A 52,189-nucleotide genomic window follows, 5' to 3' on the forward strand; every position below is an offset into this window, starting at 1 on the left:
GACACGGACGGTGCCCCCGCAGAGCTCCGCGGTGCCGCCCCCCGCGCCCCTCACCGCCGCCCCGTGTCCCCGCAGCGCTGCCGCGACGCCGCCGAGGCCGCCCCGTCGGGCCCGGGAGCCGCGGTGGGCGCCGTCCGCCGGCGTTTCTCCGGGACCCCGCTGCTGCCACCGCTGGGCTGCCGGTTGGCGGAGGCGGCCCGAGGCCCCGAGCCCGAGGGTGCCCGGGTGGTCTTCACCATCGAGGAGAGCGGCCCGAGCAGCGGCGACGAGTCCGAGCCCCCCCGGTAAGGGTGGGACAGGGAGCGGGGAGGTGATGCCGGCCCCCGGTGGCACCGGGAAGGGGTTACCGGGCATGGAGCTGCTGGTGGGGACGCTCCTGGGTTCAGCACCGGCAGGCGGACAGCGGCACCGGGGCACCGGCACCGGCAGAGCACCCGGTGGGCTGGGGACAAACCCCTCTGTCACCAGCCCCGGGATGTCCGTCCCGATAGCCATCTGCTCCTGTCACCCCTGTCCCCACCACACAGTCCCCATCCCCTCCATCCCCATCACCCCCTTCCCTGTCCCCCTGTCCCCACCATCCACCTCTGTACCCAACCCCTGCCCTCATCCTCCTCACCCCCTGCTTGTCCCCATCCCCTGGCCCAGCTGGTGCCACTGCAGGGTTGGCCTGGCCCTGCCCGAGGTGACCTCAGTCCCTCCCGCAGTGGCTGCAGGGCTATTTTTGGGCCATTCCCCCTGTCCCGTGCCTCTCCCAGCCCGGCTTGCAAGGGACAGCGTGGAGCTGGCACAGCTGAGGGTCATGGCTCTGGTGTCACTTGTCATCCACCCCTGCAGACATGTGGGGACAGTGACAGCCCGACAGGGACTGGCTGTCCTGGGGTCAGGGACTTGCTGTCCTGTGGCCAGTCCTGTCTCAGCTGTCTGGGGGCTGCTGGCTGCCAACCAGCCTGGGGGGTTCTTCCCCCTCACCCCCATGCCCTGATGTCCCTCTGTCCCAGCACCCCTCCGTCCTGATGTCCCCACCATCGTGCCTGCAGTCCCTTGGAGGTGAGGGTGACCCCCCCCACTCGGTGTGTTTTGGGGTCCCCACCGCTCCTGCCGTGGTAGGGGAGGAGGCCCTGTTGTTGTCCCCCCTGGCTCCCTGCCAGCTGCCGGATATTCCTGTGGCCGCTGGGAACAGCAGGTATCCACATCCTGCTGCATCAGGCTGGGCAGCTGCCAGCTCCCACGGCCAGGCCGCTGGGTCACCCACGGTGCCACTGTCACTGGCTGGACCTCGTCCTGCTGCTCCCTGTTGCCCTCAGGAATGGCCCCAGGAGGGGGCTTGGCACTGCACCAGGGAGGGGCTGGGCCACCATATGGGGTGGGTTTGGCTCTCACTGGTCCCTCGGTGGCACCGTGGCACACCCACACCGTGTGTTTGGGATGCTCCAGGCTCATCCATGTCCCTTGGTGGCACCGTGGCATGTCCACTCCGCATGTCCAGGATGCTCCAGGCTCATCCATGTCCCTCGGTGGCACCGTGGCACAACCATACCGTGTGCCTGGGATGCTCCAGGCTCATCTGTGCCCCTCGGTGGCACCGTGGCACGTCCACTCCGTACGTCTGGGTCACTGAGGGAGCCGTGTGGCATTTTTTTCCGTGTGTCCAGGCAGAGCACCCCTGCCCTTTCGGGAGCAGCTGCCGCCTCGGGGAGACAGCAGGGTGGCCGGTGGCACCGGGCCAGCGAGGGGCCACGTGCCCGGGCCGCCAGGAACACCGGGGGGGGACCCGTTCCCTGCGCCGGCTGCCGGAGCCAGACAGTTGTTTAATTTCCCAGGCGCAGGGCGGGAGGGGGATGGAAAGTTTCCCGGGGCCGCCGGGGCCGGGACGGCCGCACGCTTCCTGCTCCGCACCGGGGGCGGCGGGGCCGCGCCGCCGTGCCGGGGGTCCCTGAGCCGGGCCATGCTGCCCACCCCGCACCCCTCGCCGGGGGCTTCTCCGGCAACGTCCCCCCGCAATTCCCCCCGCAATTCCCCCGTCCTCTTCAGGAAGCTCCTGATGAACCAGAGCATCCGCCTGCAGCGGCGCTTCACCGTGGCGCATCCCCTCTGGTAAGGGGGGGACGCTGGCGGGTCCCCGGGGGGAGTGGTGGCACCAGGCTGTGCTGCCGGGATGGGGTCAGGGGACCCCCCCTGTGCTGCGGCGCGTCCTCAGGGCTGTGGGCCCACGGGGACGGGAGGGGGACGAGGAGGGGACAGTGGGTGTCCCCACATGGCTAGGGGCTGAGCCGGGCAGAGGGAGCCGCTGGACGAGCGCGGCTGAGCACGGACACGCTCATTGCAGCGATGGCCAGGCAGGGACCCGCGGTGGGGCTGCCCGGTGGGGAGGGAGGGGGGCTTTTCCCTCCAAATCAAGGCACCAACCCACCCGCCGCGGCACCTCCCTGCCCTCCCCAGCTCGGAGCTCTGTAGGGGTGATTTTGGGTGCCCCCCTGGGTGCTGGTGGGTGCCGGCCCCACCTGCGTGAGCTCTGCAGGGCTCAGCACATCCCTCCGCAACAGCAACAGCAACTATTTATAGCGGCCCCGGCCCCCCCCTACCCCGGCACGGGCACAGCTCGGCCATTAACGCCGAAACGAGGGGGGTTAATTCGGCACCAGCCCCTTGGCGGGGGCTCGTGTCCCCCGGAGCCGTGCCCTGCGGTGGCAGCGGGGTCAGAGGTGGTGGCACGGGGCCGGGAACAGACGCGGGCATCACCCGCGGGGCCGTCGGAGGGACAATGCGGCTTTGTGTCCCCGGTACCATCGGGGATGGGAAGGCGAGGCAGGAAAACAAGGGGCTGCGGGGATGGCATGACGCGGTGCCGGCTGGCACTGCCACTGCCACTGCCGGGGACGGCCACGCCACAGGGACCGGGGCTGCCGGAGCGGGACGATGCTGCCGGGCAGCCGGTGCCCGTCCCGGAGGCACTCCTGCATCTGGTAGGTGCTGGGCTCCCGCTGGGGACAGGGTGGTCCCAGTGGCATCGGCGCTTTCCCAGTTCACCCAGTGCTCCCCGTCCCCACGGCGGTGGCGGCTGCGGGAGGGGACAGGCGCTGGATGGCCCTGGCTGTGTCCCTGCTCCGCGCAGCCTTTCCCATGACCCCGGGGCCAGCTGAGCAGGAGGGGGGGGTGAGGCGATCGCGGCCAGCTTGGGGACACTGCAGGGTCACCATCCCTGTCCCCATGTCCCCTGTCCCCCTCCCCCAGTGGATGCACACGGCTGCCAGGTGACTCCGGTTGAGCCGCCTCCGGGCTGCCACCAGCACGTCCCCAAGGGCCAGGGCTTGGCTTCTGTGGTGTTTTCTGTCCTTCGATGTCCCCTGGCTCTGTGCCGTGGCTGGGACACTGTCCCCTCCATGGGACACGGCACCCCCGAGCCGGGGCTGATGGAGGCTTTGGGGCTCTGGGGGATCTGGGATCATTGTGCTGAGGACAGGGCAGGGATGGGACAGGCAGGAGTCGGCCCTTCCCGGGGTCTCTGGAGCTTCAGGGCAGGGGGGCCTGTCCCGTCTGGGTGACATGGGACAACCTGGCTTGGCTGGCAGGGAGCTGAGGGGGTCCATGTGCACTGAGTTGTGCCCATTCTCAGCAGCGGGTGAAGGAGCTGGCAGGGCCAGGCTGGGAGGTGACTGGTGTCACCACAGGGGCCACCAAACCGGGCTGAATGGGACGATGGCCCTGAGAGCCCGGCAAACCCCGTGGCATCCCATGGGCTGTGCCCCCACACCTGCGGGCTGAGGCCGCTGTGCCACCCGCCCCGTGCCAGCCTTGACTCCTCTCCCCTCGCAGCTTTGACCTGGAGAATGGCCCCCCAGGCCGGGGCACGCTGGACCCCCAGGCCAGCCCGGGCGCGGGGCTGGTCCTGCAGGGCACCTTCTCCCACGGGCAGCGCCGCGAGTCCTTCCTGTACCGCTCCGACAGCGACTACGACCTGTCCCCCAAAGCCATGTCCCGCAACTCCTCCATCGCCAGCGACCTGTGAGTGTCCCCCGATCCCTCACATGCCCCGGGATCCCCGCTCCCTTCCCTGAGGCTCCCGCTCCCTTTGCTCCCGCAGGCACGGAGAAGACATGATCGTCACGCCGTTCGCCCAGGTAGGGGCCACCCCTGTGCCCTGCCCGGGAGGGGACACGGCCCGTGCCCAGCACCCAGGTGGGTGTCCCTGGAGGGACAGCCTGGCCCCAGCCCCCTCTCGCCCCCCAGGTCCTGGCCAGCCTCCGCACCGTCCGCAGCAACCTCACCCACCTCCAGGACCGTGCCGGCATCAAGTGAGTGGGCCGTGGGGTGGGGAGGGCGAGGGTCTCACCTGGGTGGGGGACCCCGACCCATGGTAAGGGAGAGGGCACCACTGTGGGGGCCCTGATCGCTCAGCCCCCGTGTTTCACAGGCGAGGATCCAGCAGCAGCCTGCCCTCTGGGAGCAAGGCCAGCCTGTCCGGTGAGTGCTGGGGGGGACCACGGTGGGGATGTTTTGGGGCTGTCCCTAAGCCCCCAGGGTGGGTCCCGCTGTGCCCCGGGGTGGTGGGTACAGCCCCCTCCAGGCAGGGCAGAGCCGCAGCTTTGCCCTTTGGGATCCATGTCTGGTTTTCGGCAGCTCCTCCCGCCTGGCCGCCCTTCGCGGCGGTGGAAAAGCTCCCGTTGACGTCAAACCTTCCATTAATAAAACCCGGCGGTGAGCGGGGCCCCGCGGGAGCCCGGCTGCCCCCGGGGCTGGCTGTCACCCCACGGGACACTGTGGCACGTGGGGCTGCCACGCCATGGGGATGGTGTGATGGGGCCAGGCCCTGCTGCCCAGGGATGCCCGACCCCGGCCCCCGCGTCCCCCCGCGCCCCCGGCCGCCCCGCTCGAGGGCTGTGAGCCACCACCCCGGCGAGCCCCCGGGTTTGGGGCGGCACAAGCCCCCCTGTGCCGGGTGGTCGCGCCGTTGGCAGCTCCCTTGCCAAGCTGGCGGGTGCCCCCAGCAGAAGATGCCCACCAGAAGCTCTCGCGGGAGACCCTGGAGGAGCTGGATTGGTGCCTGGACCAGCTGGAGACGCTGCAGACCAGGCACTCGGTCAGCGAGATGGCCTCCAACAAGGTAAGGGTCCCTGGCATGGTCACCTTGGGGAGCATGGGGACCCCTGCACCACTGAGCCCCCTGGGATGGGCAGCCAGGGGGTCCTGTGGGCCCTGCGTGCCCCCCACGCTGCTGAGCTCTGCCCACCACCTGCAGTTCAAGCGGATGCTGAACCGGGAGCTGACGCACCTCTCGGAGACAAGCCGCTCCGGGAACCAGGTCTCCGAGTACATCTCCAGCACCTTCCTGGGTGAGGATCCCCCACCCCAGGGACACCACCGGGGTCACCTCTCTGCTCTGTGCCCGCTTGCTTCTTGTGGAGGGATGAAATGGAGGGAAAAGGGGGGGGACTTTCCCAGGTGTCCTGGTGGGATTTGCTGCTTTGTCCTGGCTGGGTGTGCTGGTGCATACTGGTGTATACTGGTGCACTGGGGCTGTTGGGTAAATCCCTGTGGGCCTGGAAGGGTGTCCTGGGCAGGGTTTGGATCCCCAGTGCAGGGCAGTGATGGGAAGTGCTGGGCACCCCCCATGCAGCCCCCAAATTGTCATGACATCACGGTGTTACTTGTGCCACATCATTGGGATGTTAGGGGGGAATTTGGGCTCCCACCCTGCTCACGCCCCCCGGTGCCACCCCAGACAAGCAGCACGAGGTGGAGATCCCCTCGGCGCTGGCCAAGGACAAGGAGAAGGAGCGGAGGAAGCGCCCCATGTCCCAGATCAGCGGCGTCAGGAAGCTCACGCACGGCTCCAGCCTCGCCGCCGCCGGCATCCCCCGCTTCGGGGTGCGCACGGACCACGAGGGGCTGCTGGCCAAGGTGGGCTTGGCACGGGTGACCCGCCCAACCACAGGGTCCCTGGCGCCAGCCCCCCATGGACCTCCGTCCCTCTGGTCCCCAGGAGCTGGAGGACACCAACAAGTGGGGGCTCAACGTGTTTAAAGTCGCCGAGTACTCGGGGAACCGCCCGCTGACCGTCATCATGTACAGCATCTTCCAGGTGAGTATCCCAGCGGATCGTCCCTGTCCCCCTGCCCAGACGGGGACGAGCCACCTCCCGCCCCCTGCAGGAGCGTGACCTGATGAAGACCTTCCGCATCCCCGTCAACACCTTCATCACCTACATGCTGACGCTGGAGGACCATTACCACGCCGACGTGGCCTATCACAACAACCTCCACGCCGCCGACGTGGCGCAGTCCACCCACGTCCTCCTCTCCACGCCTGCCCTGGAGGTGATTTCCCTGGTCTCCTGAGGCCACGGAGGTGGCACACCAGGTGTGTCTGGCAGGGTTGTAACGCACCAGCAACTCCTTCTCCCACCGTTCCCAGGCTGTCTTCACGGACCTGGAGATCATGGCTGCCATCTTCGCCGGCGCCATCCACGATGTTGACCACCCCGGCGTCTCCAACCAGTTCCTCATCAACACCAGTGAGCTGGGGAGCAGGGATAGAGCTTAGGGGGGGTGTGGGGGACCCCGCCCAGGAGCCCCCCCAGGGTGACTGGTGCCCTCTGGCAGACTCGGAGCTGGCGCTGATGTACAACGACGCCTCGGTGCTGGAGAACCACCACCTGGCCGTGGGCTTCAAGCTCCTCCAGGAGGAGAACTGCGACATCTTCCAGAACCTGAGCAGGAAGCAGAGGCAGACCCTCCGAAAAATGGTCATCGACATGGTATGGAGGGGGAGCTGGACCACCCTGGGGTGGGGGTCTGGGCTGAGGGGGTCAGACTGAGCCCCATTCCCGGCTTGCCATGCCCAGGTGTTGGCCACGGACATGTCCAAGCACATGAACCTGCTGGCTGATCTGAAAACCATGGTGGAGACCAAGAAGGTGACCAGCCTGGGGGTGCTGCTGCTGGACAACTACTCTGACCGGATCCAGGTGGGCACGGGGACACGGCTGGGAATCCTTCCTGGCACTGCGGACACCGGCACTGCTCTGGGCGGCTGGGACATCCTGCCTGCTGACTCCCAAACACGGCTGGCCCTGGCCAAGGGTTCCTGGCACAGCGTGGGGGTGGTCCCAGGGGACAAAGGACACGGTGGCTGTGCCCACAGGTCCTGCAGAACATGGTGCACTGCGCCGACCTCAGCAACCCCACGAAGCCCCTGGAGCTGTACCGGCAGTGGACTGACCGCATCATGGTGGAGTTCTTCCACCAGGGAGACCGGGAACGGGAGAAGGGCATGGAGATCAGCCCCATGTGCGACAAGCACACCGCCTCCGTGGAGAAGTCCCAGGTGGGGCGGTGGCCTGGGGATGGGGTGGGGGGGTGCAGGGCTGGGCCGGGGGCTCAGCTCTGCCCCTCACCCCTTTCCTTCCCAGGTGGGCTTCATTGACTTCATCGCCCACCCGCTGTGGGAGACGTGGGCCGACCTGGTGCACCCCGACGCCCAGGAGCTCCTGGACACGCTGGAGGACAACCGGGAGTGGTACCAGAGCATGATCCCTCGCAGCCCATCCCCTCCGCCCGAGGGACCCGGCGCATCCCCCGCCAACACCGACAAGTTCCAGTTCGAGCTGACCCTGGAGGAGGAGGAGGAGGAGGAGGAGGGTGAGTCAGACACGGAGCTGGAGGGGCCGGAGAGCCCCCTGGACGAGGACAACAGCGGCTCCAAGACACCGGGCACGGACGACTCGGAGTCGGCTGACACCAAGCATTTGTCCCCCGGCCCCGGGGACTCGCCCGTGCCCCGCCCCAGGGACGTGGACAACCGGCAGGCACTGGAGGGGACGCTGCCCAAGGACGGTGGCGGCGGGTGCTCCGTGCCAGGGCCCGAGGACAGCCAAGGGCTGTGCCTGGACACGGAGGGCAACGTCACATTCCTGTCCCTGGGCACGTAGCAGCACCGGCCGGGGGGTCCCCTCACTGCCACGGGGACGTGGGACTGGGCACTGCCCTGGTCGGTGCTGGGGACAGCGGGGAGCTGGCAGTGGCACCACACAGGGCGTGGAAGGACCCAGATCGTGTCCCCATGCGGGATCTGGGCAGGTCCTGATGGACATGAGGGCGCTGCTCGCCCTCTCCCATCTCCCACCAGATGCTGGGAAAGGTCCCTGTCCCCTTCAGACAAGGCTTGGGGACACTGTGCTCCAGCCCCAGCCCAGCCCTGGGGATGTCACGCCCCACAGGGCTCCAGGAAGGGGTCCCCCACAGGGCTGGGGCGCAGCCAGAACCATTCCAGCACCTTTCCAGGTGGCTCCTCACAGGACAGCAGCCCCACAGTGGGACGGGGAGGTGGGTGAAAGGTGCTGGTGACACCCCCAGCACGAGGGACCCCCAGGCACCAGCGCACGGCACGGGCACGAGTCAGGGGTTTATTTATTTGGGGACAGGTTCACTTTTTAAAGCCTTTTGTAGCTCACTTTTTACTCCGAGCCTCTCCGAGGCCGCACTCACGTGGACATTTGGGGCGGAAGGACTCATTTTCGGCGCGAAAGGTCACGTTTCTGTTCCGTGATCACTGAAAATGCTGCGTTTTTAATTCACACTACGGGCCCCGGCGGGTGCTGTGACCTCCCCCACCCCTGTGTCTCCAGCATCCTGCCCGGGGGCGGCGCCCCAGGATCCTTTTGGATTTTCCTTCACCTTTCCAGAGATTAAACCCGGTTTGTTGCACCCTAAACACGAGCCTCGTAAGTGCCTCTTTGCCTTGGAAGTGCCTTTTACCGGTGTCACGGGAGCCATGCCAATGTCCCCAGGGACCGGCGTGGTTGGTGGCCCCGGCGGGCACCGGGGAGGGCCTGGAACAAAAGGAGCTCCTCCCTGGAAACGCCGAGATCCATCACTGGCAACCACGGCCTGCTAAGGTAAATATTTAATCGCCGGCTTGGCGCGGCGCGGGGCCCGTTCCCGGCTCTTCCGCATTGCTCCCAAGGGTGATTTATCTCCGCAAACACGTCCCCACCCCTGGCACTGCCCTGCCACTGCCCTGGCACGTGGGAGCCCCCCGAGGCTCTCGCCCCCTGCCCGCCCCACGCCCTCCCCGTGGCAGCAGCAGGGCCTTGGGAGCTGGATGAGCCTTTGCCAGCCCAGGTGGATTCCAGGGATGGGCTGGGAGCGCCGGAGCCTCACGGGGTGGTCGTCCCTGGTGGGTGCTGGGTGTCCTCCTGCCTCTCCTGGGGGAGAGGGGCTGTGCTGAGAGGGGCCAGCTGGGGTTCTGTGCCCCCAGAACTCCTCGAACCCAGGTCTGTCCCAGACTCTGCAGGGCAGGAGCTGGTGGGATAAAAAGCCCTTTTCATCCCGAGCTGTGGCTGAGGGGCTGCAGAATCCATGGACGAGGAGGGGAAGGTGGGGGGCAGCACTCATGGTCCATCCCTGTGGCTGGATCCATCCCTATAACTGGATCCATCCCTATAACTGGATCCATCCCTATGACTGGATCCATCCCTAAGCCTGGATCCATCCCTGCGCCCGGATCCATCCCTGCCTCCCGGCCATGCTGTTGTCGCTGGGAGCTGTTGCTGTCTCCTCACTGTGGGCTCTCACTGCCCACCTGGACAGCACCCACCGTGCCCGGCAGAGCCCGGGGGGTGTCCGGGAGGTGTCCGGTTCTGTCCCCCCGGGGCTCCGGGTCCTGGATAGATCTCTGTGGGGCTGCACAGGGACAGCGGCCATTGAGACCCCCCGGGCAGGGCAGGGCAGGGCAGTGCCCAGAAGGCTCCGGGCAGGGCAGGGCAGGGCCCAGGAGGGTCCCGGGGCCCCGGGCAGGGCAGGGCAGGCCCGGGCAGGGCGGTGCCGGGGCCGCCATATGCTGCCTGCCCTAATCCCCGCTGGAACCTGAGGGCGAGGGAGGACATGGCCGCCCACCTGCGCACCAGCCCCGCCTCAGCGCCAGGCGCCCCGCCAGGGTAAAGAGCAGCCCGATCGCCACTGCCACGCTTAGGGCAGGCGTCGCGATATAGGGAGCCATGTCGCGACAGCGAGGCTGTGAGACCTCTTCCCTACCCCCGTGAGCGGGAATGGTCCGCTCCGCTCCCCCCGCCCGCGCGGCGCGTGGTTCCCCCCGCGCCTCACAGCGCGCGGCCGGACCGCACCACCACGCGCGGCCGAGGGGGGCCGCGGCGCCCAACACAGCGCCGGGAGGGGGGGGCTGCCCCCCCCCCTCCGCCTCCCCGCTGTCCATCACCGCGCGCCGCCGGGCCAATCAGCGCCGCGCTCCGGGGCGCGCCCGTGACGCGAGGCTCATTTGCATAGAGGGCCACGCCCCTTCTGCCGACGTCACCCGGGGTCCGCATCTGCTGCAGTCGCTGCGGGAGGAGCAAGCGCGGCAGAGGTGAGACCCCCACCCCATCACCGGGACCCCCGGGCCCCCGGCACTCCCGGCACTCCCCCACCCCCGCACCCAGGGGTTCGCCCGGCAGCCGGCAGGGAGGGGCGGCTGCGGCGGGGGAAGGCGGCGGGCGGGGGGCGGAGGGTGGGGGGTGATGGTGATGATGATGATGGTGGTGATGATGGTGATGGATGCGGCGCGGGGCGGGGGCTGCGCAGGGTCCCCGTGGGAGGGCGCAGGGGGTGCGGCGGGGACCGAATGGGTGCAGGGGTCGGGCAGGGGTGGGCGCGCCTTCCTGCAGCGTCTTGAGCGACCCCTGTCAGCGCCCTGAGCCCCCCAATAGGACCCTGCACCCTCCTTGCAGCGCCCTGCGCGCCCCCATGAGCGCCCTGCGCCCCCACCCATCAGCATCCCGAGCCCCCTCCTGTAGCACCCTGCACCCCAGTGAGCGCCCTGCATCCCCTCCCCATCAGCATCCCGACCCCCCTCCCTGTAGCAGCCGGCGCCCCCCCCCTCCATCAGCACCTTGAAGCCCGCAGCGCTTCCCAGCATCCCTGTGCTCCATCCTGCATCCCCCCGCACCAGCCCTGGGTGGGCACCCACCTCTGTGTGTCCCCCCCCTTGCCTGGCATCAGCACCCCCCGGCACCCCGTGACACCCCCTGGCACCGTGTGGCACCCCGGGCACCGTGTGGCACCCCCGAGCACCGTGTGGCACCTCGCCGTGCCGTGTCACCGCGCTGGTGCCATTTTGTGGGGGAGATGCAGGAGAGGCTGCAGTGGCGTCCCGGCCGCACCTGCCGATGCCACGGCAAATCCCGGCATCCACGGCAAATCCTGGGGGCCACAGCAAATCCCGAGGGCTGTGACAAATTCTAGGATCCACAGCAAATCCTTGGGGGCCACAGCAAACCCCAGGATCCGTGGCAAATCCTGGGATTCACAGCAAATCCCTGGGGGCCACGGCAAACCCCATGATCCGTGGCAAATCCTGGGATCCACAGCAAACCTTCTGGGGGGCCACAGCAAACCCCGTGATCCACAGCAAACCTTCTGGGGGTCACAGCAAATCCTGGGGGGCCTTGGCAAACCCCGGGATCCACAGCAAACCCCAGGACCCACGGCAACTCCTGGGGACCACTGCCAATTCCGAGGGCTGTGGGAAGCCCCGGGATCCACGTGCCCCACATTTACCGTGGGCCCCCCTCGCTGGGGGTGACAGGAGGTGCCCTGTCCGAGCCCTGTGGGGCGAGTGACCCACTGAGACCACCCCACGGCCCATCCCAAGCCGGAACACGCCAGATCCACGCCCGCAGCGTCGGGAATCTGCTCCGAGCAGGGCCTGGACCGTCAACGGCCTCTCCCCTGCCTTGCAGATGGCATCGGCTACCGACTCCCGCTATGGGCAGAAGGAATCCTCGGACCAGAACTTCGACTACATGTTCAAGATCCTGATCATCGGGAACAGCAGCGTCGGGAAAACCTCCTTCCTGTTCCGGTACGCCGACGACTCCTTCACGCCCGCCTTCGTCAGCACCGTCGGCATCGACTTCAAGGTCAAGACCATCTACCGGAACGACAAGCGCATCAAGCTGCAGATCTGGGTGAGACCCCCGGGCCCCCACGGCGGGCTGGGAGGGGTGGTCGCCTTGGGGCTGCTCCGCCCTATGGGGCTGGAAGGGCTGGAAGCGCCGGGAGCGGCGCTGGAAGCACCGGGAGGGGATGTGTCCTCGGGGACCTTGGGGACACCCAGAGCGCCCCGAGGGGTGTCACTGTGTGCTGGGGAGGACATGGTGGGGGGGGACACATCCCCAGGGACCCCTGGAGCACCTCAAGGGATGCCACTGTGTCCCCAGGGGTGACGTGGTGGGGAGGGACATGTCCCCATGAACCTGGAGGGCCTTTGGAGAGCCCTGAGGGCGATGCCAGGGTGGGGAGGGACGTGTCCCCAGGGCTCTCAGTGGCACCTGGAGCACCCCAAGGGGTGTCACTGTCCGCCCCAGGGGTGACATGGTGGGGAGGGATGTGTCCCCAGGGACCTTGGTGGCACCAGAGCATCCCGAGGGGTGTCCTTGTGTCCTCAGGGGTGATGCTGGGGTGGGAAGGGACATGTCCCCAGGGACCTTGGTGGCACTCAGAGTGCCCCAAGGGGCGTCACTGTGTCCCTGGGGGTGACATGGCGGGGAGGGACGTGTCCCCAGAGACCCCTTGCAAGCCCAGAGGGGTGTCACTGTGTCCCTGGGGGTGACATGGCGGGAAGAGACGTGTCCCCAGGGACCTCGGTGGCCCCTCCCAGGGGTGACATCCTGCTGTCCCCTCCCTCCCTGCCCAGGACACGGCCGGGCAGGAGCGGTACCGCACCATCACCACCGCCTACTACCGCGGGGCCATGGGCTTCATCCTCATGTACGACATCACCAACGAGGAGTCCTTCAACGCCGTGCAGGACTGGTGAGTGCCCCCCAGGACCTTCCCAGACAGCTCCCTACCACCCTGCTCAGCTCCTTCTCTCCCCCTCTCACCTATTATCCCTCCTCTCCTTCTCCCAAAGGTCCACCCAGATCAAGACCTACTCCTGGGACAACGCCCAGGTGCTGCTGGTGGGGAACAAGTGTGACATGGAGGACGAGCGTGTGGTGTCCTCGGAGAAGGGCCGCCAGCTCGCCGAGCACCTGGGTGAGTCGGGCACAGGGGGACGCTCCACCACGGCCATCATCCAACAAATAATTTAATTAAGGGCTTAATTCCCTCCCTGTAATTGCCCCAGCGATTCAACACTGGCTGGTGACTCGGCACCGGGGGTTTTGTTACCACCTTTAAACCCTCTGAGAGCTGCTGGGGAGGGAGGAATGGGGGAGTTTTTGGGCGAGGAGAACGAGGCGTCCCTGGCGGCGTGGGGGTGGGTTGGACACTGCGGGTTGGGCAGCTCATTAATATTTAACGAGGGGAGGAGGAGGAGGAGGAGGAGGAGGAGCTGTTGTGGGATGGAGGCAGGGCTGGAACCCTGATGTGTGTGTGCCCCCTGCCTTCCCCCTGGGTGCAGGGTTTGAGTTTTTCGAGGCCAGTGCCAAGGACAACATCAACGTGAAGCAGACCTTCGAGCGGCTGGTGGACATCATCTGCGAGAAGATGTCGGAGTCGCTGGACACGGCCGACCCCGCCGTCACCGGAGCCAAGCAGGGCCCCCAGCTCACGGACCAGCAGGCCCCTCCCCACCAGGACTGTGCCTGCTAGGGGCCAGCCACCCACCCTACTCCAAACCCCCCCAAAAACCGGTCAGTGCACCCCCCCCAACCTCCACCCCCTCCCCTCAGCCCCTCCTCTTGGGGATCCCGCGGGGGATTTGCTGCTGATATCTCCGAAAGGGCTGCGGCCCCTTTAGGAGCCCCCCCAGTTCATTAGGCTGTGCCCCCCCCCTCCCCCTTAATTTATTTTGAAGCCTGGGCTGGTAGAAAACTCCCCTCGTTCTGCTTTTAATCACTGTCCAAGGAACTGTCGCCCCCAGCCCTTCCCCGAGAACCCTCCCTTCCCTGGGGGACCCCCTGCCCTGGGGATTCCCTTCCCTGGAGGCCACCCCTTCCCTGAGAAACTCCTGCCCTGAGGACCCCCAATCCCTCGGGACCCCCTTCCCTGGGGGATCCCCTTGTCCTGGGGACCCCTCTGACCCTGGGACCCACTGCCCTGGGAGACCCTCCTGCCCTGAGAAGCCCCTTCCCTGGGGACCCTGTTCCCTGGGAACCCCCTTCCCTGGCCACTCCCTTACCCGAGAACCTCCTTTCCCAGGGGATCCCCTTCCCTGGGAGACACCCCCCCTACCTTGAGACCCCCAGGGTGTGGCTGCTTCCCCAGGACCCCCAAACCCCCTCTCCCTCTCTTCCTCCCTCCCCAGCCTGGCATTGCTCCCCTCCTTTCCCCCCCTCCAAGAGCTCCCGGAAGGGGATGAAGCTCTTTTGTTCCCGGCTTTTCCTGCCCCTCCAGCTGGATGGATATTTCCTGACTCTTGTTTATTTGTATAAATAGATGCTAATTTATGCTCCCGCCGTCTTCCTCCTTGTACATACAGAGATTCCTTGTAAATAGGCGTAGGAAGTGACGCTGTGACCTGCTGTGCTGTGGCCGTGGTGGTGCATTTATATATATATATATATATATTGATTTTTTTTTCTCTCTTTTTGTTGTTATTTCTCTTTTTTTTTTTTTTTTTTTTGTGTGTGGTAACCTTGCTTGTGAATATCACTTTTAAAAAAAACAAACAAACAAAAACAAAAACACAAAACAAAACCTCTTATTATTTAAAAGATTTAAAGGAAAAAAACCGAATTCATTTAAGTACATCAGCGAGGCCAAGCGACCTGGAGAGAATCAGCCCCCTGGGGGGAAAGGGAGGTTAGGGATGGGCTCGTGGTGGGAGGCAAGCAGAGAGTTGCTGGTTCGCTCCAGGGGTTTGGGAATCTCGTGTTCCTGTGGTACTGTGCTTCTGTGGAGACTGTGAATAAGTGGATATTCCCGTAGCAATGACAGAGCTGCCCTTTATTTATTTTTCTTGGAGCGCCGTGTCTTTGATTTCACAGGGTTTTCTTTTTTTCCCCCTTTCCCCACCCCCTCTATTCCATCTTCCTCCCTTTTCCTCCCTCCTCGTCCTCTTTTTTGTGAAGTTTACTTATGGAAGAGTTACACTGTACTGTACAAATGTCAAAAGTGTCAAAAAAAAAAAAAAAAGGAAAAAAAAAAAAAAAAGGGTACAATTTCCTAAAAATCACTGTATTAAAAAAGAAATGTCGTGACGAAATAAATCGATGCTGATCACACAGGTCCCTGGGGGTCGTTGTGGGCACGCAGGGGACAGTGAGGGGGTGGGTCCTCTGAGTTGCCAGAGAGAGAGGAGCCAAAATGATCTATTATCATTTTCCCAGCTGGCTCCTGCTGCTGGGGAAGGAGGGATCGTGTCCCTCCAGGGCTGTGACACGAGGAGGGATGAGAGCAGAGCTTAAGGCACAGCTTTAAGAGGAAAAAAAAAATCCCATTTAGGCAGTTTTCATTGATTCTGGAAATCATTCAGCTCCTGGGCGATGCAGGGAGTGTCCAGCTTGCCCAGGGCTGGTAGCAGAGGGATGGGATGGTCCAAATCCTGCCAAAATTTGCCTCCAACCCCCCGCCCCTGCTTCTCCAGCCGCCTCCCAGGCTCGGCAGAGCAGACGGGTGTGATCACACCCCTATTTATATCCCAGCGGGGAGGCTCCAGCCCCCACAGCCCGGGGGGAGGGAAGGAAAGGGGGGAATGGGGGGAACAGGAGCAGAGGGTGGGGGAGTGGAGTGATTCCATCCTTGAGCTGCAAGACAAAAAGCAGGAGGGGAAGGAATGAGGAGCTGCAGAGGGGGCATCATCCCTCTGCCAGGCAGGCAAAATGAATCGTGGAATGCTTTGGAGTGCGAGGGCAAAGCTCCCCCAGTGCCACCCGCCCTGCCACGGGCAGGGACACCTTCCACTAGCCCAGGGTGCTCCAGTCTGGCCTTGGACACTTCCAGGGATGGGGCAGCTGCATCTCTGGGCACCCTGTGCCTCCCCACCCTCACAGGGAAGAATTCCTTCCTGATTAATTAGTGAGGATCTGAGTGGCTGGAGTGGATCCGAGGAGGAGGTTGGAGAGGAGCAAGTTTGCTCTGGAGAGAGGGAACAAATCCAGCCTGGAGCAGCAGGGAAAGCACCAGAGCCCTTGCTGGGGGCTGCAGCAGCTCCTCACCCCGGCTCCAGGGGTACATCCCAGAAGAAATCACTTTACAGGTCATCCTGCAAACAGGAGATTGTTACCAACACAACCCCGACCCATCCTAATTAGCGGATGAGTTAATCAGCAAGAGGCACGTGGCTGGGGGGGGGTCTGGCCTTGCTGGTCTCCAGCCATGGCCCCCCTTGGGTCGATCAATCCCCAGTGGCCACAAGGCCCCCCCAAAAAAGGCCATTTGCTGCAGGCAGGAGCCTCTGGAAGTGCCCACATCCACCTCTCTATGCCTTGGCACTGCGCTGGTCCTCCTGCTTGGTGCTTGGGGTGGCTCTAGGCTGGAAAACAGGGATAATGGGATGAGCTGGGCACCCTCCAGAGTGGTAAAGGTGCCAGCCCAGGGCACATGAGCATCCCACCCTGTGTTTGAGGTGGGACAGGGACAGTCCCAGCCCAGGGGGACTCACCCTGTGCTTGAGGTAGGACAGGTAGGTGTCCCAGCCCAGGGTGACCACGTTGACGTAAACCACGCGGTAGGTGGGAGGGATGAAGAGGAAGTTCAGCAGCTGAGCCGCCGGCCACACGCACCAGTCGGCCTGTGGGGAGCAAGGAGAGCCCGCTGGATGCTTCCCACGGGATCCATGGCACGTGCCAGGGAGAAAAGGGAGAGCTCAGGGCTGGGCTCACCTTGTAAAGCTCCCAGAATTTCTCCTTGAGCTCATCCCAGCTCTCCTCCAGGGACTGGCCCTCCAGGGTGCCGATGCCTGTGGGGGCAGAGGGAGCACAGATGGGAATTGCCATCTCAGTGCCAGACGTGGAAATTGCCCCCCCCAAAACCCTCTCAGCACGGGAGGGAAGGGCACTGAAGCACCATCCAGAGGGAGGGAGCTCCAGGAAACAGAGGGGGAAGCAGAGGGGCTGCACTGATCTCTGGTGAGCAGGGACAGGACCCAGGGAGCAGCTGGAGCTGTGTCAGGAGAGGGTTGGGATGGATATTGGGAAATTCTTCCCCCAGAGGGTGGTGGGCACTGAATAGGCTCCCCAAGGCTGCCAGAGCTCAGGGAGTGTTTGGGGGGGATTTTTGGGTTGTCTGTACAGGGCCAGGGGTCGGACTGGGCGATCCTTGGGGCACCCTCCCGGCTCAGGAAATCCCAGGATTCCGCTCATCCCACCTGCAGCCCGCAGTGCCCCACGCACCCAGGAAGTACCAGGCGCCCAGGCCGGGCGATGCCACGAGCTGGTCGATCAGAACTTTCTTCAGCACCGTCCGGAGGCTCCGCACGCCCCGGGCTGGGAACGCCGAGTCCAGCCAGAGGTACCAGTAGTGCATCAGGGGGCCCAGGCTGCAGCCCACGGCAAACATCCGGCCTGGGAACAACACCAGGGTCAGGGGTGGAGGGTTTGCAGTGCCAGGGGCAAGGGTTGGGTGGGAGAGATGGGATATTGGGAAGGAATATGTGATTAATTCGTCCTCGTCGTCACAGGGAGGGAATTGAGGTCACGCTTTGGGCCTTTCCTGGAGCTGAATCCACTTTTGGGGGTCCCATAAATCACAGAATCCCAGAGTGGTTTGGGTTGGGAAGGACCTTAAAGCCCATCCAGTGCCACCCCCTGCCACGGGCAGGGACACCTCCCACTAGCCCAGGGTGCTCCAACCTGGCCTGGGACACTTCCAGGGATGGGGCAGCCACAGCTTCTCTGGGAAATCCATCCCAGCCCCTCCCCACCCTCCCAGGCAGGAATTCCTTCCCAACATCCCATCCCACTCTGGCAGTGGGAGTCACCCAGCCCGTCCTGCCCCCCACTCCCAGTCCCTCACCAGTCCTGCCCAGCTGGTGTTGGCTCTCGGGGTGCTTGCGGCGGTGCCACTCCTGCTGCAGGGAATCTCCGGCCGCCAGGAGGGCCCCGCAGCTCAGGGTGTTGGTGAGGAGCAGGAGCCTCCCCGTGAACAGCGATTTCCAGGAGCGCAGGAGCCGCCGGCCCCGCGACAGCATCCTGTGGGGAACAGCCCCCCCTGCGCTGGGCTCAGCGGGGAGCGACATCCCCCAGAGCCCTGTGCCTCCCAGTCGCTCCCAGTGCCCCCAGTTCGCCAGTCTGCGCCCCCCAGTTTGTCCAGTCAGTGCTTGTGCACCCTCCCAGTTCCCCTTGAGCCCCCAGTTTGTGCTCCTGTACCCTCCCCAGTTTGCCCAGTTAGTGCTTGTGTACTCTCCCAGTTTCCTCTGTGCCCCTCCCAGTTATCCACGCTGGGCCCCCCCAGTTCACCCAGTTAGTGCTTGTGTACCCTCCCTGTGACGCCCAGTTTGCCCAGTTAGTGCTCCTGTACCCCACCCCCGTTCCCCCTGTGCTCCCCAATGACCCTCCCAGTCCTCCCAGTCAGCCCCGTCACACCCTCCCAGTCCCCCCGTGACTCCTTCTGAGCCCACCCACACCTCCCCCTGGACCCTTCCCCCGTCACCCCAGCGCCCCCCACTTATTCCTGTACCCCCTGCGGGCCCCCAGTGCCCCTTCCTGGGCACCCCCCGGGCTCCCTGTGCCCCAAATTCCCCCCCAGTTCCCCCCAGTTCTCCCAGTGCCCCCCCCGCCACTACCGGGCGCTGCCACAGCCCGTACCCGGAAGAGGGCGCGTCACGTGACGAGAGCTCTTCCGGTTCCTGCGGCCATGACACCTACCGAGGCACAGGGCGCCGCCATGACACCCACCGGGCCACAGGGGGCCGCCATGACACCTGCCATGGGATTGAGGGGGGACAGGGGGACGCGGGGCTGCTCCAGGGGGTCCCCACGGTGCCCAAGCACTGCCCTGTCCCTTTGGGGTCTGCAGAGGGGCTGAGGGGGGGTGTCACCATGGGATCTGTCACCATGGGATGCCCCCGTTGAGGTGGCAGTGATGGGCATCAACAGCACTGCAGGGGCTGGGACTGCCACTCTCCCACCTCTGCTGGTGCCACCCAGGTCCCCAGGTGTGGGGACGCCGCTGAGACCCTCCAGGCTGACCCCCAACATGCACCCAAAGAGACTCGGAACCTCTGAGGGGCTCCTCTTTGGACCCCTGAACATCAGCTCTGGGTCCCTCTGGCTGTGGGGGGACAGCAGAGGGGGCAGGGGGAACAGTGCTGCTCCTTGTCCTTGGAGTCTGTCACTCCCAAGGACATCCTGGTAGGAACAGAGGCCTCCTGCTGAGCTGGGACAGCTCTGGAGGACAAAGATCCCTCCTGCCAGGACTGAGGCCTGGGGCAGGAAGGCAAAAAACCCACCAGCTTCTAAAAACATCAGCTTTATTTCACTTCTGAGCGCAGCTGAGGAATCCTGCTCCTCCAGACACCCCATCCCAACGCCTCCTCTTGCCTCCACGCCACGGGAAAGGGCCTGGTCAGCCCTATCTGTAGGAATTGGCCTTGTGTTTTGGCAGGAAGGTGAAGCTGGGGGGGACAGGGCCCAGGAGCAGCTCACTGGAAGAAAGAATCAATCACAGAATCAATCAAGAGACCTTAAAGATCATTTTGTTCCAGTCCCTTCCGCTAGCCCAGGTTGCTCCAAGCCTCATCCAAGCTTTGGGACACTTCCAAGGAAGGAAGACAAGGACAATGACAAAACCAAAGCCAAGGAGAGGTTTGTGTTCAGCCCACAGCTGTCACACCACCCTGTGGCTCTACAGGGGCTCTGCCACGTCCCTTTTTAGCAATGTAAATGAAATTCCACCTCTGATTACCTTATTTTAATCCAATCATCCACGTTCTGGCTGGCCATGAGTGTCTCCAGGTAGTCCCTCCCCAGGTAATACGGCGGCCGCTCGTTAATTCTCTGAGGTAGATGTTCCAATAATCCAACTGGAATGTACCTGGGACGGGATGGAACGGCAGTGAGCGCTGGAATTTAATTAAACACTGTTCAAAGATCCTCTTGGATCAATCCAGTTTTGGCTGGGCAGAGTTACCTGCACAGGAAAGAGAGCCATTCCAGCAGGAATTTCCTGGTTTTCTCCACTCCCTGAGTGTCCGACCCCCAGTGCTCGAGGCCGTAGTTGGTGAAGTCTTTGAGGATGTCAAACCTCTCCCCAGAGGAGATATCCCAGTGTCTCTGCTCCTTAATTTCGGTGAAAAGCCACGGTTTGATGAGTGCCCCCCTGCAGCCAAAAAAAAAAAAAAAAGGGGCAGTGTTATTCCCATCCCACATTGATGTTCCTGAAGATGCCAGCTGATTTTAGCCACTTCCCAGCCCTTTTCACCAGCCCATTTCTGCTTTAAATTTTGTCTCCCACTCCAACAAGAAGCTGCTGGAGCTTCCCACAGATACAAATTGATTTTATCAATTTTCAAAGCAGTTCCAACAAGAGGAAACTTCTCGTGTTTTGGGGTTGTTTGGGGATTTTTTTTAATTCCTTTTTTTTAAAAAAAAACAAACCTCTGGAACCAACAAAAGCTCAGAAGTGAAGGGAAACACAGGCACTTGCCTTGCAATCATGATTCCAGAAACTCCCATCTCCATGGCTCGATTTGCATCTTCGTAAGATAAAATATCCCCATTTCCTGCCCGGAAAGGAAGGAGAAGCCAGAGGTCAAAATGATCCATAAGGACAAGTCAAAATGAGTTAATCCAGGCACAGGATAGAATTCAAAAATGGACACAGAGTCCAAGAACCAAAGAGCCAAGGTCAGAGATTCCCAGGGATGTTTGTGATGGATGTTTATGATTTCCCTCACAAAGAAAAGAGGAGCCTTCTCCTCTCCTCTCCTCCACTCCCAGCTCCTACCTGGAAGGTCTGGGGATTGTCCGTGCCACAGGGCCCAAAAAGCACCTGGTAAAACCCAAGTGGCTCAAGTCCAACCTGTCCCTTCTCCTCATCCCCAAACACAGGCAGAGGTGCCGGTGATTCCGCCCAGCGATGCTCCAAACTTTCCCCAGGCTAAATATCACTGGGAATCTGTTTGGACTTTTTTTTTTCCCCCTTTTTTTTTAAAGGTATTTCAAACCAAACAGGTGAGGGGATAAGATCCACGTACCAAAGAGGGGCATGGGGCTGGCGATCTTGGCGCACTCGGCGATGTATTCCCAGTCGGCGCTCCGCGTGTACCGCTGCTCCCGGGATCGGCCGTGGAGCTGGGGGAGAGATCCCGGTCAGGCCTCGCTCCAGAGGCAGGGCAGGACGGCAGGAATGTGCTCCAGCAAAGGGAATCACCCCAGGGTGGGGTAGGGACAGGGCTTGGAGCAACCAGTCTGTGATTCCACGATGATGGATACAAGGCCCAGGAGCAGCGAGAAAAACACTTTCTGCTCCTGAATTTTCCTCTTCGATTAGCAGAGAACACTAAAAGGCAGCACAGATCTGCTCAGAGGGGTTTGAAAGAGCTGCTGAGCTGTGGGGCAGGGAAAGGTCACCCCCACCTTGTCCCCAGGCTGACGTGCAGAATTCCCAATCTCACACCACCACGAGCATTCCCGTACCGTGACCATGGATGCTCCCCACTCTCGGATCTTGGGGATGATTTTGTGAGCCACATTCATCTTTTCTTGCACTCCAGTCCGGATCTTCACCGTCAGGGGGACGTCCAGCACCTGCAGGAGTGGGAGAATGAGGCCAGGCCGAGGCAGGAGGTGGCTCCATCAGCTCCATCATCTCCAGGCACTCCGACTCACCGAGTTCATCCCGCGGACAATCTGTTCGAACTTGTTGGAGCGAGTCATGAGAGCACAACCTCCTCCCTGAGGGACAAAACGTGGCACAGTCAAGACTTTCCGCTTCCTTGCATAGCAAAGAGTCCTTGGAGCTGCTCAGGGAATGCAGGAAAGACTTGGAGCATCTCAAGGCTTGCAGAAAATGGATTCTTTAACAAAAAAACCCACCAGCCCGCAGCCCTCTCCTCCCAAATTCTGCCAGGAAACGACAGCCATTCCCTGCTCCCTGAGCAGCTTATTCACCTTCTTGCTGAGGTCCCAGTGCCCATAAATGAACTGGGAGCTCTGGATCAGCCTGGCAGGAGCAGATCAGGCAGTGTGGGATAAGGGAAAAGAGAAGGATCCACGGAAGGAAGCCAAACACGCCCCACAACTCACCTTCTTGTAGACCAGGTCAATGGGACACCCCACGTTGATGTCCACAAAATCCACCTCAATTGTCCTGTTCAGGAGCTCTGCACACTTGGTCATGGTGTCTGGGAAGGCTCCCTCCAGCTGTCAAAGGGAAGAGGCTTCCATGAGCTCCAGGGGCCGCTTTTCTCCTGGGAAGTTTGGTTATGGAGGTGACAATGCTCACCTGCACCCCAAAAATATCCTCGGTGTGGTGGCGTTTGAGCAGGGCCCACTCTGAGGACTGGCCCTGGAGCAGGTTGGTGCACACAGCCATCTCCCCACAGGTGACATCTGCTCCGAAGCGTTTGCAAATCCGTCGGAAAGGGAGGTTCCCGCACTGCCAGGGACAGCAGGGACAGGGATCGTCAGGAGATCCGCTCCGTTCCGACCACGGTAACAGAAAATTTTGACAGAAGGACATTAGTTATCAACCCTACCGTGGTCAGTGGAGCCAGGTAGAGCTTGCCTTGGATTTCCAGCTGGAAAGCAAGGATGGAGGAACATCAGCAGAGCTGAGCCAGCAGTGGTTAAGATCGTGGAATTGTAGAACTCAATAGAATGGTTTGTGTTGGGAGGGACTTTAAGGATCATCCAGTGCCACCTCCTGCCATGGGCAGGGATACCTTTCTCTATCCCAGGTTGCTCCAACCTGGCCTTGGACACTTCCAGGGATGAGGCAGCCACAGCTTCTCTTGGCAATCTGTGCCAGGGCCCTGCCCATCCTCACTGGGAGGAATTTTTCTTCCATATATAAGATATTCCAGTTTTTATCCCTCGCCTTGGGTAAAACCCAGTGGGAAAACCAGAAGAACCCAGGTTTTGTTTTAGAGGTTTTAGAACCTCAAACTGTTCCCAGGGAACATCTCACTTGGATAAAAGAAGCAGAAAATCAAACCACTCAAATTCTTTTCACTGCTCAGCTTGGAGAGAGCTCACAGGAATTACAGACATGGAGGTGAGAGGGACTGGCTTATGAAAGCAAGGATACAGGTGAGGAGGACAACCCAGCCCAGTCTCAGCTCTCCTTGCTCTTCCACCCTCCCTGACAGCTCAGCCCCTCCTTCCCAGGACCTGGAAAATCCAGGGGCTGCAGCTTCTCTTGGTTCTCACCCTTCCAAGGCCAGCTCCAGACCCGCGAGTTCCCACATCCTTCCTGTCGTGACAGGAACACAGAGCCCGGCAGCTCTGTCCTCTGCCTGCCTCCCCCAGCTAAAGGGTCTCAAAGGTGTCCCTAAAGGGCCTCTCTTCCATCTGTCCACCCACAATCCCCACCCCTGGAGCAGCACACAAGGGTCACCAGCCCTTGACCGGACCCTCACCTTCTTCTTCTCGCACGGCCGCAGCTTCGTGACGTCCTCGTCGGTCAGCGGGCCCACGGTTGGGATGGAGGGAGCAACCCCATCCCCTCGGGGGCTCTGCAAGGCCTCTGCTGTGGGATCTCCTCCCTGTTCCTGCAGCACAGGGCACTCGTGGCTGTCCCCATCCCCCAGCCCCTCCTGGGGAGCCGCGCAGTCGGACGCCTCTTGCTCCCCCGTGGCTTTGCCTCCCTTCCCGTCCCCTCCGCGGGGCTTGAGCCCACGCAGATACTCCTCAGCCTTCTGGAACACGAACTTCCTCTTGCGCAGCCGGTGCTGCAGGTCCTTGGAGAGGTTGTTCTTCACCAGCAGCTTCCCTTCCCACTGCTGGGCCAGGGCGGCGTTGACGATGTTCTGGTGGCCGTTGCCGAGGTGGGCGCGGGCGAAGCGACAGGTGACCCCGTAGGGACAGCGGCCGAAGGTGTCGAAGAGGACGCAGCGCTGGCCCAGGTCCGAGGGCTTCCCCGCCAGGTACTCGCCCACGTCGTGGAGGAAGCGGCAGCGGGGGCCGAAGAAGCACTTCCCTGGACTGCCCTTGGGAGAACACGGAGCGGGGTAAAGGCCTCGGCTCGGGTGTGGATGGAGCAGCACGGCCCAGGGGAGGCCCAACCTGTCCCAGCCCGCAGCTGAGAGCAGGGCCACATGTCCTACCTGTGTGACCGAGGGGCACAGCCTGCTCTGCTCGTAGTGCTTGGGTTTCATACACGGCCTGCTCTTGTTCTGCCCCCGGGCCCGTTTCCGCTCCAGGCGCTCCTTCTCCTCCGCTCCAGCACCTTCCTGGTTCTCCCCATCCTGGCCGAGGTCCTCTGCCCTCACCCGCTTGGCGGGGGGCTCGCTCTGGCAGCTGCTGACCTGCTCCTCCTCCTTCTTCTCCTTGTCCTCCTCCTTCTCCTCCTCACCGTCATCTCCCACCTGGCCACCTGGCTCGCTCCCAGCCTGCAGGAAGGCATGGAATTCCTCCTTGGAAGTGAGGAACCTGTGGAAACGCAGCGCCTGGGTCATCCTGGGCAGGCAGGGAGCAGGGAGAGGGGTGTCCATAGAGATGGGGGGCAGGAGGGTATGGGAATGTACTGGGGGGGTTATGGAGAGGTCGGGAATATACCAGGAGTTTACAAAGGGATGGGGCAGGAGGTTATAGAGGGATCAGGAACGTACTGGTGCCGTTATGGAGGAGCCTGGCACACACTGGGGGAGCTTTGGAGGAGCCACGAATGTACTGGGGTGGTTACGGATGGACCGGGCACGTCCAAGGGGAGCTACAGAGGGACCAGGGATGTACCGGGGAGGTGGGTATGGGGTGCCTGGGGGGGTGGCGGAGGGGCCGGGGGTGTCCCGGGGGCCGTGGCGGGGCCGGCCAGCCCCGATCCCGCACTCACCGGGCTCGAACCGGCGCCACTCCGGGCGCCGCCGCCGCCGCGGCCATGCTGCCGCGCGCCGCGATGACGTCACGGGCGGGGCGGGGCGGTATAAAAGGCGCGGCTGAGGCGGGGCCCCCTCAGAGCAGCAGGAGCTGCGTGTGGGTTTTGGTGGCTTCGCTGGGTTCCACGAGGGGGTCCCTGAGGGCATCTCTGAGGGGTTCCGACGCTGCCTGCGGCACCTTGAGGGGGCTGCCCGAGCAGGGGAGGGACGCCGGTGTGCAGCCCTTGCACCGGGGAAAGGTGTCATCCTCAGGGCTTCTCTCCGCCGGCACCTCCTGGGTGTGAGGGGTCCTGCTAAAGAGGTTCCCCTCAGCTCTGCCCTCCCCCCCCGAGTTGTGGGCATGGTTGGAAGGACAGGGAAAAGCCCACAGGGCTCCTGACTAGGGGGGATTCACAGGATCAATTAGGTTGGGAGAGATCTTTGAGGTCATCCAGTCCAAGCTGTGACCCAACACCGCCACGTCAACCAGACCAGTCTTTCCTTCAAACATTTCCCTGTTTCTCGGTGATTGTCTGGCTCTCCCACCTCCTCACAGCTGTCAGTGGGAGAGGATGGAGCTCTGCGGAGGTGCAGGACACTCAGTGTGGGTTTTTTGTATATTTGAGGTTATTTTTAAGCAGCGAATGCACAGCTTGGCTGCTCGGGGCTGAGCCTGGGCTGAGGGGATGAACCAGCTCTTGCACAGAGCCATAAACCTGCCTCGAGCTGTCCCATGGGCAGAGATTCTGGGCTGCTCCAGCCACAGGATTTTCCATGTTACCCTTTGGAAGCATTTCCAAACTCAGCCCAGCTGAGGCGCAGGAAGGCTTTGTCTTTCCGTGGGCAGAACCGCTGCCATCACACCTTCCCACCACGGACGGCGGGGCCGGGAGACGAGCCCACCTTGTCTCTGGGGACCAGAGCTGTCCCCTGACACACAAAACCCGCTCCTCTCTGAGGTGCAGCCACACATTCCTGGTGGTTCCATGAACCAGTCTGTGCTCACGCCGTGGGCGAGGGCTGGCGTTGCCTTTGCGCTCGCTCTGTGGGTGGAAGTTTGGGCTGAAAACCGAACGAACGTGTCGAGTGTGGCGCGTTTGGCCTTTTCTCCCTCTCCTCGTGGCTGCCACATCTTCCCCACGTTCGGGACACCCTTTTACATCCCCTCCTTGCCCCGTAATCCCTGCAGCCAGCCCCCAGTGCCTCATCCCAGTGCCTGACGTGTGTGAGCCTCGAGCGAGGAAGATCCTGTAGTGAGGGGGTTGATGTCTCACGGGTGACGTGTTTGGAGCCCTCCTGGATGACGTTCCCTTTCCAGCTTGGGCTCCGTCACCGGCACAGCCCCGTTTGACTCACGCTTGGCCTGGGCTTCCGAGGAATGGCTGTGAAATCCAAGTGAAGCCGGAGCTGTGCTCCATCTTTCCCGTCCCACGCCCTGCACTGGATCCAAGGGGCTTTTGTAGCCAAATAAAAACCGACCCCTTTGTTTCTAGGGGGCTCGTGGTGCAGGTACCAACGAGGAGGCAGAGGGTAACTTGTGGGGGTTTTGCCCTAATTTAAGGTCTGCTGGAAGGTGGTGAAGAGCGACCGTGGCATCAGGGAATTGATTGTTTCTGGGCACTGAAGAGTTGTGTGTGCATGTGGGATGGAGGTGGGAGAGCGTGTGGAGCTTCAGTTCTGGTGTTTTCCTGTTTTCTGCTGGTTTAGCGCAGTTCTCTCCCGATGCTCCGTCGGAAATGTCTTCTGGGATGAGCTGGGAGCCCTGTGGGTGCTCGTGCTGCTGCCAAGGGTGGGCAGGTTGCACGATGGAGCCAGGCTGCTGTGAGAAGAGCTCTTGGCTGATTGGGTGTTAATTAGTTTTGGAGTGAGAGATGAGGAATGCAGAATGCTATTTTAAGGCTTCATCTTGGCTGAGGGGAGGAAGGAAGGAAATGAGGCTCTGGGGATTAATGAAATGATTTCACTGATGTTTTTGTGGGGCAGTTAAGGCTGAAGTCAGAGTGCTTTGGGCTTGCTGCACTCAGCTGAGCTCAGACTTTAGCATCTGATCCCTTCTCAGGGCATGGCTTGGTGGTTTTATGAGGCTGAGCCTTGGACAAGCTTCCCAACAGACCCTTTTCCAAGCCAGGTTGGACAGGGCTTGGAGCAACTTGGTCTAGTGGAAGGTGGCCCAGCCCATGGCAGGGGGTGGAATAGGATGATCTTTGAGATCCCTTCCAGCCCAAACCATTCCATGACTCTCTGGTAGGGATGGAGAGGTGCTGCTCTTGTCTCCTTTACCTTTTCACCCCTTCAGGTCGTGCTGAGGTTGGAAGTGGGGCCGGGGGAACGAGGAGTGGTGAAGCTCCTGCCTGCAGTGCTGGAGCTGGATGGTTTTCAGGGGTCAATACAGAGCTTGGATGGCCAAAGCTGTCACTTCCACATCCTCCAGCACCACTAAAGCAGCTTTAAAGAAAACCAAGAACTCACTGGGAAAGGCCAACTCAGGAAAAAGGGAAAGGTCGATTACAGGAAAGTGGGATATGGATACAGGGAGAACTAAGTCAGGAAGAGTTCAGCTGCTGCAAGGTCCAAGCTAAACAAGACACACATATTAATGACCCTGCCCCTTCCATGGGCTCCCACACAAAAGCTGGATGTGCTGAGCCCCTGGATCTGGCTACTACACCCCGTGTCAGCCGAAAAATGAGGGTCCTGTGGGACCCCCAGGAGCAGCTCCACGGCTGCCACGGGGAGAGAGGTTTGGGCTGCTCGCACTGCTCCGGATGCTGTCAGAATGTTCTGACAGCCTCTGCTGCTTAATGGTGCAAAAGGGTGAATGTCCCCGGAGGCAGGTGTGGGGTTGGATGGTGTGGGACTGTCTGGAGCTGCAAGTGATGGAATTGAACCTCTGGGCCTTATCCATCTTCTGCCCAAACCCAAATCCATTCCTCATGTGTTGTCTCTCCTCTTTTATCCGGTCTTGTTTTAGCAACACAGCTTCCAGCCTTCTGCAAAGGAGACTATTCCCAGCACTCATAAATCTCCTATCAGGAAGCTGTTTCCAAGATTAAAGCCTAAACGTTTCCCCTCTCTCTGGTTTCACGTCCCAGTTCCCAATTCCCTCCCTGTAATCACCAGCCCTGCCTCCTCCCAGCAGCTGAGGGGTTCATCTGGACACACTGAGGTCTCCATACCCCACACACCAAGCCCCTGAAAGCCACGTCTGCTCCAAGAAAACCTGTGCTGGGGACCCTTTGGAATGGGGGTGTGCACCTCAAGTGCTTGTAAACGGCCGGGCCGGGCTTTGGGCTGGCGATTGTGTCACGGAGTTTGGAAAGGTCTTTCCCGCTGCAAAGTTCCCTCCTGGCTGGTTTAAGAGCTGACTTAGTGCTTGGAGGAGTGAAAGGGCGTTATCCGGGCAAGGCCTGTGGGTTTGGGCCGAGCTGGAAGTGGCCCGGAGCTCAGGGCCTGCTGCGGATATCGGATCGCTCCCAGAACCGGGATGATGAACCGTGGAGGCAAATCCTTGGATCTGCGGAGCCAGCGTGGTATGTGGGCAGGGAAACGAGGAGCAGGGACATCTGGGCTCACGGGGGAGTGGTGGGAGCACCGTGAGATCCCGAGTCTCTTGGCTGTGGCCCCTCAGCCCTTTGTTAGGAGAGCTTGGAGGAGACCCCAGATCTTTTCATCAGACCCTAAAATTAGAGGCAGCCCAAGGTCCCAGTCCTGGGAGGGGCGGATTCCTTGGCAGGGGCTGCTCTGCTGATGGAAGAGGCAGGATGTGGCTTTTCCCAGTGCCCTGGGCATGGGAGCAGGGAGAAGACCCTGGTGCTCCATTCTGGGAGCTCTGAGGGGCATCTCAACCTTCATCATTGCTCCTTCCAGGGCCACTCTGTGTCCCAAAAGGAACCTTCTCTTCTGGCCTCTCCTGTCACCTCAGGTCACCCTGCAGGTTGGCTAATCCCCCATGGCTCAGCCTGTTGGGAATTAAGGATCTGGGCAGGAAAAGTGGCCCTTTAGCTGGCCTCTCCTAATTCCCTGTTCCACCAGATAAAAATCTTTTCTTTTTTTTTTTCTTGTCTTTTTTTTTTTTTGGTGCCCTTTTAATTTTTATTTTTACACCAAAAAGGCAACACTGAGGTTTCCTCCTGACATTTAAGTCAGTCAGTAAAGTGACAAACCCAATAAACACTCCCCGTTTCGCCGGGACAAAAGGCTCCGAGATCCTGCTGGGACTGAAATGTTTCATCATTTCCGAAGTAAAATGCTTTAGTTTGTGTGGGGAAAAAAAAAAAAAAAAGATTAAAAAAATAAGAACAACAACTAAAAACTGACACGTTTCAATGTTTTTCTAATTATTTTCTCCATTTTGGCTGAAGTCAAATTTGGCCCTGCTTCCTGAATGGCTTTGGAACCTTCCAAAACTTCTATTTTGGGGAATTTTCTTGTTGTTGGTGAAGAAGTTTGATCCCTGCCCTGGGCTCCTGTTCGTTCCAGGTGTTTTCTGCTGTGGGCACCGTTAGGATGGAGAGGCAGCAGGATGTTTATCCCAGTCCTGAGGTATCCCAAGCACCTGGGACATACCTGGGCTGATCCTCCCTGCCAACTTCCCCTTTGGTTACTGGCACAACACGTTGCTTAAATTCCAGGTGAGCCACGTTTTTCTCCCCAAAACCTGCCTGCTGGGAGCCTGTTGCCTCTGGAGCTCAGCAGCAGTTCTGAAAATGAGCCAGGGAGCTGGAAAACCAAGGAAAGGGGGAGCTGGGAGCTTTGCTGGTGCCTGTGTGTGAGTCAGGGTGGGGGGAACAACATCTGTTGGTTTGAGGGTTGCAGATGGTTTGGGTTAGTTGGTGAGAGCACGGCCTGGGACTGGGACGGGGCTGGTTTCAGCTCTGGGGACCAAAGACTCGGAAAGAAAAGGTTGGAGCACGTTCTGCTGGTTGGTTTTGGACCTTTCCTCACCTCAAACACTGAATTTTTGAGCCATTTTTTTCATGGCGTTGCTGTACTGGGTGCTGGTCATGGGGAGCTTCTCTGAGAAGCTGCTGGAATGAACCATGTGGGTCACTAATGCCATCTCCTTCACTCAGTCCTCTTCACCATCCTGCTGGAAATCATGGAATCCCAGACTGCTTGGGGCTGGGAGGGACTTTAAAGCTCATCCAGTGCCACCCTGCCACAGGCAGGGACACTTTCCACTAGCCCAGGTTGCTCCAACCTGGCCTTGGACACTTCCAGGGATGAGGCAGCCACAGCTGCTCTGGAAAATCCATTTCAGGGTTCTCCACCCTCCCAGGGAAGAATTCCTTCCCAATATCCCATCTAGCCCTGCCATCTGGCAGTGGGATGCCATTCCCTGTGTCCTGTCCATCCATCCCTTGTCCCAAGTCCCTCTCCAGCTCTCTTGGAGCCCCTTTAGGCCCTGGAAGGCCCCAGTCAGGTCACCCCAAAGCTTCTCTTCTCCAGGCTGAGCAATCCCAGTTCTCCAACCTTTCCTCCCAGCAGAGCTTTTATCACCTCTGTTCCTCCTCTGGACTCGCTCCAGCAGCTCCACATCCCTCCTGTGCTGGGACCCCAGAGCTGGATGAAGGATTCCAGGTGGGGTCTCACCCCAGAGGGGCAGAATCACAAGGGAAAAAAAACTCCTCAATTTCCTTTAGTTTGGGAAAAACCAAACCTTTTCTCCAGAGCCCTCCCTAACGGGGGATTTTTGCAGACTAAGGGTAGATGTATTTTTTCCTCCCTCCTCCTGACTAAGAGGTGGAGAGGGCTGATGCAATGTCATCTAAACTTGGAGCAGTCTGTGCTGCAGCAGCTGAGGAGCTTTTGCAGCAGGAGAACCATTCCCAGCTTTCCCTGGATGCCACCGTGCCGGTTCTCCCTCCTGACTTTGTTCTGGAAGACTCACCCTTACCTTAAAAAAAAAAAGGATGTTGGAGGATTTGCCCTTGAGTGAGAGATGCTCCTGGGGGTGTGACCTTGCTGGTGGTGGTGGTGGGGGGTCCCTTTTTCCTTAGGGATTTGTATCCAGGTGGTTTAATTTGTGTCCTGCCTAGCTGTGCCGCTCCAGGCTGCCCTGAGGTGATGGCACAGAGCAGTGACCTGCATTCAGCTCCTCTGCAGAGCACCAGCTTGGCCAGGAGCTCTCCCTTCCAGGCTAACTCAGCCCCGTTGTGACAAAGAGGCACCTGCCCCTGTCCTGTGGATGAATTTCCAGGTGGATAAGTGGGGAAAGAGGCGAGGGAACAGGGCAGGATCGTCCCTGGCAAACTGTGTCGCCGTGGAGGTGGAAAGATGTCACTTGGCACGAGGGGATGGTCTGAGGCTTGGGCTCTGATCCTTGTGGGTCCCTTCCAACTCAGCATGTCCTGGGATTCTGGGGTTTTGCAGCCCTAATAAACATCATCTGAGGTCTTTGGGGTGTTAATGCAGGACAGACCATCCCTGCTGGCTCTGCTGCACCCGCACGGCTCTGGCAGCTCCGCTCGGGCTCCGGGAGGGTGAGGGAACAGCAGCACCGGGAGCAGCTTTTTCCAAGCAGACCTTGGCAATGCCTGGGGTGTGGGAAGAAGTGCAGGAGAAAGCAAACAGGCTTTGGCTGGGCCTGGGAGCCGGGACGTGAGAGGCTCCAGCAGAACTCCCTGTCCTGGGGCGGGGGGGAGCGAGGAGGCTGCAGTGAGCCTTGTCCCTGCCCTTCCTGAGCTGGAAAACTTCCCTCCCAGTTGTTTCTCCCCCATCTGTCCCCACATCCCTTCTCAGCAGGGACTAATGCACTTGCTCTCTAGGCTGGCTTAACTCTGACACGAGATTAGATCTCTGTGTGTCAGTGCATGTGCTCCCTCCCCCTGCTAATGACAGCTGAGTCCTGGATCCTTCCAGCAAGAGTTTGACAGGGAGGAAATGTCTCAAAACCGTGGAATTCCTACACATTTTATAGCTGAGTGCCCAAATTTGTGTCCCCTCTAAGGGAGCTCTCGGGAAGGAGCTGTGAGTAGTGATGGAGTGTGAGGATGTAGGAGTTACAGGACATCATTCCTGTTCCCAGCAGAGCAGAGGGCAGATTCCATCTTAAAATGTGCAAATGGCTCTGTGGAGATATTAAGAATAAGAATATAACTCTGCTTTAAATCATGGATTCATGGAATGGTTTGGGTGGGAAGGGACCTTAAAGATAATCCAGTGCCACCCCCTGCCATGGGCAGGGACACCTCCCACTATCCCAGGTTGCTCCAACCTGGCCTTGGACATTTCCAGGGATCCAGGGGCAGCCACAGCTTCTCTGGGCAACCTGTGCCAGGGCCTCTCCGCCCTCACAGGGAAGAATTTCTTCCTTCTATCCCACCCAACCCTGCCCTCTGGCAGTTTGAAGCCATTCCCCCTTGTCCTGTCCCTCCAGGCCCCGGGAAATTAGTCCCTCTCCATCTTTCCTTGTTGTCCCCTTCAGGCACTGCAAGGCCACAATCAGGTCACCCCAAATCTTCTCTTCTCCAGGCAGAACAATCCCAACTTTCACAGCAGAGCTGCTCCATCCCTCTGATCATCTTGGTGGCCTCCTCTGCATTTGCCCCCCAAAAAACACCCAAAATCGAGTCAGGGAAGGGCAGCCAGAGCCCATCCCTGCTTGTTTTGACCCACAGGACAGGATGGCAACACAGAGCCCTGCCAGAGCTCCAGGAGGGTTTGGACAACGCCCTGAGGGACAGGCTGGGATTGTTGGGGTGTCCTGGGCAGGGCCAGGAGTTGGACTGTATGATCCTTGTGGGTCCCTCCCAGCTCAGGACATTCCATGCAGGTCTGTCCAGCTGCTCTTCCACAGAGTTCTAAGAACAGGGGAAGGTCTTTTCCGAAGCTTTCACGTATGGAATGAGGGTGCCCCTTCCCCCTTAAAAGCAGGATCATGCTCTCCTAAACACAAACATCTTTCTCCCCACAAAATATCCCTGTTCTCTCTCCTTTCCCTGCCCCGGAGGTTTCTGCACTCGGCAGCATTTGCTGAACTTGGCTCTGGAGAGTCTCTCCCTGCAGCTGCTTTTTCATCCCTGCAAATCATCAATATTCATGTGCCTCATCAGCAGAGCCTCTGGAAAGAGCTCTGGAGATCCGGAGCGGGATCCAGCGCTGGAAAAGCCTTCCCTGAGTGCGTGTGGGGGGGTTCAGGGAGCCGTGTGCTTGCCACGAGAGGGGGGTATGAGCCCGCGGGAGCCCAGCAGTGGGTGCGGGGTGGGGGGGATGGAACGAGCCGCAGCTCCATCCCGGATGGATGGATGGATGGATGGATGGATGGATGGATGGATGGATGGCAGAGGATCGGCTGCTGCCGGTGAGGATGGAGGGGGGGTTGGTTGGCTCCTGCCCCGAGGTCAGGTGAGCCGGGAACACCTGGACAGGGAGAAGCTGATCCCTGCTTTCACACAGGGACTTGCTCCCAGATGACCCGGTGTGGGAGGGATTTTCCTGACCGCAATCTGGGGGAAGGAATCCTTCACCACGACCTTAAAAGCATCGTTTTCCTTGGATGTCTCTGAATTTTCCCTCCGCTGCCCTGGATGGTTCTCTCCTTTGCACTGATGCAACTGTTTGGAATTCCTGAAAACCGGTTTGAGGAGCTGATCTGGCTCATCCCAAATATTTTTTTTTTTTCCCCCTCTTTTCCAGGTCAGGAACATTTCCTTCCCAGGTGTTGCTGGAGCACGTTGTGCTCTGGGGTCTGAGCTAACCTGCCTGCAGCCAACAGGCCTGAAATGAAGTTATCCCTGCTGTTCCCTTGTGCTTTTCTCTGCTGAGACACAAAAATCCCCGATTTCTCCTGCTGGGAGATCTCCAGGTCAAAGAACTTGGAGAAGTTGTTTGATTTTTTTATTTTATTTTTTTTTTAAGCTTGAATTCTGAGTGGGAATTGAGAGACCTGGAGGTTATTGTGATTTATGTCTTTTCTCTGTTGATTTCTCCCACTGTTTCATGCCCACATGGAAAGACTAAAATGCTCAAGGAAGGCTTTGGATGTTTGAGTATCTTCCTCACCCACATCAGAGAGGGTGGGATGGAGAATATAGAAAAGGACCACTGGGAAACCCTCTTTTTTTGTGTGTGTGTGAGAGGTAAAATATTTAACACTTGATGGGCTTAAAATTTTGGGCTTAGCTTTGTGATTTATGTGATTTAGTCCTGTTATATCTCTTCATAAACCAACTATTTTTTTACCCAGTAAAACACCTGAACTCAAGGGCTAGTCCAGGGAGGACTATCCTTAGGATCAAAATCCAGCCCAGCCCATCCTGCAACAGTTCCCATTCCAACACAGCAGCCAGGCCACCCATTTCCCACTCTCCCTCCCCATTCCGTGGCCTTTTGCTCAGGATTTGGAAGCTTGGGAAGAGGTTCTGGCTCCGTGGAGGTCCCACCACGCACGTGCTGGGCAGTTGTGCAGCGTTTGCAGCTGAATTCTTGTGTGAAATATCCTCTCTGGTCCGGCTGCTGCACGGAGATTAGGAATAATCCCCAGTCCCCATCCATCAAACTTAATTAGGGCCATTTCCTAACGAGCCTCTGGGCTGCTCGAGTGGGAGCTGGGAGGAAGATGGAGCACCTCGTCATCGCTTCCAGGGGGGGAGAAGGACCAACAGCCTCTTCCACGGGGCTGGGAACGGGAAAATCCCAATTGCTGGGCCCACAAACATCAGGAGTCCTCAAAAACCTTCTTAAAAAGGGAGAAAATCCCTGGGTTTGAGTGTCAGGATGGTACCAGGTGCTCACTAGCACTGACCTGGATTCCTGCCTCCCGTAGATTGAGAGATCCTTGGCAAACCTTACAATGTTTTCCCCCCTGAAGTGGTTGTGGTTTATTTTTCCCGAGAAAGGATTTGTGTTTTTGTTTTTGTTTTTGAAGATGCCAATTAAAATATAATCTGGATCTGTTCCAGGCAGGGTGTTGGTTGGACGAGTGTCCTGATTTATTTGTTGTATTAGTTTTTACATTGTTGATGTACCCATTAGGCCACATACCAAGGAAAATGAGGAGGAGAGGGGTTAAGCTAAACCAACTGTGCCTTTTGAAAAGTCCATTAATCTCCATTTATCCAAGGAAAGCTTTTTTTTTCCAGAGGTCACAATCAAAACGTGTCCCAGTTATCCTCCTCTGTTCTCTTCCCACTCTCTGATTTAGGACCTTGACAAAATGTCCCGAATTGGAATTCTCCTGGGATCTGGGCTTTGGTGAGGTGGTTTGGGGTTTTTAGGATCTGGAAAGGCCTGAAGGGGCTCCAGGAGAGCTGGAGAGAGACTGGGGACAAGGGATGGGGGACAGGATAAAAGGAATGGCTTCCCACTGCCAGAGGGCAGGGTTAGATGGGATATTGGGAAGGAATTCCTCCCTGGGACGGTGGGGAAGCCCTGGCCTGGTTTAGGCTTCCCTGGAATCAAAGTTGGATCTGCTCAGGTTTGGGCACTTTGTCCCCCACCCCCCTCAATACCACACTTGGAAAAATCACCCCAAATCTCCTACTTCTCCAGGTGTTGGTTTTTTTTTTTTCCCCCAGGATAAATTTTAGTGAACCTGACTTTCCTCCCTGGCTTTGCTGTGCCGGGACTGTGGCTGGCAAAGCCTCATTACCAAGGGCTGGGATTTGTAATTCCTGGCACAGCAACAGCAGGGATGGATTTGTTCAGTTGCCTTTTATCAGCCCTTCCAGCCTGCCTCTTATCTGCTGACTTTGGGGAGGGCTGAGATGGGATTAAGGGAACGTGCAGGCCTGATAAATGGAGATACAAAACCCTGGAGCTGGGGTGGATCAATACAGGGCCATCCTGGAGAGCTTTTCCAGGCACGGCTGATTGGATGGAGCCGAGCCTGGAGAGGGAAGGAGGCACAGGAATGTGTCACAGCGGTCATGGAACCTGTTGGGTGAAAGTGGAGCACAAGTGAAGGCATCTGACACTGCACATCCATCCCTTCTCCCGACTCAGCACTTTGTATGGATGCACATCTCGGCTGGGTGGAACTTTCCCAGCCTTCCCAGGCTGGCTGGTGCCTCCTGCCTCCAAAGGAGCTGCTTTGTGCTCTTCCCTTCCCCCAGGTGAATTTTCTCCATACACTTACCTGGGCTTTTCCTTCCCACTAAGAACCTGGGAAGAGCTTTCCCTTCACCTGGCAGTGCTCACACAGATCTCTGCTCCCTCTCCTCCTCCTCCTCCCTTCCCCTGCTTCCCTCCTTTAATTTGCCTTTGCTTATTTTGAATACAAAGCTCCTCCACCACAGTGTTTACAGTTCATCAAGCCTTAGGCCCGTTGCTTATTCTCCTTTTTATACCCCTGCTTACCCTCCTTGGCTCCCCGTGCCCTTTCCCTGCTTCCAGAGTCTCCAGGATGAACCACAATCCCTGTTCCCAGCTGTCTGCTCCATCATTCCCATATCCCAGGGATCTGTTTCCCAGACACCCCAGTGCCTCACTCATTGTTCCCATCCCTCTAAAATTCCTTGCTCTGGAGTCAGCCCCTCTCATGAGCCTCGAGGAAGATCCCTGATCCACCTGCAGGACGCCCGGGACGTTCCTGGAGTTGGGAATCCCGCGGCTCGGCCGCTGCTCGGAGAGTTCCCGGCTTAGGGAGCTGGTGGAGGCAGTGCTGGCTGGCACGTGCTGGCACGGGGCTTATCTCCCTGGCACCCAGTAAATGCCATCAGCTGGCTTCGTGTCCACTCCTCCCTATCAGCCTTGGTCACGGTTTCCCTTCGGCTCTTCCCAAAATAGGTCTCCAGCGCCAAGGCCCCGATTCCCATCTCTGCAGGGGTGGGGTGAGGAGCAAGTGCTGGCTGTGTCCCAGCTCTCTTCCCCTCCAGGAGCTCCTGGACCAGGGTGGGGTCGTTGATGTAATATTTTTTTTGTTGCTGCTGTTTTTATTGAAGGGAATTTTCTTTTTACTGTGTGGATTTTCGGCCACGTTTCGCGTCCAAGCGAGTGAAGTGAAGCCAGCAGGGACTGAAGGAGTGGGAGAGCAAGTGGAGCAGAAAACAAGTGGGATGAGGGTGTGGGATGAGACTCAGAGCAAATCATGGAGCCTGGTGTTGTGGGGACAGAGGAACATCCTCGAGTCAGGGTTTGCAGAGAGGAGGGGCAGGACTGAGTAGGTTTAGGTGGGATATTGGGAAGAAATCCTTCCCTGGGAGGGTGGGGAGGCCCTGGCACAGGCTGCCCAGAGAAGCTGTGGCTGCCCCATCCCTGCAAGTGTCCAAGGCCAGGTTGGAGCAACCTGGGATGGTGGAACCCACGGCAGGGGGTTGGAATGGGATGAGCTTTAAGATCCCTTCCCACCCAAACCGTTCCAGGATTCTGTGTTTCTGTGAATGTCATGAGGCTGGTGGAGCTGTGAGGAGCCAGGGATGCAGCACCTGCCAAACCTGAGCTGTGGAGCTGGAGATGGCCAACCAAAAGGGCAGGGAATGCTGAGCCTGGAAGCTCAGGGATGGGGGCTGAGGTGGGACCTGAGCAGGTCCAGGGGGGTGAGGACAGCTCTGGATGAGAACATCTCTGCCCCCGGGGCAGAGCGTGGGCAGAGTGAGCTCAGGCCCCTTCACTCTCAGAGTTTCATTTTCCTGGGTTTAAATTTCCTGGCTGCTGCACTTTCCCTGCCCCTGGCTCAGTCCTGCTCCCCTTCCCCAGGCAAAAGCATCCAGACTGAAGGAATTCTGCGGATGGAGACCAGGACACTGCACCACGTGAAGCCCTTCCTGTCGGCCACTCCAGTGGGAACCTGGAGCTCGGTTCAGCCTGTGGTGCTTTGCTGGGATGCTTTTCCTTGGTGGAAATATTCCCACAGACATCTGAGCCCACTGCTGCTGCCCTCCCTGCCCTCCCATCAGCGGGGACAGCTCGGTCCCCTGTCCTGTCCTCCAGAGACACAAGGTCCAGCTCATCCCAGGCCTGCACACAAGGAGCAGGGACAGCATCCAGCAGGAACAGCGAGCCAGGCCAGCTCAAAATAGCCTCCCTGTCAGAGTTTTCCATGAGACCTTTGAGACTCCTTATCTCCCTGCTGCTGTTCTGGCACAGGACGAGTTGCAGATGGAGCAGCTTCCACCAACAACGTCACCTCGGTCACCCCGAGGCTTCCTGAGCCCGGGCAGGACTCGGGGCTGTTGTCCCATGGGATGTTGGTCCCTGTGGGATGCAGAGGCCTCTCATTTAGCAGGAATACTTGGGAAGGAGTGAAACCTTCCTGGTGTCACGGACAGGGAATGCTGAGACTCCTGGATTTGGTGACAGCAGGTTAAGAGGGATTTTAAGCCGTCAAAAAGATCCCGGCAGTCGGAGGAGGGTCTTGCACCTCTGGAATATCTTCCCTGTATCAGCAGAGGAAAGACAGCAGGAAGCATCCCAATCCATCCCCCTGATTCTTTGTGAAACTAAATATATTCCTGCTGGGAAGCAAACAGAGCTGCTGCTTTGCTTGTTGGGAAGCTGGTCCTGCTTCCAGGCAGCTCCTGGTGAGCCAGGGACTCTGGGCTCAGGTGTCACCAAGCTGTGGCTGCTCCGTAGCCCCCAGGGCAGGTTTGGCTGCGTGACCTCCTGGTGCTTTCCACAAGTGCTTTCCTGACCCTGGAAGAATTTTCTTGTGGCCTTAATGAGCCATCTGGGGGCAATTAGTTCCGAGTTTTATGACATCCTGGCTTTTCTCCTGGAACGTGGCACTGGCAGGGGCTGCGCTGCCTCTCCGGCCATGTCTGGGAAGAGGGGAAGGGAAGAGGGAGGTGCTGAGTCAAGCTTTGCATCCCATCCTTCTCCTTCCCGGGGCTTGCAGAGCGTCCAGGTCCAGGTGTGACCCCACACGAGCTCAGATCCACGGCCACGGAGGGTCCGTCCCGCTCGGATCTGTCGCAGCCCTGAGCTCAGGGCTGAGCCTGCTCCCCACCCGCCGTATCCCGGAGTTCCTGGAGTTCCCTGGAGTGAGGGATCACAGAAAGGATTAGATTTAAACCCCTGCTGCTGCAGTAAATCAGGGCTTTCACTGCTGTCAGCTACTCGGAGAGGAAGGACGGCGCAGACGGCGTTTCCCGTGGCAGCGCTGTGACCCCAATTATTTTGGGGTGATAAACCACCACCTGTCCCTCATCTGCCATAAACTGCCCCATTACCCTGAAAACCAAGCAGGTTCGAGGGGAAATAACGAACCAAAAGCATCCAGGTTAAAGAGGAAATAACAAACAGCCTTTTTTTTTTTACTGTTGGGTTTTTTTTTGTTTAATTCTTGGGTTTTGGGGTGATGTCTCGGTGTTTTTTCACTGCCCCCAGGAGTGCATAAAATTCTCTAGAGGTGTGTGATCATTTTGAAAAACTGAGGGTTTGGGATTGGCCCTAAAAATCAGGAGACTACAACACACAGGGACCGGTTAAAGGGACCCTCCACTGCGGGGCTTGGATGATGCTTTATCATCATCACCTTTATTTTCCAGGGGAGGAAAGTGAGGCACAGAAGTGTCTTCCTTCCCTCTGGAAGTGAGGATTTCTGGGGATTCATGTGATGTTTGGCCCAGAAGGTCTCCTTACACTGACCCACCCGTGCTGGAGAGGACACAGCCAGCTCCTGATGCTGATGATTTCCTGGTGGGTGATCCCAATCCTGGTGCTGGGAAGAACAAAGAGGAGAAACTGGTGCTGGGGAGCTCCTTAATTGTGATTTCTAAGAAAGAGGTTCATTAAAATGAAGATCTGATGGTCCATCCCCTTAAATGCAAACCTGCAGCAAACACTCCTAGAAAATCCATGAGAAATCCTGCATGGAAGAAAAGGCCCTGGAGATGTTCCCCTGGGAATGCCAGGGCTTTGCTGTCTTTTATTTTCCCCTTCCAGTTCACTCCATCACCTCGTGGCTTTTGCTGACGGGTGTTTATCAGCCTGAACACGCTTCCCCTTGTCTTGGGAAAACAGAGATCTTTATTCCTGGCTCCCCTAAAAAAAAAAAATAAAAAAATATCAGCCCAATATCCCTGAGAGAGCAGGTCTGGATGTTAATCCTTCTCCTGCCATCCCAGCCCTGGGAATCTTTAAGAGAGGGAATGGCAAAAGCAGAAAGTGAAGCCACCCGAGGTTAGAAATGAGCCTGAATAATTATTATTTTTAATTTTTTTTTTTTTTTTTTGGTCCAGCCAGAAATGTCAGCTGTTTAATGAGCTGAGGGGCTCACAGCTCTCCCTGCAGCGTGTGAAAACAGCCCCATCCCGGCGTGGGACAGGATTTGTGGAGCGGGGATTGGGGACAAGTGACACCACCCATGGCCCCACGAGGCGTTCCCAGGACCTGGCTCCAACATCCCTGGAGCTCTGCCCCACCAGGAGTCATTTCCCTGAGGAAAAGGGGGCTCAGCACCCCCTGGCAGTGATTCCAAAGGGTTAATCCTCTCCTTTACACCCTGGGGGGATTTTTTCCTTTCTCCCAGCCCTTTAGGAAGCTCAAATCTGCTTCCAGCCCCGTCTGCAGAGAGTGAAAAGCAACGGAGGCTCCTCTGTTTGGATTAACCAAGGCTGGCCTTACAAAAATATCTGTTAAGCCCAGCTCAGGAAAAGCAGACACCCGAGATACGGAGGACGGTGACGACAGATTTACGACTCAGGGAACAACCCTGACTTGTGAGATGCTTCTCCCCATCACAAATGCAGGTGAGTCGTTGTTTCCAGCCCTATTTGGGCTCAATGTCCTCGCCCACCTCCTCCAGAGGGGCTGGCAAACCCCAGGGCCTTCCCTTTGGAGCTCCTTGAAAGCTCTGCAGACTTGCTGTGAGGGAGGTTTAGCCATGAATTGCTGCTGCTTGGTGGATTTTTGGGAGCCTGTGGAGTCTGAGCAGGTTTGTGACAGCTCTCTGTGTTCAAGAGCATGTGTGCACACATCTGTACATTTACATTTTTTATATATATATATATATATGTGTGTGTGCATATGTGTGGATGGGCTAAAAGGAAATTAGCTCCGATTCCGTTGCTCAGGGCTGGGATCTGCACGTTCTCTCCGGACTATTTCGTGCCAGATATGAGCTGTGACTTACATTTTGGATAACAGTTTTAATTAAATGGGTGTCTGTGAGCTGCTGGGGGAAGAGGGGTGGGGTGGTGGCGGGAGGGAGGTGGCTTTGGCCACTCTCTTGCTCAGGAAATAAAATGACCTCACTGGTGAGAGTTGCAGGGTGATGGGAACCAGCTTCCACCCACCACTGTTGGGAAGGAAGGGATGTGTGGGACAAGGCAGCACCTGGGCTGGTGGAAGGTGTCCCTGCCCATGGCAGGGGGTGGGACTGGATGAGCTTTAAGGTCCTTCCAACCCAAACAATTCCAGGATTCTATGAAGTAGCCTCTGATTTCGGTCGGGTGACAAAAGTCCAACCCTCACCACAAGTTCTGCTCCCTGTCCCTGTGGTCTCCACGACCATCATGGATAAAAACTCCCTCTCAGGGCTCCCAGTTGAGCCTGATCCTGGCCTTGCTTTGCTGTTTCAGGTGCTGCAGCCCCGATGGTTGGTGGGGGGCTGAGCAAACCTCAGATCTCCTTTCAGCTGAAACAGGAACCTCTGCACAGCCACACCAGATGGTCCCAGCTGGGTCGAAGTCCAAGTGGAGGAGGAAAAGCTGTGTAAAATCTGTGTAAAATCAGGCCATGGAGACGTGGCCTGAGAGTCTCCTAAAGGGAGAGAGGGAATCTCAGTGTTAGAGCTGCTGAAAATTAGACTGGATTAACTTTTGGGGAACTCATGGAGTGAAGCCCCATGGGATTTGCTGTGTGACACTGATGGGGGAGATCTTCACCAGTTGCCTCCTCAATCCTTATCTTTTCCAGCAGGAGGACAAGGCGGCCCCATCTTTCACCGCAGGGTTGTGTCCAGCACCTTGCACTGTGTGCTCAGCTGGGACCACCAGGCCATGAGATGAGAGCAGATGTGGGAGAGCCTGGGCAGGACTGGGCACAGGTGAGGAGTTTTCCAGCTGGAATGGGCTGGCTGCAATCCCACTGCAGGGAATCCCCCCCCAGGCTGAAGGAGCTCTGAGACCCTGATCCCTCTGGGAGCAGATGCCTGTTTGGGACACCATTTCCAGGGCTCTGAGCTGTGACAGCACAAGGCCCTTTGCCTGCAAGCTCGAGTGGTGCTTTCTGCTTTGGTTTCTATTAACAAATCTCTGTGGTTTCGTGCTCCTGCTGTGCAGCCAGGGGTGGGAATTTCACAGCCAAGATAAATAGTCCCGGGGTCTGGCCGGGGCTCCGGGAAAACAGAGAGTGCAGCGAATAATTTGGTTTAATACGCTCAGACATGACCATTATCCCACCAGTGCTTCCTGCTGGGAGGCTCAGCCGGAGAGAGCTGGACCACGGTGGGTTGGACACGACCCCTGTGCCACAGTGAGAGGGCTGGCCTGGTGCTGGCACGTCCTGGAGCCGGCTGGGAATGCAAAATCCCTGCCTTGCCTTTGCTCCCAGGGACAAAGACCCCAGGATTCCTCAGACCCCAGGATTGGGGTGGCCTGGTAGAGGAGAGAGGCTTTTAGTGTGGGTCTGAGAGAGCAGCAGCTCTGCCAACCCTCGGAGTGAGAGCTTGGGATGAGCGAGAAAGCCGGATAATCCTCCATCACCTTGAGAAGCAGAGCTGAAATGTTCAGCTCCTCTGATTGCCTCCTTTAGGCAGAGGGGAGGGAATAATCCCAGGAGCAACAGGCTTTTCTCGGAGTCTAAATGAGAGCCCATCCATTGCAGCACCTTTTCATGACTTATTCCTGCTTTTTCTTCTCTTAGCAAATGTCTCCAGCCACCCTGGTGTGTCCCCAGGAATGAGAGGGAAGGAAAGCTCACAGGCAGAGACCCTCCTGCCTTCTGGCTCCCTCAGTCCCTGTCACAGCTTCAGTTGGCAAGAGCAGGTGGCTGCCAAATAGGATTGGGTTCTAGGGAGTCTCCTGCAGTGGTAGCTGATTTTGGGGAATGCCAAGACCAGGTTCTTTTTGACTCTGATCCCGTAAAAAACCAGCCAGCTTTGGAAATGGGAAGAGCAGCTCGCCCTGCAGGAATCTGAGGGGTTCAGCTCTGAACCTCCTGGTTGCTGTGGCTGCCCCAGCCCTGGAGATGCTCAAGGCCAGATTGGAATGAGATGAGCTTTAAGGTCCCTTCCAACCCAACCCATTCCACGATTCTGTGACCTTCTGCCTCCTCTCTGTCCAGCAGCAGCTCCAAAATCTGCTGTGTCTGTGCCACATACAAAATTCACCACGTGTCAAAGGATGCCTTCTGCCCCTGAGGGATGTTCCAGCCCCTGCCACGTGCTGTGCAGCCTCCCCAGGTCTCTCCCTCCGTGAGATCCAACGTGCAGGTGCATTTTTTTTTTGGCGGCCGTGCGGGATATCGGCACCTGGAGACCACACACCTGGCCAGCTCAGATCAGCTTCAAAACAGGCAGAGGGAAGTGTCCAGCTGGGAAAAGACAAACTCTCTCTGTTGAATGTTTTAGGGCCGTTTCCCTGGCTGGGGTGAGAGGAGAAGCATCTGCTGCTCTAATCCCCGAGCCGGTGCCGAGCGAGGATCTTGCCGGGCCTTGTCCAAACAGGGCTCTTGCAAAGGAAGGGAAGCAAAACCCGAGATAAACCTCTCCCCAATGGCCAGTCCTCCTTGGAGAAAGCCAAGTGGCTGCTTCAGGAGCTGCAGTGGGATTCAGGGAGCGTCTCCCAGCTGCGGGCTGGGGAGCAGCTGTGGCGTCTCCGAGCCCGGAGTGGGGTGTGGGCAGGTCCTACGTGTGCTGTGGGTGTTTTTGCTTCCCCCCTTCTCGTCTGGAGGCTCAGAGAGCACTTCCCAAGCTCTTCCCTGGCATCCCAGCCTCCAAAAGGGATGGAGACCAGGGGGGAAGGAGGTAGCCTGACTCCTCACGAGCCGTAAGCAGCCAGGCCGCCACCTGCGGCGGATCATGGACGGGTATTAGATCCATCTCCATGGAGATTAAACCCCGCTGCCACTCCAGGGGATCAGCAGGAGAGCTCTGCCGGTGGCAGGGCACGAGGATAAGAGGAAGTTTGGCTCGTGCTGCCTGCCAAGGCTAATTGGGATCTTCACACACCAGCTCCTCCCTGCTGGAGCAGTGACCTGTTCCTCCCCTTGTGCCCCGGGGGGCCCGGAACATCTCACAAGCCTCCTACACTGATTTTAGAGGGTAAATCCAACCTGGGACAGCGAGTTCCAGTTCCCACGGAGAGAAGGAGATATTGGGAGCAGCTCAGTGACTACCTGAACCTCGCCCAAGGGCTGTGGCTGCCCCTGGAGCAGCGGGATGCAGCCGCCCTCACATCTCCAGTCCGTCCCAGTGATCCCTTCCCTATTTTTCTCCCTCATGTCCTTTTCCCTGCCTTTCCCTGGGAAGGGCAGAGGGGTTTCCCTTCAGAGTTTGCCCACTGAGCTTTCCTGGGGCTGCAGTGGGTTTTCCAGCTGCAGAGGCAGTAAATCCCAGGCTGTGTCCCAGCTGCACGGAGAGGGCTCCCGACTCCGGGGTCAGGGAGCTGCCGCACGGTAGCTCCGGAGAAGTGATCGGTGGGATTAAATTTCCAGGAACTGGTGGGGCCCAACTTCAGTTTTTTTGAGCCACCCAATTGAAAACAAATACAGAGCTCTCTAGATGGGCCGTGCTCGGTCACAGCTGATTTTCATCGGCCCCGGCTGGGCACTGGGATGGAAGGAGCGCTCGCTTGGAGCTGCTCTCTCTTCCCAGCCTCGGGAGGATTTGGGAAGCAGAAAGTTCGAGTCGGGGCCTCTGTGAAATAATCTGGCTGCTGGGAGATTTCTCCACATTTTCATTAGGCACATGGCTCATTCGAGTCGATTTCCAGAGGGTTTGAGGGCTCAAAGGCTCCTTGGGTCTGGTGATTCCCGTTTTTTTGCCGGAGCTCGAAGCAGAGCAGCCCCAGGCACTGTGTCACTGTAGTGGTTAATGACTGGGGAGAAGGGCTCTTTTCAGTCCAATTTAGGAGGTGCAGGAGCCAGCAGAGAGGCAGAGCCACTGTGGAGCTCAGAGGGTGGACACCTGCCCTGTGCTGCTTCCCTTAGGATGCTTTTTAGCCGGGATGTCCATCCCTGCAGTCGGAGCCGGGAGATGCTTCTGGCAGCCCCTGAGGAACAGGGTCCTTGACCCTCTGAGGCCCTTCCCAGTGGTGGGAACAGCAGGGTTATCAGAAGGGGGTGGCTCCTCTCTAAGATGGAAATTTCTCCTCTAGCCAGAGGCAGGGATCTTGGCTTGCATCCCTGCTCCCTGTCACCGAGCCTCGCCACCTTCCAGGGTTCACTTTGTTCACAAAGAGCCTCAGATAAGCTTCTTGGCAGGGGTGCTCCATTCTCCAGAGGCATTAGAAGGGCTCAAGGCAGGGTTTGGTTGGGTTTTTTTTTTTATAAACATTAACCTTTTGTATCCCTTAGAAGGTGCAGCTCAGACACAGGACCTGGGGCTGGGGCAGCGAGTCGAGGATCTGTGTCAATGGGAAGGATTGGCATCACTGCCAGGGTTGGACTGGGGAGATCAAAGAGTCAGGGATGTCCTGAGATGGGAGGCACCCATAAGGATCATCCAGTCCAACTCCTGGCCCTGCTCAGGACACCCCAACAATCCCACCCTGTCCCTCAGAGCGTTGTCCAAACCCTCCTGGAGCTCTGGCAGCCTTGGGGCCGTGCCCACTGCCCTGTGGAGCCTGGGCAGTGCCCACCACCCTCTGGGGGAAGAACCTTTTCCCAGTATCCATCCAAACCCCCTGGCACAGCTCCAGCTGCTCCCTGGGTCCTGTCCCTGCTCCCAGAGCAGAGATCAGACCTGTCCCTCCACTTCCCCTCGTGAGGAAGTTACAGACTGTGATGAGATCTCCCCTCAGTCTCCTCTTCTCCAGGCTGATCCAAGCTGGAATATGTGTTCCTCCATGACTGAATTCCTTTACCAGTCTCAAAACCACTTCAACCCCCCTGCTCGTGCTCTAAAAACAAGCAGTTGGTGGTTCCAGGCATCCAGGCTCGGGCATGCCATTGGAGCACCTCGTGGGATGACCCAAACTGCGGCTCCAGAGCCCCACAGCATTCCCTGATCCGCAGGGAAGGGCTGCCTGGCAGACGTGCAGCCTGCCCTGCCACTCAGCCTCGTTTATCTTCGTTACTCGGGCTGTTTACGCAAGCGAGAGTTGGCCAGAGGCGCCCCCGGCACCGCTGCGTGCCAAGGGAGGAAGCAGGCACAGCACAAGCTCTCGTGGCTGGCACCCAATTCCTGCACGCTCTCCTCGGAGAACAAAAGGCCAGGATGCAGCTCCTGGCTCAGGGCAGCCCTGGCCCCTCGCAGGGTTTGTGCCAGGGGGTCCTCCGAGGGGACCCACGGTCGGAGATGTCCCCTCGGTCACTGAGGTAGCGCAGCCGCCGTCCCACTGCTCTCATTCCTGCAGCTCCACGATCCTACTGCAGACAGGGGCATCCCCCTGCCCAAGGGGCTGCAAGTGGCCTGGGGCATCCCAGGATTCAGCACCCCTGGCCGGGCTGGGCTCGCCCAAAGAGCTGCCACCCTGTTTGTCAGCCTGGGGTGGCTTTCTGAGCCCAGGGTTGGAGACCAGGCCAGTGCCAAGCTGCTGGCAGCCAGTTGCCACTGAACAGAGAATAAACACACTTTCCAGAGTGTTTGATAGGGTGGCTGTGTGAAAATAATGCTTTTTTTTTTTTTTTTTTTTAATTGCAGCCTGCTCCAGTAAACACCAGGTGATACAAAATCGCCGGCGGGAAAACCACTGGTGGCAGTTCCGAGGAAAGGAACGGTCCGGGGACGGCGTTGCCTCCCAGAGTTCTCCAACCAGCGGTTCTGAGGACAAGCCAGACGTGGCCAAACCCCTCTGACTGCTGGCTGGGGGTAGCCCAGTGCCCCCCCAGCAGCGTGGGGTGGGCGGCTGTGCCGGTGGGCGAGACGGAGCACGCTTTGTGCGCCGCCCGGCCCGGGCTTGCCTGGCAGCAGGAACACGGCAGGGACGTGCTGGGGTCTGCCACGCACCCCCTGCTCCTCTGGACCATCCCAGGACGTGATGGAGCCTCAGAGTGGGTCCTTCCAGGTGGGTCTGGACACCTCACCCACCCTGTCTCTCCCCTGCCCTGCCCTGCAGGTTTTGTCCCACCACCCGAGGGGGAGAAACAGGGCTGAGATGCCCTCAGGGTGTTTGGCTTCTGGCGCCTTCCAAAGCAGTGCTGAGGGCAGGATCATCCCCAGAGTCACATGGGGACACAGAGAGCTCTCACACCTACTCTGCAGGTGATGGAAAACAAAAGAACCCGAGATATTTAAAAGCAGGAAGCCAGAATCTGTAAACTGTCTAAAAATGTATCCTCCGGAGATGAGATTTGGCCCTGGCTCCCAGCCCACGGGAACGCTCCCTGCTAATGGAAGGGAGAAGGGAGGAGGGGACAGCGCTGGGGGACAGGGTTGGGCTGCCTGAGTGTCCTCTTACAAGAGCGTGGAGTGGCAGGACAGGGGGAATGGTTTCCAAGTGCCAGAGAGTGGATTTAGGTGGGATAGTGGGAGGGAATTCCTCCCTGTGAGGGTGGGGACGGACTGGGATGGATTTCCCAGAGAAGCTGTGGCTGCCCCATCCCTGGAAGTGTCCAAGGCCAGGTTGGAGCAGCCTGGGCTGGTGGGAGGTGTCCCTGCCCAGGGAACGAGATGAGCTCTGAGGCCCCTCCCAACCCAACCCAACCTGGGATTCTGGGATTCTGTGCAACCATCCTCACCTCCCCGGAGCTCGGAGCTGCTGTGGCTGCCAGGAGTGAGGCACAGCCTGTCATCACCTCCCTGGATGCAGAGCAGATCCCAGGGAGCAGGGCCCAGCAGCCAGGAAGCCCAGACAAGTGCTCTCCTGAGGCAGGCACTCACAGACATCCTCTCCCTTGGGACCAGCTCTTCCTGCCTCCTTGATCCTATTTACATCCCCCTCCCAAAAAAAAAAGCCTTGGGAAAAATAAACCCCGAATATCTGGCTGCTGAAGGAGGAAAACCAAAGAGCTCCCTGGATCCAGGGCGTGGATAAAGGCAGCAGGGACCTGTCTCAGCGTTGGCAGGACAGGGTGGAGCAGAACCTTTTCCAGCCTCCCCACCTCCTCTGTGCCCAGGCAGGGCCGCAGGATGAGGTGGGAATGCTGGAAGGGGTCCTTGGAGTGGCACAAGGAATTTGCAATTAGCAAGGGGGAAAACGCTGGAAATATCTGGGAAACCTAGGGGAGGGAAAGAAGAGAGAGGACTGAAGAGGGAGGGTCAGCCCTAGTCAGGAATTACAATAATAATTAGCCCTGATAATAATTAGTCCACGTGCTCCTGTCTTTCACAGATCTGCCAAAAAAAAAAAATCAGATTGTTTTTTTTGTTTATATGACATGAGGGCAAGAATTAACAGGTTGAGGGATTCAGTGCAAAACCCCCAAAAAGAGCTGCTCTTCTCCCCAAATGCTTGTCAAACCACCTGATTTTAACCCCAAAATTCTTTTAGCTACTGGTTTCATTTCACCTATTGAATTCTGGAGGAGATCAATCAACTTTTGCTTTGTTTTTTTCCCCCCCGAAGTTTCAGAGAAGCTGCTTTCCCGAATGAAAAACTTCTCCTTTTTTTTTTTTTTTTTGTCTTTTTCTAACCAAGCCTTGAAAACACGGAGGAAGAAAATGTAAATATTTTCATCCGAGTGTTTTTGTGGATGAAAAGTGGGTGGTTGTTTTTTTTTTTTTTTTCCTTTCTGCTGTTTTCAGCAACCCCTGCACTGCCCTTACTCGAAAACCTGGGTCTTATTTAAAAGCTCAGAGGGGAATTGTTTAGAAAATCAACCTAATACTTACAGCCTTTCCTTTGATTTCTCAGGAGCAGAGCCAAGCCAGCCTGCTGCAGGGAAGGAAGAAAACTCGGGATGAGCTGCTGTCTCTGGACTTCTTTTTTTTTTTTCTTTGTTTTTAACCTTTAGATTCTGCAACGCGCTCGTAAAAGGTGAGTTTTGACCCTGCCCAAACCCGCATGAACCTGTTGGCCGCTGTGATGACAGCGATGATGCTCCCAGCTCTGAAAAACCCGCTAATTGCTGGGATGGAGCTGCTTTGGCCCTTAATTCCCAATTCAAAGGGGCGGTGTGGCCCTCCCGTCCCCCTTGGCATCACTCCTGAACATCCCAGCGCGCTCCCAGCTTTCCCATCCAGGGGAAAACCTGAGCCAAGTGTGCTCCGGGGGAGGGGGGTGAGTGAGGGGTGTGCGTGTGTGTGTTTGAGGAGGGGGTTCACCCTCCTTCCTCCTCTCCTATTTCCCATCCTCACGTCAATTTTCGCGCTCCCGAGGCTCAGCCTCGCTTGCCGAGGTTTGTCTTGGCACGTGGCTGGCGGAGCAGGGGCTCGCAGGAGCCAAGCGGAGCGCGATCCTTTATGGAAACGAGCGCTGATTGTAATTACGCTGCTCTAATTGCTGCCGAGCAAATAAACAGTGAAGGGCAGCGGCGTCCCCGGGGGCACCGCGGGGATTATGAAACCTCTGCAAGATCCCCGGGGGTGTCTCCCCCACCTCACCACCCCCATCGGGGATCGCAGAGGAGGGGACACACTTTTTTTAAGGTGTCCACGCTCGGGGATGCGGGAGCAGCTCGGGGAGATGGGGAATTATTGGGACCTCTGAGTGTGTTCTGCACGGCAAAGGCAGGTTTCAGTTGGGCAGAAGTCCTCCTTACTCCCTTTTTTTGGGGCTGTTTGGATCCAAGTGGATCTGCTGGAGGGGTCTCTGAGAGTGATGGTGGAGCAGGGAGGGGGTTTTGTGGAATCATAGAGTGTCATGGAGTCGTGGAATGGTTTGGGTTGGAAGGAGCTTAAAGATCATCTTGTTCCACCCCCTGCCATGGGCAGGGACACCTCCCACCAGCCCAGGTTGCTCCAACCTGGCCTTGGACGCTTCCAGGGATGGGGCAGCCACAGCTTCTCTGGAAATCAATCTCAGCTCCTCCCCACTCTCCCAGGGAGTAATTACTTCCCACTATCCCATCTTATCCTGCCCACTGGCAGTGGGAAGCCATTCCCCCTTGTCCTGTCACTCCAGGCCCTTGTCCAAAAGTCCCTCTCCATGTTTCTTGTGGCTCCCTTCAGGTACTGGAAGGTACCTTCACATCCTGAGCTGGAAGAGACTCACGAGGATCATCCAAGTCCAGCTCTTGGGTTCCTCATCCCAAGAACCAGCCAAGCACTGAGGACCTGGGGTACAACACTGAGGCACCTCTGCCTGCTCCCTGCGAGGTTCCCAGGGATGATCCAGAAGCTGGACAGGGAATTGTGAGGGATGCAGGCCAGGACCTGCCGCCCAGGGTGGGAGCAGCCCGGCCTGGCACCCACCCAAGCCCTCTCTGAGCTCATCCACAGCTCATACACTCCCTTACTCTTAACTAAGTCCTTTCTCATGCCTGACATTGTGTTGGCTCGTGTGCTTCATCCCCGATTTTATCTGTGTGCTTTAAATTTGGGAGTTCCCTCTTCCAGGCACAACTCCCTCCCTGAGCTTTTTGGATGCTTTTTGTGGGGGTTAACACCAAATCCAGGCAGGATTTTTGGAGCTGGGTGAGGAGACCTGGAAGGGCAGGGGCAAAGGTCTGGTTCTCCCAGGATACTGAGCTTGGGATCTGCAGAGTGGAATCTGGGGAGCCAAGGGAGGGGGTGGGAAATGCTCCATCCCAACCTCCTCACTCCTTGTTTTCCAGGCTGAATAAGTCCAGCTGGACACTCTTTCATTTGATCCCCGTTTTCTCTTCATCCATCCCAGTTTCCCCTTGTTTTCCTCGAGCACAAGTGACCACCACGTTCCCCTTCCCGAGGCTCAATCCCAGCTCTCCTGCTGCTGTTTTTTCCGGAGCAAGCCCGTGCCTGCCGCATCCCCACCACCCTTCCTGCACACCTGCCTCCACTGGCACGTGGGACACGGGAAGAGCAGGGTGTGAGCACCAAACCCTTCCCATGGGACAAGTCCCAGGGCTGGGAACATGTCCCTTGTGCCCAGAGCTCCAGCCAGTTCCACTCTCTGCCTACCCCGATGGTTTCCAGCCCTAGAACGTTTCAGACATTTACAAGCATTTCAAATCCAGCTGTTTGGTGGAAAACAGGGGGATTTTTTCACCACCACCACCCCCCCAGACTGCTGTGAATGCATCACATCATAATTAAAAGCCAGTGAGTTGTGGGGCCTGGAATTCGTGCGGGTGTTCGCTCGCACCAGGCTCCTGCTCTGCTTTATTTCACACGCTTTGCTGCAATCAAATCAGACTCGTGGTGCTTGCAAACCCATCTGCCACTTCCCAAAGGGCTGCAGGGGCACTGGCTCCCTGTTTTACCCTCTCCCCCAAAAAAACCCTGCCATGGTCCTGTATGGTTTCGTGGGGAAGAGAACTAAAGGAATTCTGCCTCTCAGAGATCAGTGGAGCTCGGGAGCCAGCAGGAGGTTCATCCCCACCAGGGGAAAAAGGGGAAAAACATCAACAAGGCGAAAACATCTCCTTCCATCCCCTCTCCCCACTGGCTTTTCCGTGTCGCTGAGACTCGCTGCTCCTCTCCAGGCTTCCCCCCGACTTCCCCGCTGCGGAGCCGTCTCCAAGTGACAACGGTGAGCGGATTAATTAAGCTGCCTGTCAGCCCTTGGCAGCCACAAGCTCTGCCACGCCAGCGCTAATTAAACCCAACAAAACCTGCCTTTATCTCCAAACCCTGCCGCGGGCTGGGATAAGGCAGGAGGCCACCGAGAGCTCAGCTCGGGCAGTTCATCCTGCCCGAGAGAGAGAGAGAGAGAGCCTGGCACCCGCCCCTGCTCCTCGCTGAGCACCCCGGGGGCTGGGAATGTGGATCCTGGGAATGTGGATCCCGGGAATGTGGATCCTGGGAATGTGGATCCCGCTCCCTGAAAGGCAGGTCTGGAAAGGGAAAGGTGCCCGATGCCACCAGACCTTAGTGGGGCTGGCAGCCCTCAGGCAAATTTGGTGCTGATAATCCCCCCAGTACAGAGGGGTTGGGGGATGAAGTGGAATATCCCCCCCCCCATTGCCTGTGTTTTATGCCTGATCCCTGCAGCAAACCTTGGGTGGGCTCTGGGCATTGCCCTCAGGAGCGGTCCTGGGTGAACCCTGGTGCCTGTTGATGCTGCAAACACACCTGGAAAGCAACATTTAAATCGAGAGCAGATGTAGGAGACATGCAGAGAGGAGACAACCCGCTGGGAGGGCACGTGCCTTGCAGCTGCAGCTGCTCAGGGCTGGGCACCAGCGAGGGGTGACCCTGGAGCTGCTGGCCCTGGGAATGACCCTGTGT

At 58.7% G+C, this 52,189-nt stretch overlaps 4 protein-coding genes across 7 annotated transcripts; 2 read left to right on the top strand and 2 right to left on the bottom strand.

Moving 5' to 3' along the window:
* Positions 1-1,903: 1,903 nt before the first annotated feature.
* On the top strand, positions 1,904-8,712 carry PDE4C (phosphodiesterase 4C). Of its 3 annotated transcripts, none has more exons than XM_050321230.1 (15): positions 1,906-2,097; positions 3,817-4,005; positions 4,085-4,121; positions 4,231-4,295; positions 4,415-4,464; positions 4,992-5,104; positions 5,240-5,333; positions 5,723-5,901; positions 5,984-6,082; positions 6,153-6,317; positions 6,415-6,514; positions 6,603-6,757; positions 6,845-6,967; positions 7,144-7,326; positions 7,412-8,712. In XM_050321230.1, exons 1-15 carry the CDS (start codon positions 1,949-1,951, stop codon positions 7,928-7,930), a joined length of 2,220 nt encoding a protein of 739 aa, XP_050177187.1. In that variant the 5' UTR covers positions 1,906-1,948; the 3' UTR covers positions 7,931-8,712. The 3 variants fall into 3 exon arrangements, with proteins under 3 accessions (XP_050177189.1, XP_050177187.1, XP_050177188.1); XM_050321231.1 differs by lacking the exon at positions 1,906-2,097 and adding an exon at positions 2,516-2,966; XM_050321232.1 differs by lacking the exon at positions 4,415-4,464 and having other exon boundaries at positions 1,904-2,097; positions 4,231-4,282; positions 4,902-5,104.
* Positions 8,713-10,283: 1,571 nt separating this feature from the next.
* RAB3A (RAB3A, member RAS oncogene family) lies at positions 10,284-15,166 on the top strand. The gene is made up of 5 exons (XM_050321238.1): positions 10,284-10,362; positions 11,735-11,962; positions 12,691-12,809; positions 12,910-13,034; positions 13,402-15,166. Exons 2-5 carry the CDS (start codon positions 11,735-11,737, stop codon positions 13,590-13,592), a joined length of 663 nt encoding a protein of 220 aa, XP_050177195.1. The 5' UTR covers positions 10,284-10,362; the 3' UTR covers positions 13,593-15,166.
* On the bottom strand, positions 14,624-18,679 carry MPV17L2 (MPV17 mitochondrial inner membrane protein like 2). 2 transcript variants are annotated; one of them, XM_050321243.1, is made up of 6 exons: positions 18,667-18,679; positions 17,898-18,092; positions 17,276-17,446; positions 16,766-16,842; positions 16,546-16,674; positions 14,624-16,416 (listed from the first exon to the last, which is right to left on the bottom strand). In XM_050321243.1, exons 2-6 carry the CDS (start codon positions 18,070-18,072, stop codon positions 16,363-16,365), a joined length of 606 nt encoding a protein of 201 aa, XP_050177200.1. In that variant the 5' UTR covers positions 18,073-18,092; positions 18,667-18,679; the 3' UTR covers positions 14,624-16,362. The 2 variants fall into 2 exon arrangements, with proteins under 2 accessions (XP_050177200.1, XP_050177199.1); XM_050321242.1 differs by lacking the exon at positions 18,667-18,679 and having other exon boundaries at positions 17,898-18,191.
* Positions 18,680-19,336: 657 nt separating this feature from the next.
* Positions 19,337-24,922, bottom strand: DUS3L (dihydrouridine synthase 3 like). The gene is made up of 13 exons (XM_050321235.1): positions 24,876-24,922; positions 24,151-24,475; positions 23,464-24,033; positions 22,582-22,623; positions 22,329-22,481; positions 22,130-22,246; positions 21,713-21,778; positions 21,521-21,631; positions 21,079-21,175; positions 20,529-20,604; positions 20,013-20,201; positions 19,788-19,916; positions 19,337-19,527 (listed from the first exon to the last, which is right to left on the bottom strand). Exons 1-13 carry the CDS (start codon positions 24,920-24,922, stop codon positions 19,455-19,457), a joined length of 1,995 nt encoding a protein of 664 aa, XP_050177192.1. The 3' UTR covers positions 19,337-19,454.
* Positions 24,923-52,189: the final 27,267 nt, after the last annotated feature.

The sequence above is a fragment of the Myiozetetes cayanensis genome, unplaced genomic scaffold (assembly GCF_022539395.1).
Source record: "Myiozetetes cayanensis isolate MyiCay16 unplaced genomic scaffold, myiCay2020 scf26, whole genome shotgun sequence".
NCBI classification, from domain to species: Eukaryota; Metazoa; Chordata; class Aves; order Passeriformes; family Tyrannidae; genus Myiozetetes; species Myiozetetes cayanensis.

What these genes read in the sequence shown, in the direction of transcription:
- PDE4C (XM_050321232.1), top strand. Translation starts at nt 1,949, where the DNA reads ATGCTGCCCACCCCGCACCCCTCGCCGGGGGCTTCTCCGGCAACGTCC. An exon ending in TCCTCCATCGCCAGCGACCT is followed by an intron (nt 4,006 to 4,084) that starts GTGAGTGTCCCC and finishes TTGCTCCCGCAG; the next exon opens with GCACGGAGAAGACATGATCG. An exon ending in CCTCACCCACCTCCAGGACC is followed by an intron (nt 4,283 to 4,901) that starts GTGCCGGCATCA and finishes CACCCCGGCGAG; the next exon opens with CCCCCGGGTTTGGGGCGGCA.
- DUS3L (XM_050321235.1), bottom strand. Translation starts at nt 24,922, where the DNA reads ATGGCCGCGGCGGCGGCGGCGCCCGGAGTGGCGCCGGTTCGAGCCCG. An exon ending in GGCCGTGCGAGAAGAAGAAG is followed by an intron (nt 22,624 to 23,463) that starts GTGAGGGTCCGG and finishes CTTGCTTTCCAG; the next exon opens with CTGGAAATCCAAGGCAAGCT. An exon ending in ACCTGGCTCCACTGACCACG is followed by an intron (nt 22,482 to 22,581) that starts GTAGGGTTGATA and finishes TGTCCCTGGCAG; the next exon opens with TGCGGGAACCTCCCTTTCCG.
- MPV17L2 (XM_050321242.1), bottom strand. Translation starts at nt 18,120, where the DNA reads ATGTCGCTCCCCGCTGAGCCCAGCGCAGGGGGGGCTGTTCCCCACAGG. An exon ending in GGGCGCCTGGTACTTCCTGG is followed by an intron (nt 16,843 to 17,275) that starts GTGCGTGGGGCA and finishes CTGCCCCCACAG; the next exon opens with GCATCGGCACCCTGGAGGGC. An exon ending in AATTCTGGGAGCTTTACAAG is followed by an intron (nt 16,675 to 16,765) that starts GTGAGCCCAGCC and finishes TGCTCCCCACAG; the next exon opens with GCCGACTGGTGCGTGTGGCC.
- RAB3A (XM_050321238.1), top strand. Translation starts at nt 11,735, where the DNA reads ATGGCATCGGCTACCGACTCCCGCTATGGGCAGAAGGAATCCTCGGAC. An exon ending in GCATCAAGCTGCAGATCTGG is followed by an intron (nt 11,963 to 12,690) that starts GTGAGACCCCCG and finishes CTCCCTGCCCAG; the next exon opens with GACACGGCCGGGCAGGAGCG. An exon ending in TTCAACGCCGTGCAGGACTG is followed by an intron (nt 12,810 to 12,909) that starts GTGAGTGCCCCC and finishes CTTCTCCCAAAG; the next exon opens with GTCCACCCAGATCAAGACCT.